General features: G+C 39.9%; 3 protein-coding genes across 10 annotated transcripts in view; all 3 read left to right on the top strand.

The window, feature by feature from the left end:
• ZFR (zinc finger RNA binding protein) overlaps positions 1-11,073 on the top strand; it is a 46,621-nt gene extending 35,548 nt beyond the window's left edge. For 2 of the 5 annotated variants that reach the window (XM_027709523.1, XM_027709519.1), the window contains exons 16-20: positions 1,543-1,640; positions 2,464-2,559; positions 6,516-6,627; positions 6,736-6,833; positions 7,549-9,884. In XM_027709523.1, the coding sequence (XP_027565324.1) occupies positions 1,543-1,640; positions 2,464-2,559; positions 6,516-6,627; positions 6,736-6,833; positions 7,549-7,728 (584 nt within the window). In that variant the 3' untranslated portion in view covers positions 7,729-9,884. Of the gene's footprint in view, positions 1-1,542; positions 1,641-2,463; positions 2,560-6,515; positions 6,628-6,735; positions 6,834-7,548; positions 9,885-10,149 lie in introns of those variants that run through there. The other 3 variants (XM_027709522.1, XM_027709520.1, XM_027709524.1) reach the window with 3 other exon arrangements.
• Positions 11,074-21,100: 10,027 nt separating this feature from the next.
• MTMR12 (myotubularin related protein 12) lies at positions 21,101-53,582 on the top strand. Of its 4 annotated transcripts, none has more exons than XM_027709526.1 (17): positions 21,176-21,279; positions 28,186-28,288; positions 29,278-29,332; positions 30,226-30,365; positions 32,173-32,245; positions 33,031-33,161; positions 33,821-33,914; positions 36,411-36,534; positions 37,739-37,814; positions 40,120-40,226; positions 42,386-42,510; positions 45,156-45,234; positions 46,790-46,860; positions 47,876-48,048; positions 48,741-48,908; positions 49,671-49,832; positions 50,841-53,582. In XM_027709526.1, the coding sequence occupies exons 4-17, from the start codon at positions 30,267-30,269 to the stop codon at positions 51,414-51,416; spliced, it is 2,058 nt and encodes a 685-aa protein (XP_027565327.1). In that variant the 5' UTR covers positions 21,176-21,279; positions 28,186-28,288; positions 29,278-29,332; positions 30,226-30,266; the 3' UTR covers positions 51,417-53,582. The 4 variants fall into 4 exon arrangements, with proteins under 4 accessions (XP_027565326.1, XP_027565327.1, XP_027565328.1 ...); XM_027709527.1 differs by lacking the exon at positions 21,176-21,279 and adding an exon at positions 24,837-24,851; XM_027709525.1 differs by lacking the exon at positions 28,186-28,288 and having other exon boundaries at positions 21,101-21,279.
• A 16,401-nt stretch (positions 53,583-69,983) lies between these two features.
• Positions 69,984-71,408, top strand: part of GOLPH3 (golgi phosphoprotein 3) — a 31,192-nt gene continuing 29,767 nt past the window's right edge. Inside the window, exon 1 of the mRNA XM_027709485.1 lies at positions 69,984-70,550. Within this exon, the coding sequence (XP_027565286.1) occupies positions 70,335-70,550 (216 nt within the window). The 5' untranslated portion in view covers positions 69,984-70,334. The remainder of the gene's footprint in view (positions 70,551-71,408) is intronic.

Below are 71,408 nucleotides of genomic sequence, written 5' to 3'. Positions count from 1 at the left end.
TTAGATGTCACCATTTGCTCTGTAATTGCCTTGTTAGTGCAGATTTTCATCTTTCCACTTCAACATGTAGTATGTAAATTGGAATATCTGTGTGAGAAGATACCTATGTTCTTTTCAACTTTGTTCTTATGAAGTCCTCCCCCTTTTATCCCTGTGCAATGGGACTGCCTTATCAAAATGCTCAAATCTGAATGTAGTACTTCACATTAAATTTAATTACTGTATTGCAAAGCTATGCCACCATGTTAATTCATGGCTTTTCACCGCTGTATAGTAAAGTATCCTACTATTTATTTTACATTTGTGGTTTCAGAGCATTATTTCTGCAACATCCCTAAAAGTTTCTTGTTGCAGGCATGTTTCATAAGTCTCTTTGTTTTTAAATTTTATTCTCTGGCTTAGCTAAATTTGTATCTTTCTGAGTAAACTATATTGCTCCATGCAGCCAGCTCCTGTGAAATGAGTGCCATTGAATGAGGGCTTTTTGTTCATTTTATCTGGTGTATCACCAGTTATGCTGCCAATATACTTTGTTAGTAGTCCCAATAGCCATTTTCACAACTACTAAAAAAAAACTTCTAAAGGTGATCACTGATCTGATTTTACCAATGTAATTTTCAGCCTGTGGATGGATACCCTTTCACATTGTTCAGTGGTTCCAGTTTCGCTGATGAAATCACTTCTGTGGTCCCTTCCTTTTTGGTAGCAAAGCAGTCAGTTTGGTAATTAAATCCTTTTCTGAATATTTAAATACACAAGATCTACTGTATTTTTTTTATCTTTCAGGCATTCTGCTTTGGTTTTTAGACTATTCCTTGCTTTTCTCTTTCCTGCTGAATCTTATGTAAAGCAGACCCTTTTCAGATCCAAGTGTTGCTGGAACACATCACATGTATTGTCACTGAGGAATTTTATTCATATGAATAAGAGAGGATACTAGAAAGCAATGGAACTCTGTAATATTGAAGAACATTTCACATTCCTTTAGGCAGGTTTTTAAAGCAAAATAATTCAAGTTTAAGGTGTGATAAAAATAACATCATTACTAAACATCTAGTGCTTTTAAGATTTGTTATATTTAGTTTTTCTTTTAAGAATAGGTCCCAAATAACACATGACCATTAAAATTTACAAGAAACTAAGTTTGAATGTTTTTGCTTGGTTAAAGTGGATTTTTGTGTTCCTTCTGTCTTGTGTTCTCTGTGCTGGTGCACTGTGTCCAACCATCCTTCCTTCGGAATTTAATTTTAGGGGATATGTGTTTTTCCAGTGTTAGCTTAAATAAAGAAATGCTGCGCATTGTGTAATCTGCAATGCATTTGAAAATAACCTCAGAGCTGAAGCGCAACATGCTCTTGATCTTCTGACTGGGTTGATGCCCTCATCCGAATTGAACGACTTTCGTTGAACATTTACATTTGTTGCTCAAGGGCTTTAAACTTTAAATGGCATGTGTGACATTGAAGCTATTTAAGGAAGTGTCTTGCTCACCTGGTCAAACACCCATTCCTCACTGCATTTTGCCAATTCAATCCATTTTAGATGTAACCTCGGGTATGGTGAAAGACCCACCGGACGTCTTGGACAGGCAAAAATGCCTTGACGCTCTGGCTGCTCTACGCCACGCTAAGTGGTTCCAGGTTCGGAACATCATTTTACTTTCTTCTTGTAGCCTTATGAGAGATTAGTTCGGTTACAATATAAATGTTTAATTGTGTGAAAAAACTCAGCGTTGTTCATGCTAATAATACTTAATACTTTTCTGGTCCCTAAATTTAACTGTAGAAGGTTGAGTATGGAGGAGCTGCTTTATGCAGTGGTTGCTCATTTGACATCTTTTTTTTTCTGGTCATGGAGAAGGCGATGTTGAAAGCTTGACTCGCTTGGGGTGATCATACGGTGTATATTTGTTATATATTCCATAAGGCTGCAGAGTAACTTCGCTTTAAATAATGGAATATGTGTTTAAAGCTTTGTGTTTAGATTTTAAGACCTTTTTTTTTTTCTATTTCTTTAAGTGCATTAAGTGTAGGGAATGAAAGGTGAGAAGCAACTGTTTGGTTTAGTGACTTTGCATGCTGGCAAAGGCACAATAAAGAAACCAAACAGATTCCCTTGACCTTTCAGTCTCTATACCTATTTCTTAGATCTTTTCTTTATTCTTTTTTTTCTAATATAGAAAGATACTGTATTTATTGTTACAAATGAACATAGGTCAAAGTGTACAGGGGATCAAGAAATGTTATTCTTGTATAACCTGTGCACTTTGACTTCTACCACCTTAAATTACTAACCCTATATAAAATACTGCTGTAAATGGCAGCTCATGGAATAAAGTTGTAGAATGATTTGTTTCAATCTTGTATCTGAGCTTCCATTGAACAGCGGTGTTTTAGTCGTTCAGCAAGTCCTATTTGCCACAGGTGCAGGGATTAATTAATTTGATTTTGTATTGCTCTCAAGGCTAGAGCTAATGGTCTGCAGTCCTGTGTGATTATCATACGTATTCTTCGTGACCTCTGTCAGAGGGTCCCTACTTGGTCTGATTTTCCAAGCTGGGTAAGTAACGTCCCTTTGAATGAGTGTTTTTAATAAATATGGTACTGCAAGTAAAGTGTAGGGAAGTGTTACTATAATTTTTCCATCTAGATTTTTTCAACAAGTAATGTAGGGGTTTGTTTGGGATTTTTTGGAGCAGTTTTTGCTAACAAATACTCCAGATTCCCTGTTAAAGTATAATTTTCTGAGATTTTGTCATTTAAAGCTGGAAGTAATTATTTTTTCCAAAAGGAATTTTCTGGTTCTTTTATATCCTCTGTGGGTATATTCTTGTTGTAGGTTTTAGCATTTTTTCCCTTTACTCTGTGTAAAAGAATATATTTTTTTCTAACCATCTACTCTAAAATGCTTGGAGTTGGCTGAAGCTTATTTAAAATAGTGTTAGCTGTGCCCGGATAGTTCCATGATAACAGAAAGGCTACTTGAAAGAATAAATCACAGTAATTCCTGTGACCATTAATATGGTCCTCCCACAAGGTGAAATGCCACAGTACTTCAGTACAGTCTGTGGTTGTGTCACCATCCAATTTTAATCAGTGTCACTTAAATCTCTGGGTTGTATAGGGTCAACTCTCTAAGTTCTTGCATCTGAGTGTTCTTGGAGCATTGACCTGAGTGTCCTTTTGCACTGACTATTAAGTTACCTCTCCAGGAGTGCAACATGTGCTCCAGATATTAACAGATGTTTAATCTGTGGACTGGACAAAGTTTGTCTGAAACAAGTCTCTGAAACTTGTATTGTGAGGAAATAAACTTAGCTCTGACTGTTTTGTTTCACAGACCAAATCCAATTGCAATGTGCTCCTTCCTATTCAGATTTGGCAGGAAGGGCACAGTCATTGTCAAGGAAGTTTCAGCAGTTGGCTTTATTTCAATGAGAAATGTTTTACAACTCTACTAAGTTTGCAGACCATTTTATTAAATCACTTCTGATAATGTTTACTGCTTCTGGAAAGAAGTGGAGCAGTTACATCTGGTTTTTAAATATCTAAAGGGAAAAAAATACTGTTTGTTTCTGTGCTACCTTTGATGAAAAGTACATTGGACAAATAGAGCTTAAAAGACATTAAGTGCCCTCTTAATATCACTGTGATACTGAGTTGCCAAAGAATAAACCCTGGCATACTTTTAGAAGAGCATCCTTAGAACTTCTGCAACACACAGCAGGCAGCACATGGGTGAAGAACAAGGAATGTAGTTCCTTAATGCTCACATTACCTGTTTTAATACAATCCCAAAGGGAAGAGAGGTAGGAAGCAGCGTGTCAGACCTATCTGTGTCTCAGTTCTCTCCAGAAGTGATTCCTGACTTGCTCCTGGCACCTGATGCATTGTCAGTGACATGTATCAGCATTGAAGTGTAGTCAGCAGTCCTTTTGTCCTGTTGGAAAAATCTTGCTGATTAAAACAATGGCTAAATGAAATTGGTGATTTCTGCCAGTCACAGATGGAATTTCATAGACTGGAGAAACACAGTTTTCTCGATACAGGTCTAACTTATATGCTAGAAACCTCTTACAAACAAAAGAGATACCAGAGTTTTAAAAAAAACCCAGCATAACTAGTTGTAAAAATAGAAGATATTAGGAAGTCTAAAATATTGATATTAGTAGCATTTTATGTGTCTAAAAGTAAAAATTAAATTAAAAAGCATTGTCAGGTTCTTACAAGTTAGAAGAAACTATTACTCAAGTTTGATGTTTCAAACTTGAAATCCAGCCTTTTGTGGACATAAATGCCAGGGCATCGATCATAATTCATATTTTCCTAGGATTGAGTTCTAGACTTTAGTGTATTGTATGAGGATTCAAATGAACTAGACTTGAATAAATGCAAAAGCATGATCTGCTTTGTTCTTCACTGATGCATTTTGCTTCCTACTTGAAAACCACGACATAACTGTTGCCAAATCCTAAGCAATGCAGTGTGAGTATGGAAATAACATGCTCAAGAATTTAAATATGTCAGTTAAATGGAACTAAAATAGAAAGGATTGGTGAAGGATTGGGATCAGCACTGCCTGTAATTAACTGGCATACATGAGAATAAGCATTTACACGTGGAAAGGAAAAATCAAAGGTAACACTGTAAAGGCAGTGAGCAGGACAAGGACCAAACAACAAGTGTGTCCAAAAAACCTACCTAAAACCAAGAGAGACACATTGTTTGAGAGTTAAACTTGCCAAAGAGGTGATAATGAAACATCTGTTTAATGCTTGGTAAGAAAACTAAGGAAGTCTAGTCTTTACTTTTACAAATATCTTTTATAGATTTTTCTGGAAAAAAAACAGTGTCTTACAAAAGTAAACAGTGGAAATAGTCACAAAAAACCACCAGTGTTTAAAATACAGCTGATGATTTAAACCATTTTAACTAGTATCAAATAATGTGTAAAATTTAGAAAACATGTTTATTACGGGGTGTTCTTTTACCCTTGTTTAACATCTGAGTTAGTGTTAGGCAACAACCAGGAGAAAACTTGCTATGAACTTCAGTTTTGTTAAGCTGAAGAACTATTAACCACTTAAACATTTTAAGAACATTAATTTTTTTATGTTTTCTGTACTCTTGTAGAAAAAAAGTATTTTTCTGTATCATCCTGTTAATTTAATTGGCTATACTGTGTACTGTATTAACATGGCTGACAGAATCAAGTGACCCATGATGTTTCATATGCTTAAAAAATGGCTGCACTAGTTGTCTACCTGCATATGTAAGCTACAAGTGTGTAAATTTCTACAAAAATATTGAACAACTTGTGATAAGAAGAATCATGTCATAGCATCACAGAATTGTTAAGCTTGGGAAAGATCTTTAAGATCCTAAAATACAACTGTTAACCCAGGACCATGACCACTAAACCATGTCCTTAAGTGCCATATTCCCATTTCATGAACAATTCCAGGGATAGTGACTCCACCACCTCCATGGGCCGCCTGCTCCAATGCCTTACAACCCAGTCAGTGAAAAATTTTCTGCTTATATACAATATAAATCTTCCCTGCTTCGAAGGCCATTTCCTTGTCCCGCCACTTTGTTCCCTGGAAGAAGAGGCCAACTCCCACCTTGCTACAACCTCCTTTTCAGGTGGTTATAGAGAGTGATAAGGTCCCCCCTGAGCATCCTTTTCTCCAGAGTGAGCCCAGCCAGCTCCCTCAGCTGCTCCTCACAGGACTTGGGTTCCACACCCTTCCCCAACTCCGTTGTCCTTCTCTGGACATGCTCCAGCACCTCAGTGTCTTTCTTGGAGTGAGTAGCCCCAAACTGATCACAGGATTCAAGGCATGGCCTCACCATTGCCCAGTACAGGGGGACAATCCCTGCCCTGGTCCTGCTGGCCACACCACTACTGCTGACACAGGCCAGGTGCCATTGGCCTTCTTGGTCACCTGGCCACACTCTGGCTCATGTTCAGCCACTGTCGACCAGCACTGGGACACTTTCCAGCCACTGTGTCCCAGGCCTGTAGGTCTGCATGGGGTTGTTGTGACCCAAGGGCAGGACCCAGCACTTGGCCCTGCTGAACCTTACAGAATTGGCCTCAGCCCATCAATTCAGCCTGTCCAGATCCCACTGCAGAGTGTTCCTACCCTCCAGTAGATCAAAATTTCCACCCAGCTTGGCGTCATCTGTGAACTGACTGAGGCTGCACTTGATCCCCTTGTCCAGATCATCGATAAAGATATTAAACAGGAGTGGGCCCGATACTGAGCTCTGGAGAATAGTGATTGGCCACCATTATGATTATCAGTACTCAGTGTTAATCTTGCACCACCTTTCTGTTTATTTATCTTTATAAAATAACAGGATTTTTTTTTCCTTTTTAACTGAAAGTGTTGTATGATGTGTGGTGTTCAAAATTCCAGATTCAAAAGTTCTATATTGAGCAACAGGAGCAGCTTTTTTCTGTCTTAATCCATATTTTGATGTGACTGAATTCTCTTATTTTTGGTCTAGGCTATGGAGTTGCTTGTGGAAAAAGCAATTAGCAGTGCTACTGGACCGCAGAGTCCTGGAGATGCACTGAGAAGAGTTTTTGAGTGTATATCTTCTGGAATCATCCTTAAAGGCAAGTTGCATTTGATCAGTGTATATGTACTTATGCTTAACTTATGTAAAATCTGTAATCTTGGTTGAAATCCAGAAAAGATGAGGTACTAATAGCCTGATTTTGTAGGTGGTCCTGGCCTTCTGGACCCTTGTGAAAAAGATCCTTTCGATACACTTGCTGTAATGACAGATCAGCAACGAGAGGATATTACTTCAAGTGCACAGGTAAGGAAAGCATGTGTAAAGTAACTAAAATTGATGGATGCTTTTTGGTTTGGTTTGGTTTTGGGTTTGTTTTTTTTTCAATGGAGCTATATATTGGACATGAATTTTTCTTCCTTAGAATGTAGTCGGATCTTACCAGTCTTAAGTTAGGCATTAAACATGTCACATTAGAAGATGTAGTATAGTGCTCATTTTTGCACTAAAATTAAAGAATTGTCCTGAAAGGTTAGTAGCATTCTCATACATATATCTATCTCTCTGTAAATAGGCTCATTCTGCAGCAGTATGCTACTAGGTTGGACATTACAATGACATTTAATATTTTATAAATAAATCTGTGTAATTTTAATTTTTAATATGACAGTAGTGACCATTCATGTCTGCAGGTTAAGAGGTTACTGCCTCTTCATTTGATCCTTTTGCTAAAGGTTACTAATGCCTAATGGGACACGTGACAAGCCTTCCCTGCTTCAGTGCAAGTTCAGCAGTAAAACACATGAACGTTATTTTTGAGCTAAGATGATGTACTTACAGAAGCAGCAAATGCGACATACGCATTTTCTTGTGTTGACTTTGTTTAGGGAAATAAAGAAGGGATAATTAGAGCTAAGGATAATATCATGCACCACTAATGTTCTTCCATAATTGTTTGATGAAGTACTCAGAATTGACATTTGTTCCTAACAGAAATAACTTCTTTCTACCCTTTTTCTAGTTCGCACTGAGACTCCTTGCATTCCGTCAAATACACAAAGTTCTAGGAATGGATCCGTTACCACAGATGAATCAACGCTTCAACATCCATAATAATCGTAAAAGGAGAAGGGACAGTGATGGGGTTGATGGATTTGAAGCAGAGGGAAAGAAAGACAAAAAAGATTATGATAACTTTTAAAAATGTTTGTCATCATTGGTAAGATTGAAGGTAATGAAAAGTCCATTTGTTGCCTTGCTTTTACTTCATCCATAATAATGTCTGCTTAAAACATCCAAAACATGGATCTAGTTCCAACTTGGGAATTAGATTTTGAAGAGAACAACCTAACTCTTCTATGAGATTCTGAATATTTCAATTGGATGTGCTGTACCAGACAAATTATGGATGGAAAGACTGCAAATGGAAACTCTGTTGTTATAGGAAAAAATAGTTTTCCTTCATTTCATTTTCTTTAAATGTGTTGCTAACTTTAGTAACTTCTTTTTTTTGTCTTTTTTATTAACAAGTGCATTGTCCTCCTATCTTGACTATATTCAATGCAGCATTTGTGCTTCTGTTGCTTTGTGTATTTTGACTTTTTATTTAGAAGTATTTTTGTTTGCCTTTGGCGCTAGTTGTATGAGTTACTTTGTGTTAGGTAGTAGAACTGTTCCCCTCCCAAATAATATTTTGCAGAAATTGGTTGGGTTTTTTTGTAAAGTGAGACTGCAGGATCATGTTTTATTCTAAATGTGAAGGGATTACAACACATAATTGTCCTGCCATTTGAGTGCTCAGAATTAAATGTTTTTGCCAATCTTGTGGCATTTGTCTCCTTAGTGTGATATAACGGTGTAATTAAGACAAATTTGTGTTAATCTAATCGAGTTTGCTGTTAGTTGTGCATTAGCAGTATAAAAGCTAATATATACAGTATGGTCTTGCAACAGTTTTAAAGCGCTGCATAATTGATCAAAGATTTGCATGATGGTTTTTTTTTTCATAGAAGGGCTTTTAAAACTATTACCTTAGGTTAAATGCGTAGATCTTTGTATGATTGACTTTGTGACATAGCAAGGCCAAAAAATAACTTTCTGAATTTCTTAACAAGCAAAACTGGGCATTTCCCATTTAGACAAAGTTAGTCATTCTTTTCAGTCAACTTTGTCAATATGGTATTAATGCCTTTCAGCCCTTAAAATAAATGTTTGTCATATCAGTGCCTGTGAGGTTATCCTTATATCTGTTCCTGTATAAACTTTCTGTGACTTTTTCATTAATTCAAAATTTAAAAGTGAAGTATTACTGAAAAAGTGAAGGTTATCAAAGAAAAAACCCAGAAAATTATTTGCTGTGGCCATAGTGTATGCTTATGTCTCTTTCAAAAATCTAAATATAGCAGTGGTGTAAGTAAAGTTACATCATACTGTTGGTGTATGCTCTGGTACACAGGTGTGATATGTTGTCACAGCACTACAGTGGAATACACAAATAAAAATTAAAATGTATTAAATGACTAAAATTCATTATATACTGGAAAGTGAAATTTCACTTACTCTGTTAAATGTGTATTATGCTTTGTTGCAAACCCATAAAACACAGATTAACATAGACTAACATTCCAGTAACTACTTTATCAATGGCTGTAGGAGAGTATCACACATGACAAAGATAATTTGTTAGTTCTGGTACTATTTATTAAGGAAAACCCAACTTTTGTTCCATTTCAAGGTCAAATTTATCTTTGACCTTTTTAATAAGTCACTCTTGGAGTAAAGGGGATGTTTCTGTTCACAACATTTACTGCTAAACAGCCTGGGCCTGTGGAATAAAAATACAATATTTTAAAAAAAACAGAGGGAGTCTAAAGACTTAGAAGAAAAACATGTAATAATAGTGTTCTTCAAGCACCAGAGTGCAATTTTCAAAGGAGTGACTAGCTTTCTAAATAATTTCCATGTCAGAAATACAAAAAAGCAGAAATGCTTTAATATTACTTTTAAAAAATTACACTAGTTCTGTTGTCCAGCCTTCATGCATAGCTCCAAGCATATGCTTGTTCTTAGGGGATATCTTGCTGCCATCGTGTCTAGTTAGCCATTACTATTTATTTTGGAAGCTACAGGTGCTATTCATGTGGCTAGTTCAACTCCATACCAAAGTTTCTTTCCTCATAAAGCAAACTTGTCTATTCAGGAATGTGACCCTAAAATATAGGATTAAAAAGGTCAAAGATGTATTTTGGATTTTTTGTATTTTTGTTCTACTGGCTTTTAGCTCCTAACCAGTTTCTGGATCTTTTGAAATATTGTATACTTAAAGTGATTCCACATTAAATATGAAGCTGTGACCATGATTTTTGTGCTGTGTGGTGAAGGGTGAATTTGCAGTTTGATTTTGGTTTTCCTACCCATTTGAATGGATAACTTCTGACTCTGGTTAACAAGCCTAAGAAGAATGGAAAAACGAGGTTTTAAAAAGTACAGAGCTAGCTTTTACTTTAAATATTACACTGTGCACTTAGGAAGACAAAACTGTAACCAAGTAAGCATTTTAATGTCCTGTGTTTTGGCAATGCTGGCAGTTGACTAATAAGTAGCGTTTGCCTTTTTTATTCAGCAGTACTGGGCGTTAAATCTCAGAATCACAGACACTGTAGTCCTTATACACAAAAGAGAAATGCACGAAGGAAGGATACTCCCCTCCATGCTCACCTTAGAGGAATAGTTTGTGAGAATGTGAGGTCTTCTCTTTTGAAGCTTTTTCTTTGACTTGTCTGCCTAGTTAATAAGTGTGTATTGTCTGTGAGCAGTGTGGTTTCACATGGATTCTTGCATAAAGGCATTGCTGGGAATTAAAGTCTGTTGGACATAGTCCATCAACTTCTTGCCCTTTTATGAGATTCTAGATGAACACTTAAAGTTCCAGAGCTATTGAATGTGATGCGTTCATTTGCAACTTCTATTTTTAGACCTATTTCCCTACTCAGAAGTGATTTAATAGTACTTAAAATTGTTCTACCTAGAAAATTTCTGAGAGTTGGAATCAACTTTAAACATTCCTACAAAAATTTGTATTCATATTTAACATTTTAGTTGCTGTTTGAGTATCTGCTGATCATTAGTCCGTTAAGTATTCACACAATGATTAATTCTTTTCTTTGTGAAACAATTAAGACTGTCCAGTTAGGACTGTCCAAATGGATTTGAATAGCATAGCATTAATAACGGGGGGGAGTAGACACAGTTGGCAATGGTTTTTTCTACTTTTATGGTAAGTTTACAAAGTACAGTGACAGATTCAACAAAAACATCTGTTTTCCTTCCGTTTGTTGGGTTTTTTTTTTCAGTGACAGCTGTAAGCCAGAGAGTTTTCTAGCCAAAAAGACTAGCAAATTAAATTTCTTTTGAGAGATTCTTTTATAGATCTTATCAGAAGATCTTTTTTTCCTTCAATGTGGTATTTCTCAGGCTTTTAATAATGAAACAGATACTTGGTCTTTTTGAGAAGGAAAAAAAAATCCAAGGAGTGCTGTCTATAGACTTATCATGATGATTTTGATTTATATGCAAATAAAAATCAGGCTTCATTCTGTAAATATCTGTTAATTGTTATTCTCCCATTTTGTTCTTCTTTTTCATTTGGCTTACAAAAATCTGAGAGAAGTTTGCTGTTTATTGAACTGCTTTCCAGTTGTTTACAGTTTGCATTTTAAGAAATGCTGCTCTAATAATACTTTACAAATGTAAAGTTCCTGCCAGGATAAAGGTCGCTGTTTCTCAGGGGTACATGACTGGCAGCTCTTTACCCTACACAGAGCACACTTTCCCATATAACATGGCCCTTACATACTTCTCTTAGTAAGGGTCATCATTAAGAGTCATCTTCTTTAATACATGTGTTTTCTTCAACTATTTTGCAAGGCCATGGCTGTTAGTATTTATTTATTGCAGGGTAGTTTGAAGCCTATCACCTTTTAGAGGCTCAGCCTCTAGTTTTAAATACTTTCCCGTATACTCTGCATCAGTCCCACCTGAGGCTGATTTCCTAAACTGAAAGAAACATGGAATGGCATCAAGAAACCTCTGTGGATTTTTTTGAGTTTCCTGTACTTAAAAATCTAAGATTGCAGAGTGGAATAGGTGACCAAGAGAAAATGAATGGCTTTTTCTACAGAAAAAGGTTACTTTAACATTAAAAAGGTGACAAAAAGCCTTTTGTTTCTACAAGAGAATCACAAACCTTGCTCCTTACATAAGCTCTTTTCTTTCCTTTTCTGCATGCTGCATCATGCTTGTATTAATAGTATGCATACTATTAATCAGGAAATTCTGTCCAGAATATGTAAAGCAGCCTTATCACAGGCTTCACTTCTGGCACACATTTACATTTGCCAGTAATTATCTGGTTATGCAAGTTAATGGACAACATGGGAGAGATGAAGGTGCAGGAGAGATACAGGAGTTTACTGTCGTGTTTTACATGCTCCCTAGAATGTGTGCTGCTCCAAAAGAGGGTGGGTTTCTCAGAGGTGCAGGCCCAGGGCTGCCAGTCCCACATGGATACCTTGTTGTTATGGGATGTCAAGAATGTCATGGCTTAGGTAACTACCCTGTATTTACACACATAAGAGAAAAGTGCAGTAAGTTTAAGAACTGGGAGCCAGAGTGGTCCAGAATGTTGCCAGTATAGTCATGCAAAACTGCAGCCTTGGGAAGGTGGGATAACCATGAAGGAAGCATTGTGGTGTCAGCAGCAGAGTGTGCTTGTCACAGGAAATTGTCTGTGATAATTGTCATCCCGATTTCTACCAATAACTTAAATAGTTTATCTTAATGTGTAAATAGTGGAAAGGGAAAGGGATATAAGTAGTGGAAATGGAATAAAGTAGAATACAATAGAACAGACTCCTTCAGTTGGAAAGGATCTGCAGTCACTGTCCAGTCCAACTGCCTGACCACTACAGGGCTGACCAAGTTCGAGGATGCTTTTAAGGGCACTGTCCAGGTACCTTTGAACACTTACAGGCTGGGAGGCATCAACCCTTTCTCTAGGAAGCCTGTTCCAGTGTTTGACCACCCTCTCAGCAAAGAAATGCTTCCTAATGTCCAGTTTAAAGCTCTCCAGGTGCAGCTGTGAACCATTCCTACATGTCCTGTCCCTGGATGCCAGGGAGAAGAGCTCAGCACCTCCTCTCCCCTTGCCCTCCTCAGGAAGTTGCAGAGGGCAACAAGGTCACACCTCAGCATCCTTTTCTCTGAACTGGGCAAACCCAAAGTCCTCAGCTGTTTCTCACAGGACATCCCTTCCAGCCCTCTCAGCAGCTTTGTTTCCCTCCTCAGGACACATTCCAACCTTCACATCCTGCTCCACCTGCAGGGCCCAGCACTGCACACGGAGAGGCCGCACAAGGCTGAGCACAGCAGGATCATCCCCTCTCTGGGCCGGGTGGTTGTGCTGTGTTCGATGGATCCCAGGATGTGTTTTCCCCCTGGGCTGCCAGGGCACACTCTGCTGACCCACACTGAGCTCAGCGTCAGCCGGGCCCCCACATCCCTCTCTGCAGGTGTCCAGCCACTCCTTTCCCACTTTAAACCTGTGCCTGCCATTACTCCATCCCAGAATGCAGAATCCAGCATTCGGACTTTGTTAAATTTCTTTCCATTAGAAAGGGGGAAAAAAACCAAGAAAAATGATTACAGAAGAACAGAACTAATTAAATGGGTCCAATTGAAGAAATGGGGAAGGCCATTACAGAGCTACAAATCAAAGCTGAATTAAAAAGGGGGAAAAAATGATCAAGTAGTACAATAGTCAACTCCAAAAATAGTGTGGAAAATTGAAAAGAAAGGCTTTATTTCATGCAGAGAGAAGACTAGTGCATGGTTTGCCACCCATGCATCAATTGGAGTGGCCTACAAAAACAGAACTAAAAAAGAAGTTCCAGATGATTGGGGAAGTTGAGACCAAAATAATTTAGGCCAGTTGAGCTAAGGTTTTAATAAATGTTACATGTCATGTCACTGCAAGTGAGCTGGGGGAAAAGATGAAGGGAAATTTGAACAGAAGTGACTGGAGTACTGACCTTTCATGCATCTGTCCTACCTCACATACAGAACTGAACATGTAGTGTCCACGCACTGCTCCCTTACATGTGAATGAAGGGTGTTAAAAAGCATGTGAAGACACTTCTCCAAACACTTGGAAACCCAAGTGAATGCTTAGCAGCCAAAAAAGAAAGTGAAGTTTTATGCAGCAAATCAACAGGTCTGTATTTGTCCCTGTGTGCTCCCAGCAGCAGAGAGCGCTGTGTCCTCAGCAGCAGCTCCCACTGGAAAGACAAAGTTCATTTTCACCTTTCTGTGACAAGCAGGAAGGGAAAACTGATCAGTTTCAGCTACTACAGTGTTCCTCTGTATTGCTGAAGAATGCATTTTAAAAGCATTTTAAATAAGTTTTTTTTTTAAAAGGCAGCAAAGTCGCCATGGCAGCAAAACCCAAAATAAAATCTCCTGGTGCATTAGAAGAGAGCAGTGGTTACAAACACGATCAGGACTATCTTGTGAAAAAATTAGAAATAAATACGGAGATAAAGAAATTAAACAATTCAGAGCAGGCAGAAGGGAGAAGAGAGATTCAATTTGTCCAGAGTCACTGGGGAGCTGCAAAGAAGAAATGCTATGGAAGTTCTGCAAGGTAAGGAGAGATTCCCACTGAGGAAGGTGACCTGAGAAAGGTTATAAAGGAAGACTTGATAAAAGTGTGTCAGAAGAATGTATCTGGCAAATCATTGATAACAAGAGGAGAGGGACATTTCAGATGTAATTCTTGTATGAGGAGGTGCTGTGTGATTTTGCTTTCTTACATACATTTCTTAAGAAGTTTCTTGCAGGCTACTGCCAGGGTTGATTTCAGGGCAATTCAGGATAAGCATTCCTCATATGTCAGTGGTAAATCATAAATCAGGATTCTGGATGCTGTAACTAATGTCCCCAGCACGTTCTCCAGCATATCCAAAGGCATAAGATGTGCCAATTTACAAGCTGTGTGACCAGTTACAGGAGTAGCCAGGCCTGAAGTGTTTCCCAAGAAGCAGTGATACAGAGTCAGAGAAAACAGACCTGAAAACCAAAGGTTTGGGGCAAAGTCCACACAATAAACTTCTACCAATCCTCTACTGGTTTATATATTCTCCCTGAGGAAAAGTACCTCTACAAATTTCACCCACGCATCAGAAAAAAATAGAAGAATTAAAATAACTTGTTTCCTTGGAAAAACATTCTGGAGTTCTATAAGGGCAGGTGAGTTTTAGAGTTATCAAGAAAGATACTTTCAAATACCCATCTGTGTTCAGACATGCCAAATTCTCATATAGACATCAGCATCAATATGTTTTAATTCCAGCACAAATATGTCCTAATTGTAGAAAGTTATGTCAAAAAACTTTCTGAAGCTGAAAAACACAGCAATTCCAGAGAAAAATATTCTAGCAAATCAAAGACAGTTGCTAACAGGGTAGAATATATGAGTTTATGAGATATCTTTTACAAGATTTGCTGCTTCTATAAAGTTTGCTGCTTCAAAGACTCGTTTGTCTTAGCCAAATAAAGGCTTACCTTGCTTAGACAAAGGCCTTTTTGGAGTCAGGGACAAAAATAGGAAGTTAGAGCCAGCCTCTAGACTTAAGTTTGTGGTTTTAGTTCCCACTAAAGAGCGTGTCGCTTTCCTGAAGGGGTGGGTTTGTGCCTGTTTCTTAAATTATCTGGGCTGGATTTTTGAGTTGCAGCGGCTATATGGGAGGTGAGGACGACAGCATGAGCATTTATTTAGCTGGATGGCTTCTCTCTTACCCAACATCCATGATCAGTGACACACAAGTGCCTTTTGCATTAGGAAATCAAAGCCAAGAGTATGTCGAGGGCCTGGTAGGCAAAGTAAAACAAGCACATTTTTTTACTACAGTCATGCACTAGATACAATTGTTGCTGCTAGAGGAAAGAACATGTGAAGCTACCAAAAGCTTCAAGTCTGTATGTGCCCTTCACAAAGAGAAGAAGCTACCGTATAGGCCTTGTATTTCTCCCTAAGGATACTCTGGAACCTGCCTGTCCAGTACCCTGTGACTTGGATGCTGTATGGTTCTCAATAGCTCCTCTTCTCCCACAGCAGAAGTCCTCATGCCCGGTAGGAAGAGTCCTGCACAGGAAGAGCTATTAAACTAGATGGACCAGATTCCTAGCTAGTGATGGAGAGCTGAAAATCTTTCCCAAGGACTTTCCAACCATATTGCATTTGGAGAAGTTACTTGGGCAGAAAGAATCGGGGCTGCCCAAGGACACCATGGCAGATTTTTCTACCACTCAGCTCAAGGACTGGCATCAAATCGGGAGCTGAATGTTGCTTTTTGGTTTCTTGGGTTCATTCCAAGACAGAAGAGTCAATTCACACCCTTAGATATCATGAGGACCACATAGCTATTTATCATTCTTTTTTTCTAAGAGATCCTTAATACCTCCATTTGGTCTGCAGGTTTAGAAGAACTGAGGGTGAGAGGTGATCCCTGATTTAACTTTTCCTGACATCCAGACATGGCATAGGCTTTCTCCTGATACAGATGGGCTTTGGCTCACTCTTTGGGTACTGTTAAGGGTAAGAAGTCTCCAGCCTGAAGTGATTTGGATTCACAGCCTTTTGAAGAATGAAAGAAAGAGGTTCACCACACGAACAAAGAAGTCTCTGTGCGCCCGTGAAAAAGGAATTGTGTTTGCTTTCAAGAGATCAAAAAAAAAAAGAGGAACTTTTCTAGCTCTTGTATTCTTGTTTGTGACACCCATGCTTTCCTGGGTGAGTAGAGCTAGTAGTTACTCACTTCCTCTTCTCCCACTTGTAGCTAATAAAAGAAGGTGATTTTGCTATTAGATGTGAGGTGCTTTGTTCCTTCAATTTTCACAACTCTCATAGCAATACTTTGTTTTCCATCCTCAAGTTTAAAACATGTAATTCCCAGCTCTGTCTCTATGACTAAACACTCTGTTCCAGGGTGTGTTCCCAGCAGTTAATGCCTGTGTCTCATTGCATAGTTGTTAATTTGGACCTGCACTCTTCTGCATGCATGTTTTGGCACTGTATGCCCTATATGCTCCAAGTGGTAGATGAACCTTCCTGGTCATTGGTCAGATGTTCCCATAGCCCCTCTCTATGGCCTTTTACCATCTAGAATGTTACTTAACCAAGACTCCAAAGTTTGCTCACTAGCTCTGGAAGGCCCTTGTAGAACAAAAATATCCAATGATTAGGGGATGCGTACAAAATTGCAATGGTCTGTATTGCTGCTGCTGAAGGAACTGCTGTTTGCCATCTGAGTCATGATGTGGCCATGTGGGACATCCCAGATGGCTTTACTTAAGAAATAAAATGCATCTCTTCAACCACCTTCAGGGAGGAACTGGGCATGTGGCATCCATAGATTGAGACATGGGATGGATTAGGAGTCAGAGCCAGAGTTTTCAGCTGATGAAAGCTAGAATAGATCTGCTTTCCCTTTACTGGGGGAGATTCACACAAAACCTCCCCAAAGAAATTAGGTTCTCACAACAATGAATAGAAAATGCTACATACAAGATTGAAACACACAATACAGTCAGTAGAGAAAGATCACTGTAACAAAGACGAGAGATAAAGAGTTCATGTAAGACACCATTACACAATCTCTGACCATATACTTCGTAAATGAGGATGGAAACAAATGGTTATACTCCACAGCTCCAGTATTACCTTGGAGTTCACCTCGAAGGTGACAAACTGTAATCTGAACCAAGTTTGGAAACTAATTCCCAAAGGACACTGGAAGTACTGACAGATGAAAATGTCAGTGTGAATCCAGTGCTAAAAGCAACACCTTAGAGTAGAGCTTTTCTACTCTAAGGAAGCTCTGCCCACCTGTGACTTTGCAGGTCTACAGCAGGACAAAGACTCCTTCTATTTTCTTCAGCAAGAGGAAATCGGGAGTAGAAATTCAGTAGTCACACAAGTTTGCTCAACACCCAGAAATGGCTTTAAAAATTCGTGACACCTGTCCAACCTATACCAAAGCACCCACAACACACACTGACCTGCATCCCACCCGAGTGCACCACAGTGCATCCAAGCCCCCTTTGGACTCCCCAAGGCACCGCGATTTACAAAGTCCCAGGCTCAGAAAAGCTGGAATGCTGCACAAAGCTGTGTTCAGTGATCTTTGCCAACTGCGCTCCAGATACTGCCTCGCATAATGCCTTATCCAGGCTACTTATTCCCCATGGCCAAGGCAATGCTGATGAGAAGGACTGCCACGAAGGAAAATAGGAGATACAACCTGTAGTTGAGAGGATCCCTGAAAAAAAATTGATAGAAAAGCTGCAAGTGGCTCCTTTGTGTCTCCCCTCCATCAGCTGTTCCCACCCAGCCTGGGCACAGCTGAGAATTCAGCCCAAAGAATTACTCGAAGTAATGGCACATAAATTTTTTAAACAAAGCAATCTCTGTTCAGGGGAAGATCAGAGCTGGTCTGTGAGTTTCCCTCTTTTGAAGCTGTAAAGGTGAACACTGTGATTACATTTTTAGAAAGAGTTCAAAGTATCAGGATAAAATAGGGGCAGTAAAATGCCGTATGTTCCTCACCCACCACAGATAAACTAGAACTTGACTTTTAAAAAGTTTTGCTCTTCTACATTTGCATGACTGTCATTGATATAACTGAGAAATGTAAAACTGAACAAAACTAAATTACATAATTTTACACACTTTTTTTTAATATACTGAAAGTCATTGGCAGCATGAAACAACACTTCCCATTTAGAAGTAACGTGGGAAGACATATCCTGTTAATACACCATCGCAGGAATTTCAATTTGTTGCAAAATTATGTCTTAAAAAGTCTTCACTGGTGAAGAGAATAATCCCAAATGATACAGGATCGAATTGCCTTATTTCCTCACAGGGAGAAAATTACAGGGGATAATTTGGAACAACACTACAGAGTGAAAATGTGCAGGGAGGGAGCACATGAAAATGACAGAAAAGTAAATATATAAATACATAAATGAGAGGCAGTAGATGACTGTGGGGAAGTAGATGACTATAGTGTAAAGACAAGGAAGGGACGTAGGACACTTCAGAAGACCAGCTTCAGTCTGGCCAAGCTGATTTCCCGAGGTGCTCTGAGCACTGGGCAGTCTTTTGAGGCTGCTCTGTTTCTTAACAAAGACTATATTTGGGTGCCTTCACAAGGAGCCTATTTCCCTCCACTGTCTGCAGGAGGAATCTATGGAGATCAGGTGGCTGGGTTGAAGTTGGCTTTTGTGAGTACTCCCCACAGATTCCAGATTTTAGAAGAGAAAAGGAGAAGACAGAGGCCTTCCTGAGGAAAGGGAAGATCCCCAAAGCCCTCAGGGCTCTGTAATCTGTTGGGTCACTGTGGGTTGCAGCTGGCCCTTTCAGATGCCAGTGTACTTTTCTGAGGTCAGTTAACCTGCATGTGTGATAGTTTATTTCATTCATTCCAGAAAAGATGAACACACTGACTGATGAAGGGGATCTGAATCCCACCCTTGCATTCCAGGCAAAAGGCTTCAAATTCCTTCTGCAATTGGTTGAGCCCTGCACATTTGGCAGCCTGGAGAGCAAACCCGAGGAAGGAACACTCCCTCTTCATTGCCAGGGACAGGACATGGATATTTTGCTGTGGATATTAGCAGTTACATTCCAATTTTTTTGGATGTAGGTCTTTTTTTTATGAGATGTTGAAGAATGAATTCCCATGTGCTATGTGGGAATCAAGGCTCCTTTTGCACTTCCCATCCGAGTTAAGACTCTGGCCTAGTGTCAAAACATCCTTCCTCTTTGAAACGTGCTATGTCAGTAAGTAGCTGGTTTTTGCCTTAGCGTGCTATAAACTTCATGGCATTCTGAGGTATTCATGCTATTCCCACTGTAAATTCAGATACTTTAAAACTTTTTTTTTGTAGTGCCATTCTCTTTCTTTGTGTATTTTAATACACTAGAGAGCACAGAAGTGCAGTCCCACATTTTCCCGCACCCTGGACTTACACAAATTTAATCCCATGGGGGGTACTTTTGACCTATGCAGCTGAGGTCAGCTGCAATGTAAGGAATGACAAGGAAGCAGCTGTGGAGTGAAACAAGAGAGCTCTTCTGCGTGGGATCCCATACCAGAATAACCTTTGTTGTAAAACTACTAATGAAACCTAATCTCTGAATTTTCTTCTTTTTTCTGACAATTTTCTTGAAGGTGATTAAATCCAAAGACTTCTTTTTCCTTGAGTTTGAAAAGAAAGAAATTGTTTTATTTCTGAATTAAAACAGTCACTCTATTTTATTTTTTCTAAAGGCTGTCTTACACATGTAACCCTTTTTCTTCCTCTTTTAGTTTTTCTAGGTCTGGGTTTGGAGCAAGGTAAATAAAGATATGATATGAGAAGTGCTTATTATTATTATTTAAGTAGCTATTGATGTTCACATCTTATGGTCTACCGAAGTTTGTAAAGTATGTTTTATTTTTGTAAAAATATTTCCATAAAGTCTACTCTATGTGCAAATTGTCGCCTGGGTTACCATTCATCATTTGAATTGCTGTGTTGTCTTGCTGCATTGCCACAGGCCATTTACAATATTTGCATTGTTCTGTATCCATATAAAAATGGAGCTTTTAAAAGTCACCTAGATACCAGGTAAACCTGGTGTTCGTTTACAGTGTCCAAAGAAAAGGCTGTGGTTGTAACACACTAACAGACATCGAGCAGAGGACTTCTTGGGGTCTATCAGCAGTCAGGTTTTAGGGGATTTAGAGGATTATTTCATTGAGAGCTAGTTTTATGTCATTTTCCTTGCACTTCTCCTGCCATAACTAAAACTCTACGTCTCAGTGCTTTGTTTATATTTTATTTAATGCTGACTTTTAAGTTTGCGCAGATACAAGACTGGCATTTTGCAGCTGAGTACAAAACAGTGCAATGGATGACTAAAACAATATTAGGAAGATATTCTTGACTGTGAGGGTGGTGAGGCACTGGTACAGGTTGCCCACAGAAGCTGTGGATGCCCCATCCCTGGAAATGTTCAAGGGTAAGTTGGATGGTGTTCGGAGCAACCTGGTCTGGTGGAAGGTGTCTCTGCCTACAGCAGAGGGGTTTGGAACGAAATGAGCTTTAAGGTCCTTTACAACCCAAACCATTCCGTGATTTTATGACTCTGTGGAAGTGACAACGGGACCGAGGCACAGGCAGGGGCAGGCCCCCTCTCAGCGACGCAAAAAGGGACGCGGTTACCCCCAATTCAAAAAGTCAGCGGAGGAGGGACCCCTGTTAGCCCAAGCCGCGTCCAGCAGTTCAAAGCAAGAGCCACCGGCACCTTCCCTGGACATCCCGCGGGAGATGCCCGGGGCCGTGCCCTCCCACCCCCGGGGACGGTGACTGACAGCGGCCGGGCCCACTGAGGGCTGTGGGCGGGAGGCGGCGCCCCAGAAATGGCCGTCGCGGGGCCGGGCCGGGGCCGGGTTTGGGGCTGTGGGAGGGCATGGGCGGTGCCGACTTCGTGATGCGGATCCTGGCCGCGCCGCCGCGGGCTCGCTCCTTCCGCTGTCTCCCCGCTCGGGACGAGCCCAGGGAAGCGGCGGGGCTGCCGGCCGGGGCCATGTTGGGCGGCGGGGCCAGGGCGGCCAAGCCGTCCTTCGTGTCCTACATCAGCCCAGAGGTGCGGGGGGCGCGGGGAAGGGCGAGGAAGGGCCGCGGGAGGGGCTGCGGGGCCGCGGCGGACCCGGGGGGGCCCGCGGGGTCGTCCCGCCGCCCTCGGCCCCGGCGGGTCCGCGGGGAGCGGAGGATCCTGAGGGAGCGGGGACGGTGCCGGGGGTGCCGCCGGGGACTGCGGAGCTGAGCCTCCCGGGAGCTGCCCCGAAGGTGAGGGGGTGAAGAAAAAGCTGAAAAAATATTAAGAAATATCACTGGCTGGCCAGAGGACTTGTTTTTATGAGCGAGGACCAGATGCCGGGCTGTGGCTGCTCGTCCCGTAAGGTGGGACTTTCCGAACCTGTTGTTCTTATTGTCCCTGAACATCACTTCGCGCTGTGCCTCGGTGAACTCCTGGCTCTCAGTTCTGCCGCTGGAAAGCCCTGGATCTCCCTCCGTAGCAGCTCTTGGCTGTGTGTATCTTTCTGTATTCAACCTTCATATTGTTCTTCCCTCTTGTCCTTGCACTTATTTATTGAAACTTATGTTGGCGGCTTGATCGAAGTGACCTTAGACTCGGTTTACTGAGGTCATCTTGTTACCAGATGGCATTAGATCAGTATTATTCTGTATTTCTCCATTCTTATTCCTGGTAAACAGCTGTTTTCTAGTTAAACCAATCCATGAAAATGAGCCATATGTGTTGGGGTTTTTCCCCCCCTCCTAGTTCTTTGTAATGTGTGTCAGACCGGTTCTTCTTAATTGTTTGATTCTCATGAGACCTTCTTAAGGAAGAGATTTTTGTTTGTCTTGTTGGTTAGTACAGTCTGTCACTGGTAGGACCTTGGTGAGTCCACTGCTTTTATTTTTTACTGGATCTGAAAACAATGCAGAGTTGTTACAACTAAAGTAGCTGTGCTACTTAAAACTTAGGTCCTTAGTTTGCGATAGCAAAACTGGTTCTATATGTTGTTCAGGCCTAGTGGCTTGTAGTTTCATTGGTTTGCTTTAAAAGTTTTCTCTTTCCAAGCGAAAACGGATGACAATGATATATACAGATATTTCTGGAGTCAGCCAATATATCCCTGTGTGACATCACTGTTTCACCTTAGGAAAGTTCCTTGTACAAATATACAAAATTCAGTTCTCAGGGAACTGAATTTTGTGAAGGTCACGACTTGTTGGACTTACTGGATGACATTTCACCACTTAAATGAGGGAGGTGGATGACTAAAGCTTGCTAGAAAAAATGGCCGATCTGGAAAAGTATAAGTCAAATATATATAGTGCAAAATAGTAAAATATCAAATAATAAAGAGTACTTTAACTTGATTTCAACTGCAGTGATGTAACACGTCAAATATGATCCTGATGGCTGCAGAAAGAATAACAGAAGTATTTAATATTGGAAGATGAAGCTCTTAATGAAATATCCTAATTCACTTGAGCTTGCAGTCATTAGCTCTTGACGTATTCCTGCTGCTTTTAGCCCTCTCCTTTTTAGACTTAAATTTAACAATTTCATGGACTCTTGCAGCAGAAACTTTGTGTTACACTTGTGACTTCTGCCATAGAATTGGTATCTCACTAGCACCTTCAAAAACTCAGTGAAATTGAGGTCTGATGTGAGTAGCAAGTAAAGCAAGTGTGAGTCTGCTCTCATTGACAGCCTATGGCTGCCTTAATGGTTACACAGGCAACTGAAGACTTTAGTGGCTTTTTTGAGGATTAAAAAAAAAAAATTAGATATATGTTGAAACCTGTGAGGCTATTTGGGTATCTAGAAAAAGCATGTTGATTAAATATCCTAAAGTAAGCAGAAGTGAGCATCTCTCAAGGAACTGTGTTCTGTATGCACCCAAGAAAAATAACTTTCTGAACATGAGTTTCCTGTACAAGTTAACTTTCATGTACCTGAGTTTTTAAAATGGATCTAGACTGCTAGAACAGGGGAAATTCCTAATTCCTTGTATGTGGAACATAGTTTGGTCGGCTGGGAAATTTGATCAAGATAGTGTTCACTTCCAGGTGCTCAGGGAGGAGTATTGGCAACAGGTGTATTCAGCGTGATGCTTCCTCTGGCAGGTCCTGTCAAAAGGTGGGAAACAGCAGTTCAGGGACTTGATGAGTTTGAGTTTACATCTGGGTAGCGTTGGAGTTAGTGGTGGACTTCTTGCTGCATTTACAGAGCCTTACCTTGAATCTCTTTGTGCTTCTGACCTGCAGCAAGATTTCCTGTCAACCATGGTGCAACAGAGAGCAATATACTAGTGTTATGCTGTAGCCCCCCTTGCTTGCAGCCTCCAGGTTCTTTGGGCTTGTCCTCGCTTGCTTGGGAAGTTGTTTAAGACCTAAAGCTGCCCCTTCTAGGTTAGGGGAGCCCTACAATAAGGAAATCAACAGCCAGAGCTGAGTTTTGGTTTAGCCCCTCTTATTTATTCCATCTTCAGATACTTGAGGGACACACTAGGCAATGTTCTGAAAAGTAAAATTTAAGTTAGCTTTAAGCTGCGCCGTGTGTTTGATTAAGAAAAGAAACAGGAACACTATTCATGTTAATATATGACCACATGGAAGTAAGGAGTGAAAAGAAAATGCTCTTTAATAAAGGAACAGAAGTATTTTCTGCTGTGAAACCCCAGAATGTCTGAAAAAGCAGTGTTTTTGACATCTGACTAAATATAACCTAGTTATGCTCTGCTGTATGAAACCACAGATCAATCAATGGTCTGTTGAGAGTGAGACCGTAGGATGTTGATATTAATGACACACTTCCCCTCAGGACAGACTTGGCTACCTTGCAGGAAGTGGGGTGAATGCTAGGGTATAAAGTCAATGTTTTGACATGTCTGATCATAGACTTGGAATATTTGTCTATGGAGACACAGAAACAAGAACCATTGAATTACTTCATGATTTCTAACTTTTCAAACTTTCAAAACTGAGGGGATTTACAGGGCAAACAAGGTAGATCATATTTTCCTAAAAAAATATTAATTTGGATAAAAAAGTATATATTAAATTTGATTTCAAGCTTAAAGTTGATTTTCGTGCACATACATTCTTTAGAGTTAAATCCTTCATGTTAATTATTATGGAATGCTGTTTCATGTGTTAGCCCTTAAACTTTAAAAGAGGTTGTTCTGCTCCATGCTGCTTGTCCCTGAAATCTGGAGTACACCACAGACTGCTGAGGGTAACTTTCATACCTCTTGTGCTTTGTCTCTCAGATCCTGCACATTTTTTAGCTCATAACCACCGCGAATACTTTTTGCTTGTAAATCTTGGTACAATATTGTGTGTTCTGTAGTAATCACTCTTAAAATAGCACAATGCTCCTTCAAAGCTGAAATGGTGTATTTAAAGGGTTAGTAGTATATGGAATAGGAGTTATTGAAGAGGACAGCTGGGCTAACATGGGGGAAACCAGGAGCTGATGTCAGAGGGGATGGACAGGACAATGTAAGGAAAGAGGAAAGGATAAGAGATGAAACGGACATGGAAAATATGCGCTATGATCTAATGGACTGTTGAATAATGGAGTGAAAGGAAGGAAAATGAGCAGTTAGAGATTATTTTCAGCAATGTTATTAAAGTGTAGTAAGTATATTCTCTGGATTGTATGGCATACAACATGGGATTAGGCTTGTGTGACCAATAAAGAAAATACCAAGCACTTAATGTGGTTTGTTTCAGAATACAAAGTATATGCTATGCATTTGCACAGGTATTTCCTCTTTTGTGTGACATTCTGGTGGAATTGTCAGGCACAAGTTTGATTTATTTTACTCAGGAACGCTGTACCTCATTTGTTGGAGCACCACAACTAGCTTGCAAGTATTTCAGTACACTTTGACTTTTACAACTGATAACTTTCTAAACCATACATTTATCTTTCACTCCTCTGTCAGTCTTTTGATGAAGTAAATATGAAAAAAAAAGCAGATGTTCATTGCAAACCTCACCATGATGTAGAACTTACTTTTGGAAAACTATATAAAAACAAGAAAGTAACCTGTGTCCTCCCAGCTCTACTATTTGCTGTCAGCTTTGAAAGAATGTACTTTTCAGCCAACACTCTTGATACTCTGAAAGTGATAACTGGTTCCTTTACTGTTTGAATCTCAGAAACATGTTCTTCAGTATGTTTACTAAAAATCTTATTTTTCATTGTTGGAACTACCTCTAGCACAAATGTCCAGCTGTGGATAAATGGAGGCATTACTGTGGGTAAGGTGGGTTCAGAGTTTTTACGGCATACAGTTTGCAGTAGCAGACTGTATGCGTGGTCTCTGCTGGGAGTGATGAGTAACATCCAGTGTCAACAGACTTGTATCTATCTATCTATCTATATGTATATTGCAATGCTGATTGAAAAACAAATATCCAGATTTTCTAACAGGGTCTATGTTCTAGCATGCAGGTAGTGTTTTTCTCTCTTTACATATCTCCTGTACACAGTTGTTTACCTCCACATGGAGTGAGGAATTGCTCTCAGTTGTGGTGAGACTGTAGGACAAAAAGCAGGACTCACTTGGGATTCCTTTCCTGCTTCAGCTGTTAGGACCCTCTTAATGAAGCATAGCTGCTGCTTAACCTTGCTACCCTGAACTTGATGTTGCCTCACATGTGCACTTGGGGAAGACCTCCCCAGACAGATGTAGGGAATATACACTAGTCCCTTCAAATATATGTGTTTTTGGGGATAGCTGAATGTAGTCTCTGGGTATTGCAAACTGTGCAGTTGTTGCTCATACTCAGGTAAAAACCAAGATGAGAAGAGGTGAGCCTTTCCTTAAGAAAAACAGTTTCTGTATTGTCTTTTCTCCCCTGTGTTGAGGCAGAGAATCTGTGAGCATTGTGGTGTCTCCTTTCCCTGGCACTTCATGTTTTTATAGGGCAACCTGAAGTTGCTTTGAACTAGCTAGGAGGAGTATGCATTATGAATTAATAGGGTGTCAGCCTGAAATTGTGGCATGATTTGGTACTCTGCACTGTTACAACTGATAATTAAAGGGCATTGCTGTAATACCTACCACTATTCTAGAGCCTGGAAAAAGGACTGTAGCACAGGGTGAGTGCACTAGTGAGAAGCATCTCTGAGAAAGAAGTTTCTAAAACCCTCAGCAAAGTTCAGGTCTTTGTCTCTATAGTATCTGAAGCAATCAAAGTTAATTTTTGTCATTTGTGTGGTGTCCTATGGGTGTCTGCTTTTAGCTGTGGCTGCTAGTAGGGTTTCCTGTGTTGTATCTTGAGTAAGAAGTGACAAAATGCTGCTTGGGGAATTCAGAACAGGAAAGCTACAGATCTATCTATATAGATCTATAAGAAGTATCACTCTAGAATCTGCATAGCTTTCTGTGGTCACATATGGAAAGTGCTTGCATGCTTAGCTTCAGCAAATGGTCAAAGGGTGAAGATTCCTGAAGTCCAAATGTGTTTAGTAGCCTGTGGAAAAGGACAGATTTACTCCTGCTGCTTCCCTTTCTTTTGTTTCTGTGCTCATCTGACCTGTTGATGAGCCAGTTCTGCTAACAATGGGCACTAACTGCAAAACCAGATGTAGCACAAGTACATACATCCCAGCTGATCTTATGAACCAAATTACCTCACCATGTAGTCAGACAAACCCAGGGATAAAAGAACTGGATGGGAGACTATGAACCTGTGACTGATTAAAGGGATGTTGAACAGCATGAATTGTAGTGTCAGCAGGCTCTTAAGTTAGTGGTAGGATCTATGTTGCCCCAAAACTTAAATACATATTAAAAAAAAGTTGAAACAGAATGGAGATGGTAGTTAAAGATGTGGTTTCCTGCACAACTTGCACAGACTCATGGTGAGTTAACAACATATCTTCCTAAAGATCTTTGCCTTCTCCCCGAAAAGAGCAAATACAAAATGTATCTACAAAATGTTACTAGAATTTAATGTATTTTAATACCTTCCCTTGGCAAATTAGTGCCACAGCGTGGATTCTTCGGCAACATTCATGGCTTGCAGTCTAGCTATCCCTAGTGTTTAATATGTTCATTAATTCATTATGGGAATATAAACGTTGACTTTTAAATAGAACTGTTCTGTAGTCTTAGCTCTTGGAAGCTGTTGAATGTTACAGGGATTCTGCCTATAGTAAGCACTGCAGTGAGTGGGGTTTTGTCAACAAAGCAAAACTGGATTTTACAAGGTGATCTCACTGTTTGACTGAGGTCTCTAATCTGCTCTGATGGAATCTAATGAAAATTTTAATTCCTTTTAGAAGATAACCAATTTAACTTGTAACCAACACCCAAAACACGTGTTCAAAATTACTGCCTTGGATACCTGTATAAAATCTTCATTGCATTTTAGCAAATGTGTGGAAGCATAAAGAACTTCTTTGAGGTCAAATTTGTTTTTCCTCAGGTCTTACCTGCCAAGAGTAACATAAAATGGAACTCATGGCAATGAGTTAAAACACTGAAGCAGTGTGTATACAGAAACAGTTATTACATGCCTTATGGTATCTCCCAAAGTAAAAGTTACTGGAAAAGCACCTAGTTAATATACTGCTTTACTGTTCTGTGGCAGTGATTATTGGCATGCAATTTCTGAGCAGTGTTGCATGTAGTTGCACACACAGAGTGATTGTATAAGGTATGGCTATTAAAGTCACTAGTAAATCCAAAGTTTAGCTTAGGAGTGGTGAGGAGGCAGCACTGGAGAAAGAAAAGAGTGTACGTATCTTCTCTGAATGCAGCAGTGTTTACATTAAGCTACAGTAATTTTTCTAGCTGACAAGTGTGAACTTTGATTAAAATCTACTTGTACAACATCCACTCTTAGAAGTCAAAGGTAGCAAACTGTGTTTTGCTTTCTGCATTAGCTGCCAGCTGTAGTTAAGGATTTCTTTCTTCACCACTATTTTAATTTTATAACCTTTTTCTCTTTTCAGCCTGTCGTGAACATCTCTGCTGTTCTCATGACATGATTTCCTGGTGGCTTTAGCTTTGCTGTGCAACTTTCAAACTTTGTTCTGGGTCTTCTGAGTGTTGAGGGCACGTGTTTATATGAAGGGCGAGGGGGTTTATTTTTGTGCTCTCAAGGGCTTTTGTTTCTCTGTATTTAATCCAGCAAAACTATTATTGCTTGTATCTCCCTTTGATTGCTTGCCTTGATTTGGAGTATCTGCCTCTGGATGCTGGTGACAAACTAAAATTAGCTTGCTTATTGCTGTGGCCCCGGGGGGGTTTCCAGTTAACTAATAGTTTTCCAGAAAGACTCCAATGCGTTTGAAGTGATCGGACTTGGAGGAGGAAGTTCTGAACTGGCTGAGCAGGAAGGGTGTAGCATGTCCTCTTTATTAGTCTTTTGGCTGGAGATTTTAGCACAACTATCAGTGCCGTAAGGCTGGAATAAGTGATACTGAGAATGTTCATTTTATGCAGTTTAGATCCAAACTAAAGCATATACCATCACTGTTTTTTACCTCTTGGCTCTGAGATCCTGAAGTCCCTTTTACATTGTGTTAGTACTGTTTAATAACTTTTTGTGCTTTGATTGAAATAATCCATGTAAGAAAATCAGAAACAGGTAGTGATGGATGAACCTTGAAAAACTGTGAAGGATGCATTAGAAAAAATAGTAAGTCATATGTGGCAAAGCTTATGAATGAATTCTGGGAGATGGTGTTGTAATACTAAGTTTGTGCTTATTCATTCAGGTGTGCTGAGAGAACTTAAAGTATTTGTAATGTTTTATTTCAGTCTGTTATTTACACAAATAATGCATTTTTTTGTGTGTGTTCAGAAATGCATGTAACTGTCACGGTGGGTGGCAAACCACTTAATTATTAGCTAATAGAATACTGACATTTAGTGGAAGGATCACATTGCAAACTTACTCTCCTTTTGTATAGAAGGCGTTTTCCTTAATTTTAATTTGCCTATTTGCTAGAATGTAAGGTGCTGTAGAGGGGGAGTGTTGTTATTTACAGCATATGTTGAAGGTAGTAATTCAATGTAATAATTCCTCTTTCTCTCTTTAGGAAATACACATAAAGGAACCTATAGAAAAGGAAGTAAATCCTCGCTTATTACCAGGTAACAGTTGTATGTTATATGTTTTTGTTTGTTTGGGAACTGAAGATAAGAACTAGAGGAAACTTACTTTCTAGTTGCTTTGCTTCTACTGTGAGTTACTTAGGCCTCTTGATGTCTAATTTATTGTTAAGACTTTTTTATTTTTTTAATTTACAATAATTTCTTTTTAAAAAATGTTTTCCAAGATCAGGAAAGACAAAATATCAGCAAAAGTTTACAATAAACTACTACTGGTGTATTAAGTTTCTTGCACTTTCCAGTAAAGAACAAAAGTTTGTCTGATTTTACCTATTAAAACTTTCTTTTCTTGAAGTTCAGTTGCTGTGAATTTTAAGACTAGATCTTCGTTGACCATTATTTATGCAAACTTGTGTTTGAGAACTTTAAAATAGCCCTGGGACCTGCAAAATAAGCAATGTCCTCAGTCAAAGTTATGAAAAATTAACCATGATGAACTTGAAATAATTAACTCAAATGTTTCAGCATTCTTAGAGTTTAACAGAAAGGAAAATTGGAAGAGTTAACTTGTTTATTGACCGGATACTCTGTTGTCGTTTGTTTTTTTTTCAAGTGCACACTGGCAAGGTTGTTCTTTGCAACTCTGTGTGTTGTTCTTCTGCCACTTAAGAGTAGGCCATGACAGAGGTACCTCTGGTTACAGAACTCCTAAGCATCTGCAGTTCGGGCCGTCCGGAGTAGTGTGAATAACCTGGAAGGCTCTCAGTGGGCTGATTCAGGAGCTGCCTCTTAGTGGTTTTGTGTCACAGTGATGAAATATTTTCAGATGAGTTCTGAGAAGCTGTCAGGAAGTTAATGCTGAGTTTAAGATAACAACTGAAACAATTCACTTATAAATGTCAGTTATGTTGCAAGTCGGTGTTTCTTTTGCACAGGTGAACTGCTGCTTTGTGAAGCAAGCACAGTGTACAAGTATATGCAAGAAGATGGGTCAAATCGTGGCACCTACGGGAAACTCGTGTGCACAAACTTCAAGATTTCTTTCCTTGACGATGATTCTGCTTCAGATGATAATGTAGGAAAGCAAGTTTTCTAATTGTGACCAAACAGGCTCTAAAGCGTGTAGTGCTTCTGAGTAAATAATCTTTTTTTTTTTTTGCATCCCTGTGTAAAGGAAAGATAAGTTCATAAATTGTTCTAATGCATGCAGAGTAACTTAAATCTGCATCTGCATCCTCAAGCTCTAATGACTATTTTAAATAAAAACAATGCAATCTTAATGTGGACGCTTACCTTAGACATAGTTTATAACTTTCGTGAGTTGGTGAAGCTTAAGTTAGAAGAATCTATGGTTTAGAAAATTAAATCAACAGTTTGTTTAAACCTGATTTCTGACTCCTTGTCTGGTAGCAATAGTGGAAGTGTGAGTGTCAAACGTAGCTCTGGTACGGGAGTCTGACATCTGTCTGACTTGACTTGGGCTACATCTGCAGAATTACTTCAGGGCTGTATGAGACTGAATAAGCTAGTACTCAGTGGAAATGCTCCAGATAATTTATGTGGCTCACTAAGGCTCTGAATTATTCCATTTGAAGTCAGGTGTTCCTGAAAAGATTTAAAAAATCTAGTGCTGTTGAGCTTGCAAAACAGTGAATAAGCTAAAAGCTCCTCAAATCTTAAAAATTATTTCCATCTTGTTTCCTTTGGTTTAGGTGCTCAAATTGAGCTGTGAAAGGGGAGTGATAGTGCCACACCTTTTTTGATATGCTTAACCATTGAAACAGTTTGGTCCATTTAGGTGATAAAAGTGACAGGAGAGGCTGGTATGTGGCTCTTGAGTGCAAGATGATCTCAACAATGAAGAACAGTGAGAATAATATGATCAGCACACTTTGATGGTAGTCAGAAGTTTCTTGGGGTAAAATTTCACAAAGTTTAAGCATTAAAACTAAGGCTTCTGTAGCCAAATACAGATTTTCGGACCTTCTGGAATTAAGACAAAGTTGTGGAGTTTTTTAGCATAAATTGCAAGTGATGTGGAAGTAGTTGGTAGTTAGTGTGGAAAGTTAGTAATGACCATGCTACTTTCTGTTCTACCACTAACTTTAGACCTTGGTTTTATAGTATGCCAAGTCAACTATTTTTCTTTTAACAAAAGTTCAGTATTAGCCACCTGATTCAGAGTACTGCAGACCTGGAAGTAACGTGAATAAGGTTAACTCTGTTCACACAAAATATAATTTACTGATGTAGTGTACATCAGCCTTTTGGTAATAATATTTCACATAACAGTGTTTAGTTGTGGCATCACTCAAATGCCATTTTTAACTCTGAACCTGTGGAATGATAAAAGTGGAGGGAACTCCAAATCACTTCAAGTTTGGTGACACAGTAGTAATTGGGTTGTGTGTGTCTTCACTTTACCCAGTGATAAATCTGGCTATGATGTTGGAATATTCTTGGGGTGCTTGTTCTTTTAAGAGACTTTGTATTTCCTGCCAGGTTCCCATAGCAAGGAAACTTGTCATAAAAGGGCTTGGATTCCATCAAGTTACTGTATTTCCTGTTTACTGGGATGATTCTAGTTTGAAAAGTGACTCTCAATAGAAATGCATGCTCTGAAGCTATTGGAGAAGTAAAAACTCTGTCTACATTTCAAGCATGGCTGAGACTTAAAAAAACTGTATCTGCAGTTTACAAACTATGTCTGTGTAACCTGCATCTGTCTGTATTTTAATAACTATTCTCAGTGTTCTGCCTTACACAGCTTGTAAGAATAAGAAGTGCTGCTGATATTAATGTACTGAATGCATCCTTTACTTGTGAGGAGGTGCTACTGCTTAGCAGTGTGACTTTTCTAAGAATATTTTTTTATGTTCTAGGAACCAGAATTTAAGAATAAAATTGTAGGAGAAAATGACATAACCCTGCAATGTGTAGATCAAATCTATGGAGGTAGGTCAGCTTTCTCCTCTGAGGTGTTTTGTAGCGCTCCTTTTACATGTACATTGTTTTTAGAAAACTGATAGATTTGTCACTTTGGAAACTAGGATTCGGTAGTCTAGAACAAGCAGCTGCAGTTATATTTAATGATGAAATGACAGATAAGAAATCTCTCAGAACCCAGTCTGATCCTTCAAGCTTGTCAAATTAATTTTAATTTATTTGATTGAATTAATTTGATTAATTATCTTGCTGGGACAAACCGAACAATCCCTTCAAAATACAATGATTCAAACCAGAGAATGTACTGTGAAAAGTCTCTTAAGTTTGGTGCACAAGGGTCTTCCAGTGTATCAACTATTCCTGTAAATGTGGAGGTGTTCACTTCATTTGAGCAGTAGCACTGCAGAGCAGTACAGGTACCAAATTACCAAACAATACTTCTTGTTTGTCTAAGAAAACTTTGCTTTATGAAATCCATGATATCTTCAAGATATTAAAGGAGATCTAAAATGAGGTTTTGGTTTTAATTTTCAGGTAAATCAAGGAGTGCTTTGCAGCTGGTTTGCTACAAATTTGTTTTCTACCTTGTATGAAGTAATTTGAGGGGTTTAAAAGAAAAGGTTGAATATATTAACACAAGTGTGCCATCCTGTGTTGTACAATACTTGTTTTCTCTTGCTAAAACTTGGGCTTGAATTAGTTTATTGAGAATTCTGAAGAGTCAAACAGATGCAACTATATCAACAGATGGCAAATATCTTTTTGATATTTACTTAGGCTTTTTATTTTTACAGTTTATGATGAGAAAAAGAAACTTCTAACTGGACAGCTGAGAAAATACCCAGAAAGGTTAATTATCTACTGTAAAGATCTTAGAGTATTTAATTTTTGCCTGAGATACACAAAAGAAGAGGAAGTGAAAAGAGTAAGTATAGTAACTTAATTTGTTTTTCTATTTTTAAGCTTAGTGTTGAGTGTTTGTGAGGATGACAGAAGGTTGAAATTCAACATGAGAGATCCCTGAAACTTTAAGTATTTTCTGATAATTTTAAAAAACTTGCCCTGATCACCTCTGAGAAAGTAAAAGACTGATTTCACTGAACGTCATTATGTGTAGCAGTTAAAAGATCAGATGTACTGGCTCTTTAAAGAAAACTGGAACTTTAGAGTGCTACAGGAAATCAGCTTCACCTCAGGCAAACTTGTAAAGCTGTTCTATCTGTGACGTGTAATTTCATTATATTTTAGGCTTCATTCTTTTTCTTATGAAAGCTGTTAGTTTCCTGATAACTTCAGTTCTTTTGACAGGTTAATCTGAACTCCAAACTAGGTGTCTGCTAGTTTTATTTGAATACGAGTAATTCTGGAAGTTGAACATATATAATAGTACTTAGGCCAAGTAGATACAATGTCTTGCAGACAACAGAGAAAGCTTACTAGAAGTCAGTTTTCAGCTATTGGGGATAGAATGCATGAGTTTTGTTTAAAACCTGGATGGAGAGAGTGGCAAAAAAAAAAAAATCACATTTTTAACACTGACAGTCTTGGTGTGTGTTTGGGTGTTAATTTTTGGTCCTTTTCTAGATCGTCAGTGGTATAGTTCATCATAGCCAGACTCCTAAGCTGCTTAAACGTTTGTTTCTGTTCTCTTATGCATCAGCTGCCCCAAACAACACAGGTAAATGTTTTTCTATTTTTGATCCGTTTGTTGCATAGTTAGTTCCTTAAGCAGTCTGGGATGTTTAGTATTTGAGTGTGTGCTTGGCTTATGACTGTGTCCTGCTGGCAGACAGCCTCAGAAGATTAATTTTTCCCTTGTTAGACTTGCTGTTCAGAATCTCTAAACTGTCTGCTGTTGGTGTCTGTGTCCTTCACGTAGTTGCACAGAAATTTTCCAAGCAAGGGTAGCACCCCTGGATTGAAAACCTACTGTGACCAATATGTGCAAATGCTTTTCACGTGGTTCATCTACAAAATACTTTGTGTATTTTATAAATGTGGGTTTTCCTGTACTATTGCTGTGAACCAAACTTCCTGCTCTTAATTCTGAAATTATTGCATTCGCAGTGGCATCGTGTCAAAAAGTATTTCCCTTTTTGCTCTCATTTGCAAGCAATATGCTGCTTCCAGGCAACTGCAAAAAAAAGCATAGGTTTGCATAGCAAGATTCTGGAAGACATCTGACTTCCTCATAAAGCTGATTTATTACATAATCTTCCCTCTTGATCAAACTGGGCTGAATAATAAAGTAAGCTGCAAAATTCAAGATAAAAAAGTTATCAGTACACTTTCTAGCATTCTGCAGTTCAGACCTCAATAGTGCTGTTTTGAATTAGGAACCTGATCCTCAGTGCACCAGCAACACCTATTCCTTTCACTGAGGGAAGTTTTGATGTATACAAGGAATTAATCAGACAGTTAGCAAAATATGCCAAGGAATTTCAGAATCACTGAGATTAGAAGAAACCTCTGGAGCTCATCTAGTCATGTTCCTGTCCATCTGCCCCCCTTCAGGGTAGGGTTAACTACAGCAACTTACCAGGGTCATGTCCAATTGGGTTTCACATATATCCACAGACTTTCTGGGCAGTCTGTTTCATTATTTGACCCTCCTTGTAGTGAAAAATTTTATTGTTACATTTAAATGGAATTTCCTGTAGTTCAGGTTGTGCATAACTGCCTTTTGTCGTGTCACTGAGTCTAGATTCATCTTCTGTACTCTCCTCCCATGCTTCCACTCTTAGTCAGGTGTTTATACACACTGGGAACACTTCTTGCCCCTCCGTGCCCCTGCTGAACCCGCTTTTCTGTAACCTGAATGATCCCAGCTCTGTCTCTCCTCATAGCAGGTGCTTTGAGCCCTTCAGTGAAGACAATGGGCCTTCACTGGGCTTGGCCCAGGAACCCTGTGCCTTTCTTGTACTGGGGAGCCCAGCACTGGACACAACCCTTCAGTTATGGAGGCTGAGAACAATGGTCATCCTTCAGGTGGTAGGCAGTGGATTTCTGATGCAGCCCAACAATACACTGTCTGCCTTTGCTGCAAGGGCCTCTTGCTGGCTCGGGTAGTTGCTGCAGGCTTTACCTGTAACTGGTGTTCAGTTTCAGCTACAAACATCAAAAAGACTAAGCTTTTCCAGGGAGGGACTGAGAAATCTGAGAGAAGCCTAGTCTTTATAGCAACACTGGAGTGCTGTGCCAGAATTCTTTCATGCTTTGATAACTGTTTTCAATAGTAAGTGTCTAGGTCTCATCCTTTATGAAATTGTTACAGGACAAACCAAGTAAACTTTAGTAATTGTTTTTTATGCCTCTTATGGTCTGATACTTTTAAAATTGTAACTTTTCTCTAAGAGCTTGTTAATAATGTTCTGTTTCAAGCTGTAAATTTTTCATCAGCCTTATCTTCTTGCAGTGGAAAGTTTCAAGTTGCCATTATATCTTCACTGGAAGTTCTAGCTCTGTTTGGTATTTCAGTGTTAGCTGATGTTGCAGGATGTTATTTAACTATGATGTGTGCCTAAAACAATTGACATTACTCCATAAATTATATGGTTATTATACAAGATTTGAGGCTGAATCAAGCTGCTGTCATAACTGTTGCTGGGGTGGCTAAATATAACTACAGGAAAGGTTCTCAGTTGAAAGTATTGAGACTGAATTGGTGTAATCAATTTTCTGCTCTTATCAAGCGCCTGAGATGTTCTATTCAATGCAAAACTCCATGATAAAAGAATGAACTTTAAATGAAATGCAGTATCTGAATTTTTCTAGAAAGGTTTTTGATATGATTGTGAATTCTGCATTTAAACCTATATTGTTAGATGCCAGTCAGCAGCATTAGTATAAAATGTTATTTGCTGCACAATATCCTGGATTTTAAGCTGGATATGAGGACAGCCTCAACTCTGTGGGAGGTCTGTGAGAACTAATTAGTTTCTGTAGGAGAAACTATTCCTGAAGTTATTAGTCACAGCAGTATTTGACAAAAGGTGTCTTATTAAAGATCAAACAGAGACAGCGTGGTGTACAAAAGGCATTTTATCTTTGACTTTCTGTACACAAGAGGTCTTGCTTGCTTAACTTAGTGGCAAGCAACTCCATTATTTAGGAATGCTTTTGTGTTAAAAGTTCCTGGTAGTCTGCAAAGTTAATATTACTGAATATCTGACAGATGGAAGAAACCAAACTGTGATGTTTGATACACTCGAGGACTGGCGTGATGAGTTGGAGCGGACCAAAGGGAATGTGAAATACAAAGCAGTGATCACCAATGAAGGCTACAGAGTGTCTGAAAAGTAAGCTTGCCCTAATGAATAGTGAACTTTGGATTTGCAAAAATCAGTGCTACTTTTGATACTGAGGATTATACAGTTGTTTAGGGCTCTTTTTAGGATCTGGTTTCCATTTTTGTTTGTGGAGTACTTAGATTTGTGACCTCGGGAGGTGATCTTACACAACCCCCCAGCTCAAGCAGGGTTAATTTCAACAGTAGGTCAGACTACTCAGAGCCTTGGTCAGTCAAGCTTTGTGCAGGTCTAGAAGTGGAGAATACCATCTTAAAATGGAATAAGAAATATGTAGGTCTGGGACTTACACTGCTGTCATACTGGTTAGGTTGACACTTTCTCAATCCTGCACCTTTACTCTGGTAAAATTTCAAGGTAGATGCACTGGAGATTTTTCACTGATTTAGCTGAGGGGGGCTGGATGGGGCAAGAGTACCTGGTTTAAAGTGTATATGCACAATGTGCCAGTGGAAATTAAGTTGTGTTGCCTTTAAGAGAAGGTTAGGTGAGTTTAGCTACCAGACTAGCTGAGCAGCATCTATTGGTTAACCCTTTAGAATGTATACAAGCCTTTGTATACTACTGCTGTTTTCTTTGATAGTCAAATCTTGAAAGGCTTCACAGATCTTGGAAATGAATACCAACATTCAAACAAGTCTTAACTGTTTATTCTACAACTGTCTTGAGAGACCCTAACCAAGTTTAAGAGTACTTACCTTTGTTGCTTCTCTGGGCCTTGAATATAAATAATGTTGCCTAATGCTGGAAATCCATGATATATTAAATTACATTCTTGAATCAGGATGTGAACTGCTTAAAAGGCCTGGAAACAGGAGTAGTTATCTAATACTGCAAGGGTATCTTTTGAAACAACAAAGCATGAGAAGACCAAGGTGGTCTTTACAATCAGTCTTAGAGGTTACAGTTAAATGTAGTATTTAATTGCAACCTTGGAAAGAAAGGGGAATGTTGCAGGGAAAATAATTAAGAGCTCAAGATTGGAAAAAAATACCTTGCTCAGCTGAAAATAAAGGGACAGCGTTGAGGAAAATATAATTGTCTGGTTGAAAAGATTATTGTAGCATTGTAGCATTATATAAGAATGACTATATAATTAGCATGTGGGCTAGAACACTCACCATCATTAAAAAGAGGTTGGAGATTGTTCTTTGTTCAGTTTTTAAGACCAAGAAACTCTCCTTTGTTATCCTAGGCTGCCTTTGTATTTTGTTGTTCCCATATGCATTTCTGAAGAAAGTATCTTGAAGTATGAAGGCAGAGGCATTCCTGTAAGTATGTGCATGGCCGAGGGTAAGAAATCTTACTGAGATGGCAAAATTTCAACTTGCATTTCAGATGTGACTGCATATTATTTCAGAACTTGTTTCAACAGCTTACATGTTGAATATACCTGGCCATCTGCTCAAGGGAAACAGATGTTGAAAGGAGAGGTGCTCAGAGTATTCTGTATTTCACTAAACTGGGTAATACGTAGCAAAGACATAACAGCAAAATATGTATTTACTATTCACAGTTCCTATTTTCTTACATCAGATGTCAGTGTTCCTATAGACTACAAATACTACTAGTCCTTCTGTCCATCAACCTGTTTTTCATGATACTGTACTGAGTGGCATCTGGCTGGGGCAGGATGTAGGACTTGAAATGCTGTTTGGATATTGAGGTGAAGACCATGCATGTAAGGTGAAGGTGAATACCTGCAGTTACCTGGCTTGGGTGCTGGTAAATGGTATGGCTGTGATGATGCAGTGCTTTTACAAAGTCAAGTAACCCAACTGAAAAACTAGTTCTACCAGTCCAACAGAAAATGAAGTTAAATATACTGGTTTGCACCCTGTAGCAAGCTAGCTTTGGCTTCCTAGCTTGTAGTTTAAGAACCAGTAAGACTGAGTAGATGGAAACAAGGAGCAAAGCAATCTCACTTGTGAAGTCTTACCTTAGTTGCTGCATGTCCATCAGGTTTGCCAAGGAAATCCATGTTCATTTCATGCCTTTAAATTAATTGGTCCATGGAGAAGATGGTACTGTATTGTCCTGACAAAAGTTCGGTTCAATTTGTCTCAGTGTCAGAGACATATTACACTGGCTCTTACACACAAACAGAAGTGTTTCATTTGTTGGTTTGGTTTTTGTTTGGTTTTTTTTTATTCCATCTTGCATTCATAGAATCACTGAATAATTTGGATTGAGAGGGGCCCTTTTAAACATCATCTAGTCCAATCCCCCTCTGGAATGAACAGAAACATCATCTAGATAAGGCTGCACAGAGCTCTGTCCAACCTGACTTTGAATGTTTCTGGGGCATCTACCACCTCTCTGGGCAACCTGTTCCATCCAGTGTTTCACTGCCCACATTGTAAAAAGTTTCTTCCCTGTATCTAGTCCTAAATCTACCATCTTTTTAGTTTCAAACCATTACCCCTTGTCCTATCACAGCAGGACTTAGGAAAAAGCCTTTCCCGGGCTTTCTTACAATCTCCCTTTAGGTAATAAAAGGCTACAGTAAGGTCTTCCCGACCCTTTTCTTCCCCAGATGATCAGAGGGCTGGGGCACCTCTGCTATAGAGACAGGCTGAGATCACCTTTGTGTCTCTCCTCTGGACCTGTTCCAACAGGATGGATGACAGCATTTGTAGCTCTTGTCCACTGTTCAGAGGCCTTGTAGAACTCTTCTCATTATTTCCAAATTACTTTTATGAAGGTAGTGTAAAGATAGCTTGACAATATTAAGGTGGTTTGAGAAGGCAGTGAAAGGACAGTATAGTAATTTTTTCCACGCTTGATGACTGTGAGTTTCCTGCATCCTTCTGAGGTGCACTCCTTGGTTACTGTAAGTTGGTAGCAGAACTTCAGCTTCCCAGTTTGCCCTGTGTGATACTCCTGTTGAAAATGATTCTTACTCCTTGCTTCAAAACAAGTTTAAAGATGAGCTTGAGAACTTCGAGGAGTAGGTGTGAGTCAAGAAATTGCGTAAAGAGAAGTAAGAAGCTTAAGTAAGAAGCTTTGAGGACTGATTTGCTACAAGGAGTACCTGGGACTAGGCAATCTGATTCAGTTTTGGAGTGTTTAATTTTTATTTCCTATGCCTAGATGACCCTTTATGCATACTTCACATGGAAAGGCATATTAGTGCATCTCTTGTGAGTTATCTTAAGGCTGAACTATAAGAAAAAACTGCTGTCTGTATGGAGAAACTGATGGATGAAATATATAAGTTACTTACAAGTGCTGTCTTCCTGTGGCGTATATTCCAACGTATTTTGGCCACGCACTTTTTGATCAATTTTTTTTTTTACCTGTGAGGACAGTTGAGAAAGTAAGGTTTTTATGTAATCTGACATTTTGTTTCCTTGTGTCTGTGTAAATTTAAAACTTCACTTAAAACTTGCAAGTGGTAACGTGGTGTACTGAGGCATGTAAGTTTGGTGCAGGGGTAGGTTTGCTTCTACTGATGGAGTTTGAATACATCAAAAACTCAGTGAAGCACAGCATAGAGAAATTTCTTGTGTTAAGCAAATATCTTGTATGGGACAATTTACTAATTTTTATCACCTGGTAAATGTCTTTCTGCAGATTTGGTGTTGGTCTTGCCATAATGGTGCTGCTCTTCTCAAAATGTCTGCATTTCCCAAAGAACAGGATGACAGCACTTCACAAATGCAAAAAGCCTTCTTGGATGGGTCAGTAATAGCTATTCTGTCCACAACACTTTGCTTGGTATGGACCTTGCTTCTCTTTTTCCATATATGCTATATCTTTTAAGCTTTCACACATCAGGAAACAAGTTCTAGATCTGAAAGTAGTTTTCTGTAGTGGAATGTGTTTAAGCCCTTGACTCCACGGCATTGGTCAGTTGTGCAGGACTGGAACTTCACTGAAGGTTTTTTTTGTGGAAGTATGTATACATATCTGAGTAATCTCTCTACAAATTATGGTGTATTATTTAGGACAAGCAGCACCAAAGCCTGTAGGTGTTAAGTACAGTTAAAATATTACTAACTGATGGGCTCAATTCTGTTTGCAAGTGGGAAAAAACTAGACTCCATCTCTAAACATGGATTTGCAAGCTGAGTTTTTAAGACTCTGCCATCTTCTGAGAACTAGTGACAAAGTGATCTAGAAGTCTCTTGAGACAGCCTAGCAGTTCACTACTGCAGCTTTCAGATGTGAAGCCAGACAGTGCTTATTCAGGTGAGGCAGTGAACTGAATTAGTTTAGCAGTTTGAAAAATGCAAAGTTTAATTTAATGGAAGGAGCACAGCTGCCTGACTGAGAACTGTGTTGCAAGATTTGTTGCTCTTGGGTCTTGGCTTTTTTAACCTGTTGGGTGTCCTGGAGAGAACTTCTCTTAGCAGCCAGCTTTTGATCACTCATATGTACAGTCTGTATGTTCAACATCATCTCCTTGCTCCTCAAAGATGAAAGGCCTGTTAATCACACAGAACTAACAGAAAATATCTTGATTGGGTTCTTAAAACCTCTTTTGTTTATAAAATTAATTATACTTGCATAGAAAAGGCTTTTGACTCTTCCTGCAGATTCTCTGATGCTTCTCGTGTGAAATGGGGAAGATTACGAGACTTAGAACTCTAATGCTATGTCATGATGCAAAAATAAGTAAAACTAATACTAAGCTGTTACAAGGTATTGACTGATACTTTTATCCCTTTTCTGGAGTCATTTGAACTTCAACTGGTATTGCTGGGGGTTTTTTTGCTGTGGAGTACTGGTGCTTTACCACTAGTATCTAAAAATATATATACAAATTGTCCCTGAGGGTGTGTTAATGTGCTGTTGTAACAGTAGTTGCAACTCAGGCACAAAGCAGATGTTTACAATTAACAGCTTATCTTATTGAAAAAGCTGTTCAGAGCCAGATCTTCCAGCACAAATTGTTTACTTCTTTACTACTTCACTTGGAAGAAGTATTGTATTTGACCAGTGATTGCTTTCCCTCAGTTCTTTGATCTGAGACACATTCCGGTAGGTCTAGTAACTTGTGTTTCTGATGTGGATGCCTGTAGTTCTCACTTAAAACAGGTTTCTGTGCTACAACATACAGGAAACAAAGCACTCTGTCCTGCCTGGAAAAATGCCCACAAGGCTTCACTTCTGAACTATGAGTTAGAGCAGCTTTTCCCAGGTCTTGACAATAAAAAGCCAGCATGACAGCAGATGTATTTACTAAGCTGATATTCATCTGAGCTCTGGAACCTGAATGAGAGGGGATGTTCTGGGTCCAAACCAAAGCTCCATCTGGTCTGGTATTTTTTCCTCTCCTTCAAGGGAAAAAAATAGCAGATACATAGGGAAGTGCAAGGTATATTGTCTTTGTTTGTGTCCAAATTTTCTTTTACTCGTGTGTTTCATTAGCAGACCTGGCAGCTGGGTATCAGAATGTAATTTGGTTGGTAGAAGTCAAGAGAAATTGTAGGCTTCTACTGGGAGGGCTGGGTGTTTCTATCCATCTTTTCTTTCTGGGTTGATCTCTAGTAGCCTGCTAGTAAAGTGATTTTGGTGTGTCTAGTGAAGGTAATACTAAACAAGCAGTAGTAAAAATCAAATAGTGCTTACAGTGTTTGTAGCTGCACAAATAGGCATGAATGTAATTTTACTGGTGTAACGGTTAAACGCATTAAACCTTGTTATAAGCTGGTAGGCAAGCTTTCAGACAGCACTTAAAAATGCATGGATGCCACTAGCTTTCCACAGTGACTATCTCTTGATATTGCAGCTCTTTCCCAAACCATGCCTATTAACTTTGTCATCAGTGATAATAGTTGCTGCATTATTTGACTTGTGAAGCAGAAGGCTTTAATCTCTTAATGATTTGATTTAGAATCTATAAGACAATTAGCAAACCTCCCTATGAACTCCTGAAGGTGGATGACTTGTCAAGCAGCCTTCCATCTCTGCAAGATATCCAGACTGCATATACAAGATTTAAACAGCTGTTTTTGATAGGTAAGTAAAATTTTAAAGCAAAGCATAACAAGGCTGTGCCATGTTTCATGAATGCAGTCATTTTTACAGTGTCTTGCTTTTGAGGGTGGTTGAAAGAAGATTTTAAAATATGTAACTGAACACTGTGCTTATGTCTGGCACATTAATGAAGGTTTGTAGTTCTTAGACTTAACTACCTCCTGCTAAACTGTATCTGAAAATTACTTTTAAAGAGGGTGTCTGTTAGTTGGAATACACCACCTGGAGTGAAGTTCATAGGAGAGATTTTTTTCAGTCTTCTGTGGTCCATTGAAGTTGAATGTTAAGTGTCAACCTTTAGCCTTTGTGCTATGTTAAGAGTTGAGTCTAAATGCTGATTAATTTTTGCCCTGGCTTTTGTTGTACATTAGTCACATCTCAAAACATGATGGTGCTTAAATTCTGTCCACTTGAAAGGAGTAAAATGGGATCCATGAGAAAGTGTACTCCAGACTTACAGGCTTTATTTTTGAGACTCTTTAACTCTTCTGCCATCATGAAACAGTACTTTGACCTCACCTCTTGACATGAAGAAAGTTCCACTCCACCTTGCAATATGAGGTATTTGCTAGAGTTTCACCCTGAGGATTTTGTCCAGCATACACTGTCAAATCCGCAGTGAATCTTAAGAGCTACAAATAAATACCTATCTGTTAATATAGTTTCTGGTAACTCACATCCTTTTCCTATATCCTCCTATATGAAAAAGGCCAAAGCTTGATATAAGTAATTTAACATCTCTTAGGAAATACTGCATGTTTCAGTGATGTAATTGTATTATTGTCTTCTATTGATGCAAAAGGGAATGTGTTAAAACTGCAATCCAAGTAGTTTTGTCTTATGGCTTTTTAAATAAGGTTTGTTAGTAGACTGTACCTTACTGAATATAGCACTATGCACTGACAGTCTGAGAAAAACATTCAGGTAACCTTTTGCAGAAGTCCTAAGATCTTACAGAAATTTACTACCTCTTTGCTTACTTTTAAAGTCTGAACACGTTAACCATTATTCGTGTCCTGTACATGCTCAGCTAATTTGATTTAGGTAACTTGACCCAACCATGTGCACTCACAGCCCAGAAAGCTAATCCTGTCCTGGGCTACATCCAAAACAGGGTGGGCAGCAGGTGAGGGAGGGGATTCTGTCCCTCTGCTCTGCTCTAGTGAGACCTACCTGCAGTGCTGCATCCAGCTCTGGGGTCCTCAACGTAAGAAGGATGTTGAGCTGTTGGACTGAGTCCAGAGCAGGGCCATGAAGATGATCAGGGGGTTGGAGCCCCTCTCCTATGAGGGCAGGCTGAGAGAGTTGGGGTTGTTAAGCCTGGAGAGGAGAAGGCTCCAGGGAGACTTTATAGCACTGTCCAGTACCTAAAGCTAGTACTTAAAAGGACCTAAAGAAGACTGGAGAGGGACATTTGACAAGGGCATGTAGTGGCAGGACAAGTGGGAATGGGGAGATTTAGATTAGGTATTAGGAAGAAATTCTGCAAAGGTGGGGAGATAGATCAAAACTACATGTAATGTGAGGAGAGCTCACTAGGGAGCTTTGAAGGTGCGTTCCTATGCGTTTTTGGAGAACTAGTTTCTATGGTCAGGGTGAAAGGAATTGGGGAAAGGAAGACTAAGTGTAATGAACAGGGTGAGGGGCAGAGGCATGGAGGCAGAACAGCTACAGGAACAAAACAGATATGTGCCTGTGTACTTGAGGATCATAGATGAAAGATGCAGAACAGACACAAGTGTATATGGGCTGGAATTAAATATTGGAAGCACATGGAGAGACTTTTGGGAGGTGAGCAGTTGCACAGAAACATGCAGAACTGAAGCTATCCTGGGAAGGGTGGGAAGGAGGGAAGTATGATACATATCAGCGGTTTCTCAGTAGTAGAACTGTCAGACCTTGGGCTTCAAGGTTTGGCTTATGCAGGAAAGGTAATGTATTCTGGTTTTAATTAACTGTATCAACTTGTGAGAGCTTTCCAATTTCTGTTTACTGGCTTTGATAGAAATAAAAGCAATGGAGACTTAGGTTGCATTTAAAAAAACTATAGAAATTCTAGTGAAATTTTTAAGAGTTTAATGACTGTATGGTATGGTAATCTGCTTTCCAGTTTGTTAGTTGTTCCTTTTTATGTATTTTCATGCCTCTTCAGTTGCAGTGAAAACTGTTTAAAACCTTCTTCAGGTAGTTTTACATTCTGTAAGTTTGTGTAACTTACTTCTAAAACCCATTGACATTTCTGGCTCTGATGGTAATGACTTTCAAAATCCACCCTCCTTACGTTAAGCTTTATATAGATCATCAGCTCTGAGTGAATTTATTTTTTTGTCCTTTCACATTTTGTCAACAGGTTTATTTACTTGGTTTGATTGCTATGAACCTTCAACAAATTTTTTCTAAAAGCTTATGGTACTATAAAACTTTACTGGTGTTTGTAGGACTACTTCATTTCCTTGTTTTATTTATCAGGTGTCAACTTTAACAGTGATTGGTACTTGCTGACTCCTTGGTATTGCTTGTTTTATATTGGTTCATAACTGAAGGCTAATACCATGGATGGCTGTTAATTAGCACTACATATATGTGAATAAACCAATTTTTGTTTTGTTTTGCGGTTTTTTTTGCAGATAACAGTACAGACTTCTGGGCAACTGATGTGAAATGGTTTTCATTACTGGAGAGCACAAACTGGCTAGAGATAATCAGGTTTGCTATATCCTCAGCTTTCTGTGTTTCAAAGTTGTTGATAAATGCATTTGTAGTGGATTTTCTAGCTGGTTTCTTGAAATGTAACAGCATTCTTTACCACTAGTAGGAAAAAAAATGAAGACAGACTTATGGTCCCATTTATATATTTTATTTCTGCAACTTGAGACAGTGTTTTTCACAGTGCAGGTTTGTGTAAGGCCTCCCACAGTAAAGGATGTGAGAAGCAGCAGATCATTCCAATTACAATTCTTCCAGCTAACCTATTAAAAATACAGATCCAGTAATTTCTCTCCTGCACTGTCACCCTCTTTCCAAACTCAAGAATCCTATTTGTTTCTTGCATGAAACCTGTTCCGTGTCTCTGACTAGCCTTGCCGTTCTTCTCTGTACTCTCTACTTCTGCAATATCCTTTAGGACGGGATGAACTGCAGTGTTCAAGATCTTAGCCCACCAAAGATTTATAAAATGACAGTTGTTCTCAGTTTTGTTCCCTTCCTGTCCTGATTGTTCCTCAAGTTCTTTTTTCTTCTCTCAGCAGTCCACAGTGAGTAAGTGTTGGAATGGTGTTGGCTAACTTAAGGCTTGTTATAGTGGAATGTTGAGGAGCTTTATTTGTTTTCAGTGTTGCTTTGTGCCAGCTCTTCTGTCTGTCAGTTTATTCTGTGATCAGCTTGTTACCATGAAGTGCTTCTGTAGTCAGCTCCAGTCCCTTCTAGTCTTAATCAATAAATATCAATAGTTATCAATTCATTAATCCAGAATTTAAATGTACGTTTAATAAGAGGTTCTAGAGAAGACCATGTGTTGAGAAACTCATTGACATAATCAAGAGCACAAGTTTAAAGTGTAAGCCAGCCCAAATTCCTGTCCTTAGGCTGTTTTGAGACTGGTCATTTCCATACTTGGATCCAGTTGCTTCCTGGATCAGCCTGGTCTTGGCTCTTGCATTTTGTAGGAATGCCTGCTCAGCTGTTGTAGATGCTAGAACGAAGAATCTGACAACTCCACACTTAAGAAATTAACTGTCAGCTTCTACTAGTGACCTAAGCAGTTGCAAGAACCCTAATTTGTGTGCAGACTTTTGCTAGAAATAACCAACTTGATGAAGATTTAGATCTAGAAACCAACAGTGTTACATCTGTTTTTGTGATCTTTAATTCCACTAATTTTTCCTTGTGTTATGATAATTCTGAATAAATTTTGTCAGTGTGTTTACAAGATCTGATTGCTCATCCTTCCCTCTGCCTCTTAAAACCAGATTATGGAAGAAATGTATTATGTAGTACATTAGACCTTAAATGTGGTGATGTTGACTCTTTCCAGGGTAAAGATATGACTCTTAGCAGTTGTAATACTTCAGTGATGGCTGCTATTGGTCTTGAAGCTAAACAGTTCTTCATTTACACAAGCTGAGCATGGGGTTTGTGTTTTAAAGGAATAGTCAAGTTTCAAGTATGGCATTCTAACCCTGTCTAGGGGAAACTAATATAAGAAACTTAATTGTAAAAATGCTATGAAAACATTCCCTTAACTTTTCTTGTACCACAACAGGAAAGTCTTGAAGAAAGCAATAGAAGTTGCTGAGTGTCTTGAAAGGCAGCATACAAATGTTCTCCTTATAGGTAAGAACTTAAAGAGATTGTCCTATATATTTATTTTTTAAAATTTATTTTGATTAATTTTAGTTACTTAAGCTGTAAGGTTATAATTACGGTAGGGACTTGGTAAAATTGATAGAGTATTCAAGCACCAGACTCTGGAAATGCTTCCTCTAGTTAAAAAAACCTGGTAAGCATAGTTCCAGGCTAAGAGAAATATGATGTGAATGAGAACTGCTGATAAATTCACAGGAGAGCCATGCATAAGGAAGAGGTAGCATTCCTGCTTCCGAATTTATTTTATTAAAGGTCTCCCAGACTCTTTGCTGTACTTTGAGGGAGGGGGACCATATCTACACAAAGGACTAGTAATGTGAAAAGTTTGTAAAAGGACTTTTTTGTGTTCTAGATACACACTGAATACTACGTAGTCTCTTAATTAGGAATAAAGAATATGCTTACTGTACACATGTTGAGCAGTTTGTTTTCTTAGATTAAATAAAGTAATCACATGGAAAACCAAACCTAATGTTAACCATTAAGTTACTCTTGCATTGGTAACTTAGTTGGGTTTTTTCCATGTGTTGCCATTTGAGAAACCTAGCACAGAAAAAAAGGTGGTTTTGGGAGGCAGCTGAAAGGTGAAGAATGCATGTTGCATGAGGAGGCAGTTTCCCACCTTGTGGAAAGACGCATGGAGGATAGGAAGGGTAAGGAGGGATAGCTGGACTGGTGTGTGTGTGTAGTGTGTGAGACTGCAGGGTGCCAGCATCCAAGTTATAACAGTAAAAGCTTGGGGCTTGCAGGTTTTATTGTCACAGTATTTTCCTAGTATAAATGTATAAGTAACCTTACATTTTTACAAACAGAAGTGCTGGAAACATGGATTAACTTCTCTCTGATGGTGTAACACTTGCAAAAAATCTTGTTTTTCTGATCTTGAAATACAATTTTGTTTATGCTAAGATAGATTTTTTTTTTTTACACAAGGTTTTAGGAATGGCTTAGTAGATAATATGGTTTCTGTTCTCTTCTGCAGAAGAGACTGCTACTGATCTGTGCTGTGTGATATCTAGTCTGGTTCAAGTGATGATGGATTCATACAGCAGAACAAAGTCAGGGTTTCAGAGCCTTATTCAGAAGGAGTGGGTAATTGGAGGACATAGCTTTTTGGATCGCTGTAACCACTTACACAAAAGTGAAAAAGAGGAGGTATGATTTTATTACATTCCTTGCTTACTACTTTACTCAATGTAAGGAGGAATTTAACTGTTAGTTCAGAAGTTACAGTTACTCAGGATCTTTTGTGTTTTGTTTTATGGGTTTTACTATTTTTGCTGTTTAGAGGTCAGCAATGTCTTTAACTTAATGGGAAATTTTATATTTGTTCTCTTTAATCTTGTAGCCTTTTGGAAGTCATGTATCTTCTGTCCTTGAAAACTGTGTTAAATGGCAGTAATTTCTGTAGAAATAACTCAAATGAGTTGCCTATTCTTGTTACATCAATTTCTGCTGTCTTGCTAAATTTTGCAGTCTCACCTCTCCATGTTTGTTTATATCTTGGGATTAGATCAGATGGCTATACAGAATGGAAATAATAGGTGTAAACTGATCAAGAATTGCTATAAACTAGTTTTGCTTTGCCAACTTTAATAGGCTGCATAGTGGCATCTTTCAGATTCAGGGTAGGAAGGGCTCATCTCGTCTGTCAACAGTTGGCCAAGGGTAGCTCAGATGATACTTCTTCAGAGCTTAGCCAAATGTATGTGCAGCAGTTCTGTAGTTAACCAGGCTTCTTGCCTTAAGACTTGTATTTGGAGACACTAAATACTGTAAAATAAATAGTCTTCATGGTGGAACAATTTTTTTTTTTCTGAAACTGATGCAATATTTTCTTTACTTAGGCTCCTGTTTTTCTGCTCCTGCTAAATTGTGTTTGGCAGTTGGTACAACAGTATCCTCCAGCATTTGAGTTCACAGAAACTTACTTAACTGTCCTGTCAGACAGCCTCTATGTGCCTGTTTTTAGCACTTTCTTCTTCAACTCCCAACATCAAAGAGACACCAGTACGGTAAGGGTTTGTTATTTTGTGGATGAAGAGGGTTGGAGAACAAGTTTGACTAAGAAACAGGGAAAACTCAAAAAAGCTAATTCCCTAGCAGCACCTCTTGTCATACTCATCAAAGTGAGTGAGTGTAACTTTGGCTGTAAGGAATCAAGTTCAGGACTTGAGAGTTTATGATCTATTACTTCTCATGTGTGGCTGTAGTTTCATGTTTATTGCTCTTCAATGAAAACAGAGCTCCTTAACCTAAGACGAATATCTGGCTGTCCTTCAGAATAAGTTATCTATGAAATTCTTGTATAGTATTTTCAGTTGTATTCCAAAATCAACATTTCCTGAATGTTGATTTTTATATTTGGTTTATGCTTTTCTCCAGCCTAAGAATCTGGAAGCAATGGAAGTATCCTCTGTAAGGCTGCACAGAGACTAAAAAAAAAAAGGGAACGCTACTGTCTTTCATAAATAAATTGTTGATCACAAAATCTAAATAAGTAGCACTGCATAACTGCAGTGTCTCACATTACCCGTGTTGGAAGAATCTGTCTCTTGCTCAAGTTTGAAAACTTTTTTTTTTCTTAGATTATTTAACCTTATTTTCAGCTGTGAAAGTCTAATTGCACTGTTGTTCAGTTACTGAACACATAGAAAGAAAAGAGTGTTGTTGCAACTCTGTAGCCTCTTCTCTGAAAAGCCAGTTTCTTAATTTCGCCTTGACTTGGTCAGAATTCCTTTCTAACAGTATTAATTGTAACCTGTTTGTTTTGGCAGAGTGGTGAAAGCCTCAAGACACAAAGTGGTCCTTTCAGATTTCTTACCGTGTGGGACTGGTCTGTGCAGTTTGACCCCAAGGCCCAAGCTTTTCTGAACAACCCTTTTTATGCAGAGAAACCAAAACCAGATAAAAGTCAACGGAAAACTGCACGATTCAAAGTAAGATATGTGCTGCTTAACTTTTTTTTTTAATGATAGAAATATTTTGCACATCTCCTATTTCAAATTTATTCCCAGTGGAAGTAATGGTACAAAGGTGGGGGTTTTTTAATTGATAAAATACATGTACACCTCAGACTCACCTGGATCTTAAGAACCCAATTTGCATCCACCTCAGTTGTAAATAACTGTTTTACAGTAACTATTCATAGTCATGAAGTTAAGGGCTTTTTCTTCATACTTTTATGCAAGTACAGCGGTAAGTCATGAGATTTAATGTTCAGGTTAGTTACACTGGCATGTTTGAAGGGAGTTTATTTCGTTGTTGCACAGACTACCTAACCAAAATACATAGCAGGTTTATAATTGCCTCCCTAATTTTGTCTGAGTGTAACTGGAATGTGTGTGTGCACACTGAGAGGGAGAGGGACCAACAACAGCAAAAACTGTCTGGGGTGTGGAAGATTATGGGTGGGCCACCTCATTACTGGAAAGTAGCACAAACTCAGGAAAAAACTGAGCTTGGATTTGCCTCTTTCAATGGAAATTTCTCCCTTGGTTAAATTCTCTACTGTACAAAGCATTCTCGAGTGAGGCACTGCCAATATGATCTACAGCATTAATCTCTTATGGAGAGAAATGCAATAAGTAACCACTGCATAAACACAAATCAAGTGCTCTTTGATTGTGACTAGCTTAAACTAAACAGGGAATTTTGTAATATTTGAAAGGATTTGGCTTTTTCAGAGAAGATTGCTTTATCAGTGTTAACTTCATTGCTGTAGTTAGTGCTGGGAAGGTAACTGGCAATACTGAGTGTGCTCTGTGAGGTATTTGGTGTATTAGCCAAAAGAACAGTTTAAACACAACCACTGCTTTGCTATATATTTGAAGTGACTTTATTGCTTGCAAGTAATTTCTGAATACAAGCTTGTCTTCCTCTTAAAGTTGCTTTCTGAAGTCCCATCAATATTTATCTCAGTATTTGTCTTTTCTTTCCTCTTAAAGCATCAACGGCAACTTTCTTTGCCACTGACGCAGGCAAAGCCTTCCACAAAGAGAGGATTTTTCAGGGAGGAAACAGATCATTTAATTAAAAACATTCTGGGTAGAAGAATTGGCAAATTCATAAATTCTTCAGATGAGCCTCCCAATAATTTAAGGGAGTTCTACGATAGCTGGCACAGCAAACCTGTTGACTATCATGGCCTTCTGTTACCTCGCATCGATGGCCCTGAAATCAAAGTATGGGCACAGCGGTATTTACGATGGATCCCCGAAGCCCAGCTTCATGGTGGTGGAACAATAGCTATAACTGCCAAGATTTTGGACTTGATGGAGGAAGTGCAAAGCTTGCAGGTGAAAATGGATGAAGAACATAGTCAAGCTGTTTCCGGAGATGTACATTCTGTTACCACACCGAGAAATTCTGCCCGTTTGTCATCCTTGTTTCCATTTGCATTACTCCAGAGACAGTCTGTCAAACCAGCTTTACCCACCAGCACCTGGAAGGACTTGGAAGATGAAGATGATTTGGTCAGGAGGGATGACGAATTTCTTGATCTAAGTGGGGATATGTCATAACATGTATATAGATTATAGCATGGATTGTATGTGGCTACGCTCTGAGTTTAAATGTTGTGCTGTATCTTCATATATGGAACTTGAGCATCTGCAACCTGTTTAATGGGTTTGTGGGGTTAAAAAACCTTGATTGGAAAGAACTACTTGCCATAATTAACTGAGCATGTTTTGAACTTCCGTTTCACTCTAAAGATATTTATTGCTGAAACGTGTTTTTAGCATAGGTGTAATAAAAACAGGAGTCTTGGCTGGTGTAACCCTGTGGCCACTCTGTTTAACAAAAGAATACTTTCTGCTGTAAAGGTGGAATACTAAATGCATACAGCAACAATCATGCTATCTTAACATAACACCTCTTCCCCTTGTGCTAAGAGTACTGGGAATGGAAGTACTGTCATGAGGAACTTAATACATCTGCATTTCCCCTCCACATAAAATAAACAGCAAAAGGTGCAACTACCTGTGCATTCACAGATCAGTTTTTGACAGCCGAGGAATAAACCTGTGGTCACCAGGGGTTTTTTGTCTGCTGTTGCATCAACAGAAGTCATGTGCTTGCCCCCTCCCCTCTCACGGTGTTTTGTCTGTGTGATATCACAGTCGCAGGTTGGCTGCTCTGAGCCTGTGCATGCACTCAGCTTAGGGTGAGATGCAAGAGCTTGATGACACATTTCAAGTCTTAGTGCTGCTGTGCTATATGCCCTTGCTGCCTTGGAATATTACATTTGCTGGTAATGTTAAAAAATGGCCTGACTATGAGATTCTAATTTGCCACAAGTGGTTTTTCTCCTTTCAGTAGAGTGAGAGTTTCATTTTTAGTTTCCCCCATTGATGCCAGTTGCCTTTAAGGCTTTCTGTAGCTTGCACTGAGACCCTCCACATAGCAGGGAAGACTCTTTCCTGTAATCCTGCAGTGAAGCAGGATTTGCAGTCTGTTGCCACTTACCATGGGTTGGTGGTAGAGCTTATGAATGTGGCATTTATACCATAGGACATTTGCATCCTGTTGCTGGATGTTATAACAGTACCTCAGTGAAAAAAGCCATAAAGAAATGCCTGTTGACTTGGATCTACTGTGTGTATGTTTATATAAGGTATTTTTACTGCAAATAATTGTCCTTTTTAAAGCTGAATATTATTTGACTGTCAAATCTATTTTGAACCCTTAAATTCTAGAATACACCAAGAATGGATTCAAGTCATAAAATCAGTTACACTGAGAGGTTAGACATTGAATATTGGCTCTATTCTCATAGCAGTTTAGAAATCCATGCTGGAAAACTTAGCTGGTGGGTAAACTGTTGCTTAATTTGATCAGCTCGGTGAAACTGGGGATATTAAACTTTGTTACTGACTTATCACTTCACACTGAGTTGTATTAATGGATAGCAACAATTCATCAGCAGCCCTCTAAAAATAATTTTTCGTATGTTAAAGTAAATGTATTGATGGGGAAAGAGGGAGAGCTTGATGCAACTATGCCAAACAGAAGCTTCCCAAGTCTTGATTGCCTTAAGTCTTAGTGCGAGGACAATACTTGAGTTTGTCGTGTTTTATTTAAAAATACACTAGTACTTATGCTTTCTTTTGTGATACGTATGATCTTACAGCTAGCACTTGCTAGAATGGGCTGTACAGCACATTTCCTTCAGACTTAGTTGTTGTAATTCATGTGACTCATGTATGCAATAATACTTTGCATGTTGAATGAGCAGTGTATTATTATGGTGAAGAAATACTTGTCATTCTAAGGTCATTTGGGTTCAAGGGTTTTTTTTTTTAAACTGCCATTAGGAAAAAATATTAAAATGATTTTTCTATACTTTTGATCAAACTGTTGTAATATTTCAGTCATGAAGATTACATATTTATATTAAAGAACAGATGTTGGACGTTTATTTGTACATAAGTTATCAGAAGTATATATAGAAGAGAAGCATATATCTGGAATTGAACGTAGAAACACTTCTAACATAGAGTAAATACCATTGTTACTGGTTTTCTGCACTGAGGGATTGGAAATGTACTTCATATTTTTACTCCAGTCTTCTGTTTATACCTCCAAGTTTTAACACTGAATGCAAGCTAGAAGCTTTACAGGTTTTTACCTTCTTGTTGTTTCCAACAGGCTATTTGAAGAGTGTCAATAAAATATACTTTGAAATACTTGTTCTGAAATAAGAATGTATCTTTAAAGTCCTACTTTGCAAATAATGCATTAAATCAGAGGCAGCTTGACAATCTGCAGTGACAAGGCTTTTCTGGTTATAACCCTGTTTTTACAGACTGTTACAGGGAGGAAGCTGTGCAGTTTTGACCTGGCTGTACTTACTGGAGAGGTGCTGTTGGCACAGGAGAGAGCAAAGTTCAGTGTAGTGAAGTGTAGTGAAGTAGGATGGCTGTAGGAAGTTACCAAGGTGATCTAGAAGCTGTCTGCTGAATGTCCGTATTTGGGGAGTTATTATACACTGTTTATTTCCGTCTTAGCGAGGTACTCCCCCCATATCCAGAACAAACGTTGTTCTTACATTGTTAAACTAAGCAACTTCTTGAAATCGCCACAGTGGGATGTTTCTGAAGCCAAATGCATGTTTGAGCAGGGACTGAGAGGTGGTCACGGTGAGCTGTGGAGTACAAATCCAAAAAAATCCACTTTTTTCAAGACATTACAAATTACTAGCCCCTGCTCAAAGCCAGCACTTGTGCAAATCATGCGTTCAAAAACTGTGCCACTTGGGGTATTTCCTAAAGCCTGTGCCAGTTCTTGGAGCCCTGTACAACAATAGCTGGCGCAGCTGCTGCGGGTTGTGTTGTAAACACAAGGTGTGCCTCTGCCTCACCCACACCTTCTAAAGACCAGCGAGTGTACTTTGACCACTTGGCTTTGATTTAAGACTGTATTCACTATTGAAATTGTTCAGCTATTGATGTGTAGCAGATTGGAATGCACTTTATAAAGGTGCTTACAGCCAGTTTGGCCTCCTGATCTATTGCTCCAGCTAAGGCTTTTTCGGTTTATGCTCAAAGCATGGAAGCAGAACTTCAGGCAGTATCATAATTCTTTCTGCTGAGGATTTCTTACAATGGATTAGTTTTGTCACACTAGAGGTCACCTTCATTCTAATCCTTAGCTGGAGACCTCATCCACAGTATTTATGGCTTGGTGCTTCCTTGAAAAGAGCTAAGTTTTGCATAAAACTATTTAAAAATTAAGTAGGATGGACTTCATTTTCTGGGACAGGAAGGAGATTTGAATAGTGAACTTAATCCGAGTCTAAAAAGACCACTCTATGTACAGAACTATACTTGCTCTTCCACAGTGAATTGAGCAAGGTAGGGGAATGGAACCCTTCTTTACCATCTCATGTCCTTTTCCTTGGCTTATAGTAAGGTTAACGTGACAAATGCTGTTGTCAGCATTTGCAGGATGAGAGGGATAGTAGAGTTACCTTGGAAAGGAGTGGACACAGAAGGTAAGGAGAGCTGATGTTTGAGCTGGAGAAACACTTCTATGGGGATGGCACCACTATGTTGAACATAAAGGGAGTAGAAATGGGGTTATTCAGGCTGTGTTAGAGGAACACAGTAGAGACTACACACAGTTCTGAGTCCCAGAGGACTTCCTCTGCTTGGGAGGTAAGTTTGACTTGAGTCACAGCTTTAAACTTGCTGTGGAGGCTGCGAAGAAGTTAATAGAGGACTACTAATACCTTGGCAAGTGTTTGTTTGGGCAAGGGATGCCCAGGGCTGCCATGTTTTAGGCTGCTGTGGAGCCTTGTGCTCATGTGTGAGCCCTGTGAAGCAGTAAACGCTGCTGCTTGATTGCAACATCTTACTCTGCGTTTGGTTTCTCTGTTTATTGTTTCAGCAATCCAGTAGAATGAAGTAGGTACTTCCCTTAACGTTATGCTTAAAGCAGGTGGATAACCCATACCTAGGAATGCATTTGGAAACTTGTGGATACCAGAACTACAAGGTCTGATTTCCCAGGGCCTTGTCTTTTCTGGCCATACCACAGTTCCCTCCACTTTGTCCTTTCTTCTGGCATTTCCTGTCCTTGTTCATACAATAGCATCTTCAGTCTCCATCCGTCTCTTCTCTGTTCCTGAGTCCTGTGCTGTACCAGCACTTCACAGGTTTGTCACTGCTGCTGACTTGCTGGACAAGACAAACTCAGTGTCTTGGTTCCTGGGGGACCAGGTAAATACACATGACTTGACCTGGCCAGGCCACATAGCCTTCAGACTGACTGTTGGAATCTAGTAACCCTGGAAATAATATTTTGTCAAAACACATCAAAATTATCTACTGGTTTTCAAAGCAGGTGGGTGGAGAGGATATTGACGAGCTGCCCTGTGTGGTTACTGAGGAAATCAGGGTGGGAGAATGGAACGAAACCCCCCGTTGCCTGCAGCTCAGGCATGATTCAAATCTGCAGTTCTCAGGCTAAAAACACTGCTGCCCTCAAATAGGAAAATCTGCTCATTTACAGTCAGATCAGGTATACCCGTTTTCTTGATGCAACTTCTTTTTTTTTAATCTTGCCTATTATCTGGTTTTGTGCTCTGAAATAAAATTTTTGTTACACTGTAGAAGCCAAAATTCAGGATGTAGAACCACTGAGTTTCCTGGAAACCAGCTGACATTCCTATGAGTTCTGAAAGGTCACTTACAATCCTCACTGTTATTATTACTCCCACCTGAAGAATATGTCAAATTAAGAACAGCAAACGCTGCTAGAATTAATGTACAGTTTTGCTAATAAAGAGTGTAAATTTTCAAGTATTTTACAAATACTAGTGAGCTTTTAAATGTCAATGCTTCGTGGGCTCACTTTGCAGTCAGTGGGACTCATTTCCTTTTGTGTTTTAGAGACTTTTTTTTGAAGTACAGTTATGCATTAGTGTGATGACAGAGAAGCTAATTTTATGCAGAGGGTGTAAGTGCTCATTGCTTCATGTTTTGGTGATGATGCAAGAAGATATTTCAATTTTAGCCATGACCCCAATTCATAAATCAAAACAGCATGCTCCTCACGAGCCTCCTTGAGTTCACTACACAGACGAACCCAGTTTGTTTCCTACAAGCCATTTCTTGCATTTTCTGGTTTCCCAACCCAGATTTTCCCGTGGGTTTGCTCTTAAAGAATATTTGTTGTTTTTCCAATGGCTGTTCATTCAACTTTGGAAAAGACTGGTTTTATACCTGCCAGTTATACTTAGTTTTTCCTGTTGCAGGAGGTGGTGGGAATATCTGAAAGCGAGACAAGGAGTACTACAGATGACTTAACCAGTCTTCTCAAAGCACAAGGTCCCTCTCTTCCCTGCCAATATGGAGCATGGCAGCTCTGGAATTTACCCTGTAATAATAATTATTATTATTATCTGGAGTAAGTAAAATCCTCCTGGACAGCATTTTTTTCCAAACAAAAACTGCATCAAAGAAAAAGTAGGGTGGTAATCCTGATAATAGATGTGTTTTCTAAGGCAGCACATCTCCTGTAGTTTCAGTACTTTGCTGTGATGGTTTGGGTTTGGGTTTGGGTTTTGGTCTGGGTCACACCCAGTGTGGGGCAAATGCAGACAGGTGCCAAAGGGGGTCCTGCTATGCACTGTTAGTCTCGGGTAGCTGCCAGCTGATTTAATGGAAATAGGTATTTTGCTTTTGTGGATTAGCTTTCTATCAGATCGGTTTGTTGACCCAAATCACCCCATGAGGGTGCAGGAGGAAACAAGGGGAGCAGACGTTTTAAGGATGCCCCTCTCAACAGACAGACCCCAGTCAGAGCAGACGAGGTGGAAGGTGGAACCACAGGAGCAGGAAATTGCTCTTGATTTGCCATATTGTTGAAAAAAAGATAAGTCCTGGGAACCATGACTGAAGTGTGGCTGAAATGTTGTAAATAACATGTCCAGCCAACTCTAGCTATTTAACTCTTCTGAGGGGAAAAAAAAAAAGGAGAGAGAAGAAAAAACCACAACCCAAAACAGCTTTGTTTTGAGGCTGCCTGTAGAAGCCTTACAGGGTGATTTAAAGTATAGTTGCATTGGATCTGGCCTGTTTGCCATAGTAGGAAGGTAAGTAAGGTAAGCAAATCCAAGGAATTCAATCTGTGGCCATCCAACACTTTGACGCTCTTCAGGCCTGTAGTTCCTTAGGCTGTGCTTTGGTTTGGATGGCAGAGGTTTTAAATGCCATCATCCTGCCTGGGCTGTGAGTAAGCAGTGATAGAGGGCAGCTGTTGAAAAGCAAAAATCATGTTCTGACTTGTAATCTAAAAACAACTGTCGCTCAGCAAGTGATTTTTTGATTCCTGGGGCATTCCTGCTTTTCTCTTCTAAGCTCCAGCCACACATAAGTTAGCTGATTGGTTACTCCCAACACTCCTTTAACGTATTTTACTTACGTTTTATTTATATTTAATGCAGGTGATCTGCTTTGTCCATATGCCACCCATTATCTCTCTCAGGTGCAGGATATAGTACTCCATGTGATTTTCCATGGAAATTTATCTACCTAGTGTTGTTCCGAAGGCAGTGGCCCTTTTTATGGTTCAAATTGCAGCAGAATAGCTATCTGGCAGAGATGGTGATGAAAAGGGCAAGTTACTGAAATGAAATACAGTAATAGTAAAACCACTACTCAATGGCTTGATATTAAGTAGGGGCTGCATGAACATGCAAACCCCTGGAGTTCTGAAGGTAATAATGAATGCTAGAAACAGCTGAAATACAATTACCAGGGACCCAGGCTGACTTAGGCAGCAGGAAATGACCGAACATAAATGTTTTTTTATAATCTTTGGATCTTATTAAAGTAATAATAGCTCTGCTTATGCTGGCTGCTGATATTAATATTCTGTCTAGGCTGATAGACATCCTTCCCCCTCCTTGAACGTTTTCCCCCTCAGTTATTAATATACAACCTGCTGCCTTCCAGCTCTAGCTTCATGGGGGAAATATCTCCCCAGCTGCAACACAGAGGGAAAGGTTGACTGACATCTCTGCATTTGTCAGAGGGCCATAGTAAATGGCTGTTCCCTGCCAAGAAATTTCTTTTAAAAAGTTACATTCAGTTAGTAAAATAATAGCTGGGTGTATCAAACTAGAGTTGAGAAAGCTAAATTTAATTACAGAATTGGAAAGGAATTCTTTAATACACCTGAGCTCTTTCAAGTGAGGAAAGGAGGATTAACTCTTTCCATGGACATGTGAGGGAAAGGAAACACTGTCTGGCTGTCCCCCTGCAGTCCATGGAGGTCCATGTGGGAACAGACATCCACCTGAGGACCCCTTGCTGGAGGAGGTGGATGCCCAAAGGAGGTTGTGACTGCTTAGGAAGCTCATTTGTTATATGTTCTGCCCTGCCCTGTTGAGGAGAGGAGTGACAGAGTGGCCTTGGTGGTCACCTGTTCTCCAGCCAAGGTCAACCCACCACAAACACTTAAACAGTTGCACCCTTCAACAGCATCTGTTCGACTGTGTGAGCTTTTTGAAAGCTTTTATGGCGAGAATTTCAGTCCTTTTAGGTATGGCTGAGTTTAAAAGATGTTGAAAATGTATTTCACACATCTATACTGGCTTTTGTTCAATTCATTTAACTATTGATCTGCCAGTAGGTGGTCACTCTCGCAGGACAGTCTTGTTCAGTTAAAACCACCCACCGATTGGTATTTTCCAAGTCTTCTGAATGTCTTCCTGGGCCTGCTGCGAGAAGATACGTGTTGCATTAATAAGCCAGTTGTCTTGGTGTGGCCATCACCAAATCCTCACTGCTGAGCCATGGAAGCCCAAGCAGCCTGTTTCATACTGGGGCAGGGAATAGCCTGGTGGCATTGGTGTGCCAACTCAGTCAGATTTCTGAGAGGTATTTGATGGCAGTGAGGAGCATGAAGTGGAGAACTGCTCTGTGGAGAACTGGTAGAGGAGATGCCTTGCAAAAGGGCTCTTGGGTCAGGTGCTGGCTGAAAGAGTTGTGTTTGAAGAAGCTGTCTGCCTCCAGCTCTTTGATTTATACTGCACTCAAACAAGCAGGGCTTCTTATATTTTTTTGCAAATAAACCAAACTGCATCAAAGATGCTTTATTCCTAACTGGAGTAACTTATTGGACACTGAGCTGGCCAACTGCCCAGATTAAGAAAGATCTTTTCCTGCGGAAGGGAAACTGGCAGATGAAGCAGAATTAGGAATCTTGCTGGTTTTTTTATTTTTGTCAGCTGTGGTGGAGGGATATAGTAAAAAGACTGCTTTGAAAAAGTTTTATCTATCTATGTATTTTCAAATTTCAGAGTTACTTCTTTGCAGTATCTTTCCAATATGATCTTGCCAATGGAAAGTGGTAAAAATGGTATTTTCTTCTTTAAGCAGTTTTGGTCCTCCGTATTCCATGGCATATTTTGTGATATTAATGGCAAAAAGGAGTCCCTGCTACAGTCAGCCTGGAGCACACCTTCATAAAAATTATTTACTAAAGTTTTCACTTCTGTTGCAGTAGAATAGCTGAGAGCAATGTGGCCTTGTGAAGCATCAAAAATATTTCCTGCCATAAAACAGGATGTTAGAAACACTTGGCACTTTGTACTAGCCTTGTATTAACAAAGACTAACAAACACATGTTCAAATATGACATTCATATCTGAGGCCAATTTACAGTCCTGGGGTCGTGCAGATGTAAGAAATGCTTTGGTTTTGACTGCAGGATGTATAGGACTGATGGTGAGGTGCCAAGTTGGTTCTCCAGTTCCAGGCTGAGTTTGAAGCTAGGAAAACAGAACCCATTTGATTTAAAGAGGAGGGAAAGTCCAAAATTTGTGGTTTGGATTGAGGTTTTTGCTTTTTGGGGGATTTTTTGTTGTTGTTTTTGTTTTGTTCGGTTCTCTTTTTTTTTTTTTTTTTAACAGAGCTGTGTTTCAGAGTGGAACCATGCTTCCAGGATAGGGAGTGCTTTCTTTGCTTTGGCACAGTGCCTGGTCCTGCTCTCCTGCTCTAAGCAGTGCGAGATCACCTCACTGGATTTCATCCACAGGTGTGTTTTGAGCACTGAGGCCAGCAAAAGCTTAATTGTATTCTGCTCAAGCATTTGTTCTGTAGAAAAACAAGATTTGCATTTGTTGCTCCATAACAGGCTGTGAAAAATGAGACTAGTTTTAGTTTGGGGGGAGTTTTTAAGGATTTTTTGGTTGGTTGGGTTGTTTGGTTTTGGGCTTGTGTTGTTTTTTTTTTTTAATTTTCTCTCTGAAGGGCTTAACTGTGTAATAAATAGCTGTTAATTAAAATCACTATTTTATCCCTTGGCAAAGAGAATTAAGCTGGTGCCTGAGTAAACATTAGGGAAAACACTTAGTGAGAAAAGACCATACATACACATCGAAGTAGGACACCTCGATGCAGATGGCTGACTCATCAGTGTGACATATTCTGTGTTAAATACGGAAAGCTCAGATGTCATTTGCTGTATGTCAGCAAGACAGAAGGAGATTTATTTTTGTTTGTTTCTTCCAAAGATGCCTTGTAAACCAGACAGAGTTCTCGACTGACTGTCTGTGCAGGTGAAAACACTTATACACTGTGCAGCTTCTCTCATTCCCCACTGCAGCCATGGGATGCATCCCTGTTGTTTGGAGGTTTCTGGACCAGGCCAGGACCACCTTCTTAGGCTGCTGGATGTATTTCTATTTCTACTCACCAGCTGGGTTTTTCCCACTAACTTTTTGTTTCTAACTTCCATCTTACTTTGTGACTGGCGATAATTTAGCTGCTAATCCTTTTTCATTTCTCCTCCCTGGGGCAGTCACTGGACTCCTGAAAGTCTCATCCTGGCTTCACTGACACAGCTTATTGCCATGAGGATCAGGCTGCCTCCAGCAGCTGTGGAGGGCAGATTTTTGGGAGGCTCAGGAGATAGGCTCTGGTGTGTACATAGTCTCGCAATCCCATCAGCACAGGATGGTTGCCTGCTGCAGCGAAGACAGCATTGTCATGGCTTGAAGTTATAATGTAACAGTAAATGGACTCAAGGGGAGAGGAAGGCTTCTTCTGGCCTGTTCAAATATAACATTTGCAACAACTTATACCTTTTGAAAAAATAAAAAGATAATGCAAATGTAAGTGGCCATTGGCAAGACAGCAGTTCATGTAACTGAACAAGTGATGCAAGCACTTTTTCACACTTTCTTTCCTTTTCCTCCCAGATATAGAAAAAACTCTTGGGGAACTAATCTCATGCCAAGTTTTTCACCACAGTTTTTGTCAGGCTCACTGGCTGTCACTTGGTGCTTGCTGCATGTCTGGGCATGCAGAGAAATGTACCCAGCTGCTGGTTCACTCTGGAGTCAGTGAAGCATTTGTCTAGTAAGTCCCTTCCCCATACCAGCATCCCTAGAAAAAGAGACATATAACATTTCCAGCCCTACTGTGTAATTCTAGCGCTGTTTTAGCTCCTTTTGGCTTCCGTAGTGAAGTTTCAAATCACCCATCTTCTTCCTCAATCTAGTTTTCAGGGAGAAAATATAATCCACTCACAGGCAGAAACATGAGGATGCTATAGATATGTAGGGCTGATGGTAAAATTATCACCTCTTCATGAGTTTTCTGACAGTTCCTGGCTACTAATCAGGTTCCTGCTCTGTTTGAATCCACTGTGATTGCTACAAATACTAGTTTTAAAAAACAGGAGACATTCTAGGATCCCCCTCCTTCTGTGTCTCATGGTTATATATTGTACACCATCTTGACTTAGTTCTGTGCAGATAGTCTTGTGTTTGGTGCTACATTAGTACATAGAAGGAGTTCCTACACATTTGTAGATAATTAATCAACTCTTAAATGCGGCCAGTGCTTATGAAAATGTACTTACTCAACAGCTCAGCAAGAAGTTTTTAAATAGCGGGCTAACCTTAGAAATAATGTTGTGTTTTAAAGCTAAAATGCTCATCAATCTCTGCTATGCAGGTGACGTTCTAAACAGCCTTTGTCCCAATCATTCAAATTATTATTTCAATTTGAATTAAGAATGTGGTGCAGTGTAGATAGGATCCCCTGTGAAGAGGTTTTTGTTTGAATAACAGCTCTTTTACAGCCCATTTGTATATTTGCATAGAAGGTAAAGTGCTCGCCAGTGAAATCTCTTTAAAAGCCATCACATAGAAATGAATAACGATAGTACCATTTTTCAATACCGAAGACAGATATTGTTTCACAGGTATAATCCAGTGCAGAATTAACCACCCCAAAAAATCAATCCATATTTCACTTGTTTTCACCATTTGTGGACCTATTCACAGGAATAATATTCTCAAACATTCTGCCTTGCAGTCAGAGGAGGCACCTGGATTACAGATCAAAACAGAGAGGTGGCTGTGGAGTTGAATACTCCATGCTGCTGAGTGGGGAGTCCAACTTCTGAACTTCCCCAGTTAAGAGCAAGTGCATCCCCCTCCAAAAAATCTGGAATTTTCTCCCCTTGTCATAGTCAGCTGTGCAAGGTAGTTCACAGCAAGATGGTGAGACGTAGTGCTCCAAAGACTTAACTTGGATTTAATTATTCCATGTTTTCAAAGCTAACTTTAGCAATCCAATTAGAAATGCTTCCATTCTGGTTTGATTCTTGAATGAATCAGAGAAAAAGATAATCCAGATACGTCTGTATGTTTAATCTACAAATGTTTATCAATGTTTTTTGCTCCCTGGATAGAAGGTACTGTGGGAGGTATTAACATCTATGCCAGACTTAAAAACTTTCTGGCATTCCCTGTGTTCACAACCTCCTGGCTGCCATCAGGAGTACAAATCATCCAGCACAAGCAGGGTATGCAACTTGTGCCAGGAACAGAACAGACTGCAATGCACTTGGCTGATTTTTCAGGATCAAAGTAACCTGAAAATGCAGCTTTATCTCCCTTAAACAGGCTTTATAGAGGCTCAGAGGTGGCTGCTGCCAAATATTTCCAGATTGTTCTTCCATTTCCCCAATCCCAGCTGCTCACACACCTTTTCTGAGCTGATGTGACCACTAATTCCTGGAATCCATTTTTCTCCCTCACTGACTCCATGACTCTGTTTGCCTCATATCTGCAGTTCTAAAATTACCACCCATTATTTGATTCTCTCTGCGTGGGTCTTTGGTCATGACAAGAGGGTGTAAACCTAAACCTACCAAAAGTTATTCTGCACACAATACGAATGCACGCAAGTACTCTCTGTTTAGACAACATGAATCCTGCTCTAATCACTATTTATCTTGTAAATTACAACTCTATGGAAACATTTTCTTTGCACCATCTGGCCTGATGTATTTTTTAATGAGCTGATGAGTATTTATATGCGTTAAAAGGAACGGATAGTAAAGCATTTGTTACAGTAGGATGTGAAATAAAGATTTTTCAAAACTGAACTTGCATAAAATTCACTGTATTAAATGTTTTAAATTTTGCCAAAATACCACCAACAGTTTTGGTGAAGGCTTTATGGAACTCATTTTACTCAGTGAACATCTGTTAAGGAAACTGCACGTTTTTCTTAGTGATGCTGGTTGAACAGGACCCCTGTGTAGAAATGAAGGGCCATCTCAATTACAAACAGTACTTTAAGTGATACTTTTGTCCTTATGATTTCTGTACTGTAATTGTAATATTAAAATAACCAGTCCAGGTTCTTGCTGCTGAACAATCTCACTCAGCTACAAGGAGGAAGATGCTATTACAATACAAAGATTTCAGGAACCAGAATGAGTTGAACTCCCCAGGAGGTAAGAAAATGAGAGGATCTGGAAATACTCGAAATAAAGAAAACCTTTTTGAAATGAGCAAATGTGCACAGCACTTTTGCATTTCTGCCTTTGGTCTTTCTAAAATGCCTGTCGTTCTTTCTCCAAAAATCCAAAATTTATTGTATTTGGAGATAAAAAAATTAAAAGCAGGATGCGCTGGTTTTTAATTCAAAGTCATTTGAAGATAAATTCTACTACTAATGTAGAGGCTGCATCTGATTTTATATGAGCTCGGTGTTAAAAACTGGCACTATGCTGCTGAAAGTAATAACTAATTCTTCGAATTCTTCAGAAGCCTAAAACATCATCTTTGAATCAGCCTAAGGGATAAGCTTAAAAGAAGGCTTATTGGAAAAGATACGCTTGCAAATTTTGATTTTATAAACTGATAATTTAAACAATGTCTAAACTGCTGGGCATTAAAAGCCATCAAAAAAGAGTTTGTTGCATGGACAGAAAGAGCCATATCAGTAAGGGTTTTTTACTTAGAAAAATTTACTGTTAGTGTTGGAAAGTTCATTCCAAAACCAAGCAGAAAAACCCATCCAGTTTGCACTGGCTGGTGAAGGATTTATTTAGTAACCAAAACAACAGCAGGAGTGAAACAGGTGCAGCTGAAACTGAAAGAGAGAATATTACATGAGCACCGTGTACCAGACATGATTTCTATGGCCAGTTGATCATTGTCTCTAGTTTCTTCCCACATACAGTGCCACACATTAGTCTGCCCATGTCCCATATCTCTGATCTCCACCTTCTCTCATCACTCTGTACCTTTCAGCCTTTTAATTCTTATTGGAAGTGAAAATCCTGCTCTTGGAGATCCTGTTGATAATAATGGATAGAACAAACCTCAAGATAGCTTGTTTCCAGTTCTTTTCTGGCATTAATGTCTACTGAAGCACTCAAAGAGCATATCTGCAATCAGCATGGTTTTAAAGACCATTTGGCCTTAGGAAATTTGTCTCCCTTTGCTCCTAGCCCTTGGGCTTCCATACTTCATGCTCCTTCAGTAATGATACGGTGCCTATATGTGAGGCTGCCCAGATCCCTGAAATGATAAAGGGGAATATGGCCTTTTTCTTGTCTGTTGTTTTTAAGTCAGACCTTTACTGGGATTCAGGCTACAGCTCCACCTGACACTTGTTTTTAATGGTGTAATTGGGAGTGTCAAACTTTCACTGGGAGGGAATGGAAGACACAGGCAGGAATGTAAACAAGCTTGACTGGCGAAACTGCTGGATGGTGAAGCTCTTCTAGAAAACAACTCCTCTTTTCTTGCTGTCAGCTTCAAAACACGCACATCCTGTTCATCTAATTGTCCTTCAGGGGGAAAATCTACCCAGCAGTACCTTGTTATAGTGCTGTGACAGCAGCACTAGGATTCATCCACTATGTCTGAAATTCCATAGCCTGGCACAGCTGTTAGGTTGAGACTTCCACAACTTCTTGCTTTACACAGCTCTGCCTTGTGCTCCTGATGTTCAGGTTGTTCATTTGTCTGTAGTTAAGAGCATGCAAGCCCCTACTTCAGGTGTTATTCTTTGCCTAACCTGCTGTCCCAAGACCCACTTGCACCTAGTTTGTCACTCACTTTTCCTGCTGGCATGACTGCGGTAATCCCCTGCTCCCACAGGGAAGAAAGTTGTGGCAACTGCATCTAGCACAACACAAAGTAAGACTCTAGGACCTATACCTTTGCTATTTTCCCTTTTAATTCAACTCCCCAGTTGGCTAGCAGCAACTCAAAAACCCTAGCTCCTATAGAGGTCTACTGCATTCTGCCAGGTACGGGCTGAATAAACAAGGATGAATTACAAGGGCTATTTACTGAAAGATGAACAAAATTGTTTCTCGAGTACAGCCTGTACTCTTGCGGTATTTCTTCTTAACAGAAAGCTCTGAAGATTTCGGACCTCTGCTCTTGTGCTGGTCGCCACTGGCGTTGGGATGGGGGACAAAGGGGGTCCTGTCCCCAGCAAGATGCCCAGTGACAACCCAAATGACATGAACCACACATTGCAGTGTCAGGGGCTACAGTATTCTGAACTCCTGGTGGAGCCACGGAGGACTCAGAAATATTTTTCTAGTGCTGCTTGGTACTGTAAAATAAATTGCAGGTAAGAAGGTCGTGACACAGGATCTCCTGGGTGGGTATCCACGCCTGGTGGCCTTCGGTAACACACCAGATCTCAGCTGTGTAGAAGGGATGAACACTGACAAAATCATGTGCTGAATGAAGTGCATCCTCTTTGCCACCCTTTTCACTCAGATTTGGGTTTTCTCTGTCAATGTTGTGTAGAAAAATAATTTAATTGGCTCAAAATTCAATCATACATGTTCTTAATTTGGTTTGCACTGAACTTATTACCTTAGGTTCAGCAGATGAGTCAGAACTGAAATTAATAATGAAGAAATAAATTTCTTTGAAATTACACCGTTCAATTTGTGCAAACATCTGAGTTACTAAGTCACAGAAGTGACTGTCAAGTATAAGGAGCTTCATAGTACACCTCATCCTAATAAAAATGAAACTGATCAACAAAACTAAAAATTCTTAACTTACAAGTGATCTTAATTTGTTCCCTTTTGTAACAAAATACAGAAAAGTGGGCAAATTAATAATATGATTAGCAACTATTTTTAAAAACTGATTTTTACAAAACTGAAAATAACAATGAGTCCTTTGATGCCCCTGAGGAAAGGATCCAAATAAAAAAAAATAAAATTAAGAGTTGCTGATGAACATTCCATCAGTTAACCTTTCAAATGCAATCAGGACTAAACCCATAAATACTTAAATGCCACAGTAGTCCAGTGGGACAGCTAAAATAATTGTAACAGCCCAAACAGCTATTTCATTGATAAGAAAGGAGAAGATAAAATTGCTTCATTAATTAAAGGTAGGAATTACAGGAAATAGAAATGATGTTGAGAAATGTTCTCTTTTTTTTTTCCAAGGGAAAGAAACGGGATTGAATGTAGGTGCAAGGCAAATTATAACAATGATATTACTAAAGTGAAATGTAAGAATTTTGTTAATAGTGCTTTTAAGAAGATGTGTTCAACAAATAGCTTTGCATTCTGGGGAAATAGGTAAATATTATCAGACGGGACAAAGATTAAATTCTTTCTAATAATAGTGTACTTTAAGAAAAATTTTAACAGCAGTACTAGAGTTAGGTAATTCCTATCAGTAAGCCAAGATAGCTTGCATACATTTTTTTGACCTAGCTTTTTGGAACCTTTTTTTGGTCTCTAATTATGATTCACAATAAACCTTGGGAGTTCCAAAGAACAGGAGAAAGCTAACATAGTGACTATGTTAAAAGAAGGCCCAGGTAATGACCCAAGTTAATTACATGCCTGTCATCTTGATTGTAATCCTCAGCAAAATATCCAATTTGCTCACAGAGGACTAAATTAATAAATATTTTAGTTTAATTACAACTCAGAAAAGACATTTCCAGAAAACAGATCTTTTAATGCTATTGTGGTGTCTCTTCTTTAAGCAAATGCTTATTTGATAAAAAGAACGGTCATGTTATATCCTTAAGCTTCAGTTTGGCATTTGAGCTGGTACAGCAAGACCCTTTAATTAAAAAAAAAAATTAGAAGGATAAAAAAACCCCAGAACGTCATACAGTAAGTGGACTGTGAATAATTAGCAGACTTCAAAAAACAGAAGAGGAACAATCAGCAAACACTTGTGAGAGCAATCCAGATCCTCTGGGGATCACTATTGTCCATCTGCTATTCTTTCTTCAGCTGTACCAAATTGTCTCCAAGCCACAACAGCAGGGGATGCAAGGAATGGGGGTGTGGGAAACAATTGAGGCTACAGTTGGAGCTCTCAGTAAACAGAGTCCAGTCAAAAAAAAAAACTAAACCAACAACTCACTAAAGATAACTCTTTATTAACATATTTTATTTAGATATTAAATATATGGTTTATATATGTTTATATGTATGTATTTCAATATGGTCAAATGCAATATTCGAACTGTGAAGTAAAAAGTGTAGGCCATCCTTGCACCACAAGCACCTTTATTCTGCAATAAAATACACTGCCTGGAAACTTACATAGGGTTTAGCCTTGATAAGAATTTTTTTGAGTTTTTGGTGTGCCATGTTCAAAAGGGCTAAAGGTTTGAAAAGGTGCTCATTGACACCAGAGCTGAGGGACTCCATTTTTGTGGTTTGAAGTCAAAACTGTTGAGAGCTCACCTGAATTCATTTCACAGGTACATGTGTGTATACACACACACACACACACACACACACACACACACACACACATATATGTATACACATATATACATACCTTTAATCATGGAATCACAGAATGGTTTGGGTTGGAAGAGATCTTAAAGATCATTTTGTTCCAACCCATCTGCCATGGGCAGTGACACAGAATCATGGAATCAATTAGGTTGGAAAAGACCACTGAGATTACTGAGTCCAACCTTTGACTGAACACCACTCCGAGAAAAATCTCTCTTTTGAATTTAGAAAGACAGCAAAAACCTGTGAGACAAAGGAAGCGCAATGGAAGGTTTTATTTGCAGCATGTTGGGTGTCCAGGCCACTAGGGTCTGGAAGCACACCACCAGTTTGAAAATCACACCTTTTGTAGTTCTTTTGGTTACATAAACTATTACATATTCATTAAATGCAGTTTTTACCTTAAAAGGTTACTTTCTGACCAGGGAGAGGGTATTACCCTTCTTTTCAATTGATTGTGATGTCCCCGGTACACAATAGGCTACCACATGGCAGAGAAGGTCTTTGTTTAGTTACATCTTTACTTTTTGTATTTTTCCCTAATCCAAGCAGCAAAGTTCCCTGGTGTTAGGTTCAGACAGAACCATTCACCTTACAACTCCGCGACACGCCTATTTTAATTAAAAAAAAGGACCCCTCTTTGGTTAATAAAAGCCCCACCCTCTTCCGCCCTTCTACTCAGTTCATTTGCTTGTAATAAAATCAGGTTATTTATTTCTCATATCACCATGTCAACTAAACCATGGCGCTAAGTGCCACGTATAGTCTTTCCTTAAACACCTCCAGGGACAGTGACTCCACCACCTCCCTGGCCAGTCCAGTCCAATGTCTAAACACCCTTTCCGTGAAAAGATTCTTTCTAATGTCCAACCTGAACGTCCTCTGGTGCAGCTTAAGACAGTGTTTTTTTGTCCCGTTGCCAGTTGCCCGGGAGAAGAGACTGAACCCCACCTGGCTACAACCTCCTTCCAGATTGCTGTGGAGAGTGATAAGGTCACCCCTGAGCCTCCTCTTCTCCAAGCTAAACACCACCCAGCTCCCTCAGCCTGTCCTCACAGGGCTTGTGCTCCAGACCCTTCCCCAGCTACACTGCCCTTTTCTGGACTCACTCCAGCACCTCAATGTCCCTCCTGAACTGAGGTGCCCAGAACTGGACACAGCACTCGAGGTGCGGCCTCATCAGTGCCCAGTACAGGGCGACAATCACTTCCCTGGTCCTGCCGGCCACACACCTTCCACCAGCCCAGGTTGCTCAGCCTCCCATCCTGGCCTTGAACGCTTCCCATATGGAGGGAATGAGTCTGGAAGGGGCTGAGCCAGCAACCGGACACGGCCTTCTGGCTAAACATGAATGGCCAGGCATCGGAATAGGTTGTCCAGGGAGAAGGACACCAGGAAGAACACCACCCCCGGAGGTGTTCAAGAGGCATCTGGATGTGGCGCTGGACGACGCGATTTAGTGGCTCTGGGGTTACAGCGGCAGCGCTGGGGGGGGTGGTTGGACTGGACGTTCCCGAAGGTCTCCTCCAGCCTTGACGGTTCCATGACGATTCCATGAAACCAATCGGACTTGAGGCAGCAAAAGAGGCACCTTTAGCAGGACACCCGCCGCCCGCACGGAGGACAGTGCCCGCCCCGGGTCACGGCCGCGCTCCCTCAGCCGCGAGCCCTTTCCGGCACCGCCCCCGCCCGGCGCTGCCACATCCTCCGCTGACATCAGCCCGCGCCGCCATATTGAGCCGCCGCCGCCGCCAGCGCGGCCCATCCGCTCCGGCCCCGCTGCCCATGTCTGCCCCTGGCCGGGGCGCGTAGGGCGGAGCGGCCCCCGGCCCTTCTCATCCCGGAGCCCTGCTCTCCCCCCGCCAGCCATGACTTCCCTGACCCAGCGCAGCTCCGGGCTGGTGCAGCGCCGGACCGAGGCCTCCCGCAGCGCCGCCGCCGCCGACAAGGAGCGGGGCGCCGGCGGTGGCTCCGACGATGAAGGGCGCCGGGACGAGCCCGGCGACGACGAGAAGGGCGATTCCAAGGAGACGCGGCTCACCCTCATGGAGGAGGTGCTGCTGCTGGGCCTCAAGGACCGCGAGGTGCGGCCGCGGGGGGTGCCCGGGAGAACACCGGTTTTCTGGGGGTGGTGGGGAAGGGGAGCCGGGTGGTGCGATGGGGCCAAGGGCGCTGCAGGGCGAGGGTGGCTGCGGTTTGGGGGCAGAGGGGACGGGGAGGTGGTGTTGCTGGAACGGGGTCGGTGTTTTGGATGAGGTGAGGGAAAGGTGCTCGGATTTTGGCAGAGTTTGGATCGCCTTTGGAGTGCGGGGTTCGCGGAGGGGCTGTCCTATAAATATATGTGATGGGACATATACAGGGCTTGGGGCAAGACGGGGACCTGGATATGGGGGCCAGGGCCTCAGGCCAGCGTTGGACTTGGAGGCCTGAGGTGGATCTGGCACATTTATATTCCTTCTGCTTCAACTTAGCCACAGCTCTAATGTGGGAGACCCTTTACTCCTGTGGGTTTTGTCAGGCAGAACTCCGTGATAGTTACGGGGTGCTCAGGTGCTCTGAGTTACTGAGCAGCCCTTTCTGCTAAGACTTTCCAGAGTAATGCATGTGAAAAATGTCTTACGGGGTTATATGACAAAAATGGGCCCTGAGTAACGGAAAGCGTGTCAAAATGAGGAAATGGCATTACTATATAATTCCGTGTTTTTGCTGGTTTCACAGTTCAATAGTTTGCTGTGAGACTGTGAATAAGTTATTGAGGAGGGTATACTTCTACCAGCGTGTCGGATTTTTGTTTCATTTGCAAGAGGCAATCAATATGGAAAGCACACACCCTGCAGAAAGCCATTTCTATCGAGGAAGCAGTTTACTTTGATGTGGTGTATGACGAAGTGTAATACACCTTTAATTTAGATATGAAATATATTACGGATTTGATTAAGCAA

The sequence above is a fragment of the Neopelma chrysocephalum genome, unplaced genomic scaffold, assembly GCF_003984885.1.
Source record: "Neopelma chrysocephalum unplaced genomic scaffold, ASM398488v2 Primary Assembly neopelma1_96780, whole genome shotgun sequence".
Lineage (NCBI taxonomy): Eukaryota > Metazoa > Chordata > Aves > Passeriformes > Pipridae > Neopelma > Neopelma chrysocephalum.
Note: the sequence above shows the minus strand (reverse complement) of the source record. Positions and strands in the feature narration are given on the sequence as shown.

Excerpts from the sequence above, each read along its gene's own strand:
- MTMR12 (XM_027709525.1), top strand. The coding sequence starts at position 21,103 with ATGGGCGGTGCCGACTTCGTGATGCGGATCCTGGCCGCGCCGCCGCGG. Across the intron at positions 32,246-33,030 it reads TGTAGATCAAATCTATGGAG|TTTATGATGAGAAAAAGAAA; the intron begins GTAGGTCAGCTT and ends TTATTTTTACAG. Across the intron at positions 48,049-48,740 it reads ACAAAAGTGAAAAAGAGGAG|GCTCCTGTTTTTCTGCTCCT; the intron begins GTATGATTTTAT and ends TTCTTTACTTAG.